This window comes from Cherax quadricarinatus, chromosome 52 (genome assembly GCF_038502225.1).
Source record: "Cherax quadricarinatus isolate ZL_2023a chromosome 52, ASM3850222v1, whole genome shotgun sequence".
NCBI lineage: Eukaryota > Metazoa > Arthropoda > Malacostraca > Decapoda > Parastacidae > Cherax > Cherax quadricarinatus.
The window spans coordinates 30654575-30726663 of NC_091343.1; the positions used below are offsets into that span (position 1 = coordinate 30654575).

At 44.8% G+C, this 72089-nt stretch overlaps 1 protein-coding gene across 1 annotated transcript; it reads right to left on the minus strand.

Moving 5' to 3' along the window:
• Positions 1–543: 543 nt before the first annotated feature.
• On the minus strand, positions 544–36921 carry LOC128696866 (digestive cysteine proteinase 2). Its single transcript, XM_070096222.1, has 5 exons — positions 36788–36921; positions 36684–36723; positions 15818–15892; positions 1516–1668; positions 544–770 (listed from the first exon to the last, which is right to left on the minus strand). The coding sequence occupies exons 3-5, from the start codon at positions 15890–15892 to the stop codon at positions 717–719; spliced, it is 282 nt and encodes a 93-aa protein (XP_069952323.1). The 5' UTR covers positions 36684–36723; positions 36788–36921; the 3' UTR covers positions 544–716.
• Positions 36922–72089: the final 35168 nt, after the last annotated feature.

A 72089-nucleotide genomic window follows, 5' to 3' on the forward strand; every position in this document is an offset into this window, starting at 1 on the left:
TAATATCTAAAGTACTGATAGCAACATTTATATTTAAGTACAATATAAGTACATATAATATGTAATATATTGAAGCTATACACCAAGAGTTGTGTAGGAGCCTCTCTCCTTAATAATTAAGTAACCATTGAAAAATCTCTTAAAAATGTTATAATTTCATGACAGAAGAAAGTAAGCAAGTTAATTTTTCACAGTACATTTTTATTTTGTAACAAGACACGCTGCTGCCATCAGTAAATCTCTTAGATATTTGTCAGTGATACTGTTTGCTGTCATCAGAATAGTGAATAATAAGGACCGTGTGTATACATGCATGTACATAAACAGAAAACTAAGTATGGATTCGAACTGTTGTTTCTGCATGTAGCAGACCCACTGGTGTACTATTCAGCCACGGAGGTTAAGACAGGATAATTTTACGTCCATCACAGCCATTGTTCGAGTGTCTGTCCTTCTATTTACTCAGTGATTGCGTGTAATATTATTTATTTTAGGTTTATCTTAACATAGGTTGTGGTGAGAAAATACAGTTAAAATATATAATATTTCTGTATCTGTTTTATTTCCTCATTTACTGAACATTGTTACTAACAGAACAGCATGGGACTCTAAGCCGCTATGAAAGTACTTGAGTCTGAGAAGGCAGGACATATGATGGAGAGGTTGACTCAGCTGAACTCAGTTCATGGGCCTCAACAGTCATTTGGTTCCTGGAGTTACTTAGTTTTGCCTCTGTAACCGTTCATTATACTTTTCAATTCCTCAGCTGTCTGTTAAACAACAACCATATTAATACAGCAACATAATATATCTCGGATTTATTGCCACATTACCAATATCACAACACTCGCTACAGATTAATAAACATGGTAGCAAAAGCTTTGCAGTAGAGCTAAGGATATTTTTCATTGCAATTCGTAAGTGGAAAAATGCGAGGTTTCCACTTAACTTATACCGTGACTAAAATTATTATTATTGTCTTCGTGAAGAAGTGCTAAACCTGAAAGGCTCATATAACACCTGGGGGCAGGAGGGAAATCAGGTTTCATCCAAGAAAAGATCCTAGGATGAATAATCTTTTCAAACTTCAAGGCGCTTCCCTTCAGGGGATGAAATTTGTAGTAATTATCACATTGCTTCTAAACTGTGCCAAAAGAGAACAATAACAACTTGACTGGTCCGAAACACAAGCACAGATAGTAGACGGATGATAAAGCTTCCACAATTCCTCGAGCTGGATGACCAACACTTGAAGTACAACAACTAACCTCCACCCAATATGAGACTAACTCGTACATTTTTCATTATTTTCTCGTGACAGGGACGAGGTGCTCTTAGCTTCTTTGAAAAACTTTTGCCAGCCAGTTTTCTCAGGGAACTTGGGACTTTTTGTCATGGAATATAATATATATCAGTTACATATATATCAGTAATGTATATATCAGTTTTATATCAGTTATTTTTCACTAGAAACATACTGATGCAAGTGATACCAAGGCTCTGGCATTAACATACCAAGTCACCAAACTTATTCATGTTCAAGTTATAGCTGACTTCACCCTTCTCATACTTCCTGTTGACATCTTCGATATACTGCAAGTTCTCCTCGAAGATTTTCTTGCGGTAGGTCTCCTCTTCTACAGTTTCATACTGCTTGTTGTATTTATCCTGTGGTAACCATTGTATTTTATTATGTGATGTTCTCTGAGACAGACTAGTAAGGTTAGGATAGATTGGCCAAGAAACAAGATAACTGTTTCCTGACGCAGGTCTTAGTCAAATGATGACCCGCTCTTGGAGCTTATGGTCATCTGATCAAGGCCTTCCACTAGCTTATCGGTCCTCCCCTTTAAAAATTAAGGTTGAGACCTGTCATCAATATTGCTAACACCAGCTTCTGTAGACCAGTAAGCCAGGAAAAGGTATCAATTTTATGAACAAAAGCACCAATGAGCGGGTCATCACATGGATAATAGACCTGTAAGCCAGGGACCCCTCAAGGGAGGTTCCTTGATGCTGGTGAGGGTCTCTTGATCTAGGGAATTGGATCTGTGCTCCAGTTCCCTGAATTGAGCCTGAATACCTTCCATCCGCCCATATACGCTATATAATCCTACGGGTTTAGCGCTCACCATGATTATAATTATATAAGTAAGCCAGAGAAAGGCCTAGCTAGCATGGAAAAAAAAGTTACACAGAAAGAAATGTATCAGATAACAGTCCATTATTCTTTTTTTTTTAATTGTATACCCAGGTAGAAACAATGGCCTTGCGTTTTAGACCAAATCTGACAAATGCATTATACGTATTATGAGAAAATCTAACTGGACATTTATCCAGTAGGTTGGTTAGTTTGTTGGGTTTAAAATCAATGTAGCGCATGAAGGTCACTAAGACTGTGTCATATATTCACTACCAGTCAAGAACCTCAAGTAGGATGAAAGTAAACTATCTGTAAACACACAGAGATATATATACCTTCCGGTGTTGACTGAATAAGAGATACGTACACTAAGAGATTCACATCACTCAGAGATACACTCCAACAAGCGTATTAACATTGAGATATATACATCCCTCGGCGTATATACACTGAGGAATACTCTTCAAGGGAATATACAATAAGAGATACACTTCAGTCATTGCATTTTCAAGTGTATATACACACTGCGGTTGACCTTTGTAACTTGTGAGTTCATTACCTTTGTAACATGTTCAGCTATGAAAACTTTGGGGCCCCAGTCCCTGGACCCATTAAGTACCTCTGTGATCTTTTGACTACCGCTCACAGGATGGGTATGGGGTGACTACCACACACAGGATGGGTATGGGGTGACTACCAATCACTGGATGGGTGTGGGGTGACTACCACCCACAGGATGGATATGGGGTGACTACCACCCACAGGATGGACATGGGGTGACTACCACCCACAGGACGGGTGTGGGGTGACTACCACCCACAGGATGGGTATGGGGTGACTACCATCCACAGGATGGGTATGGGGTGACTACCATCCACAGGATGGGTATGGGGTGACTACCGCCCACAGGATGGGTATAGAGTGACTACAACCCAGAGGATGGATATGGGGTGACTACCACTCACAGGATGGATATGGGGTGACTACCACCCACAGGATGGGTATAGAGTTACTACCACTCACAGGATGGGTATGGGGTGACTACCGCCCATAGGATGGGTATGGGGTGACTACCACCCACTGGATGGGTATGGGGTGGCTACCGCCCACAGGATGGGTATGGGGTAAATACTGCCCACAGGATGGGTATGGAGTGACTACCACCAATAGGATAGTTATGGGGTGACTACCACCCACAGGATAGGTATAGGGTTACTACTGCCCACAGGATGGGTATGGGGTGACTACCACCCACAGGATGGGTATGGGGTGACTACCGCCCAAAGGATGGGTATGGGGTGACTACCGCCCACAGGATGAGTATGGGGTGACTACCGTCCACAGGATGGGTATGGAGTGACTACCACCCACAGGATGGGAATGGGGTGACTACCACCCACAGGATGGGTAAGGGGTGATTATAGCCCACAGGATGGGTATGTGGTGACTACCGTCCACAGGATGGGTTTAGGGTGACTAACGCCCACAGGACGGGTATGGGGTAACTACCGCCCACAGGATGGGCATGGGGTGACTACCACTCACAGAATGGGTATGGAGTGACTACCGCCCACAGGATCGGTATGGGGTGACTACCACTCACAGGATGGGTATGGAGTGACTACCGCCCACAGGATGGGTATGGGGTGGCTACCACTCACAGGATGGGTATGGAGTGACTACCGCCCACAGGATGGGTATGGAGAGACTACCACCCACAGGATGGGTATGGGGTGACTACCTCCCACAGGAGGTATGGAGTGACTACCACTCACAGGATGGGTATGGGGTGACTACCACTCACAGGATGGGTATGGGGTGACTACCACCCACAGGATGGGTATGGGGTGACTAATACCCACAGGATGGGTATGGTGTGACTACCACCCACAGGGTGGGTATGGTGTGACTACCACCCAGAGGATGGGTATGGGGTGACTACCACCCACAGGATGGGTATGGGGTGACTACCACCCACAAGATGGGTATGGTTGCCCTACCACCCACAGGATGGGTATGGGGTGACTACCACCCACAGGATGCGTATGGGGTGACTACCACCCACAGAGTGGGTATGGTGTGACTACCACCCACAGGATGGGTATGGGGTGACTACTGCCCACAGGATGGGTATGGTGTGACTACTACCCACAGGATGGGTATGGCGTGACTACCGCCCACAGGATGGGTATGGGGTGACTACCGCCCACAGGATGGGTATGGTGTGACTACCGCCCAAAGGATGGGTATGGGGTGACTACAGCCCACTGGATGGGTATGGGGTGACCACCGCCCACAGGATGGGTATGGGGTGACTACCACCCACAGGATGGGTACGTGGTGACTACCGCCCACAGGATGGGTATGGTGTGACTACCACCCACAGGATGGGTATGGGGTGAGTACCACTCACAGGATGGGTATGGGGTGACTACCATCCACAGGATGGGTATGGGGTGACTACCGCCCACAGGATTGGTATGGTGTGACTACCACTCACAGGATGGGTATGGGGTGACTACCACTCACAGGATGGGTATGGGGTGACTACCATCCACAGGATGGGAATGGGGTGACTACCACCCACAGGATGGGTATGGAGTGACTACCGCCCACAGGATGGGTATGAAGTGACTACCGCCCACAGGATGGGTATGGGGTGACTACCGCCCACATATTGGGTATGGGGTGACCACCGTCCACAGGATGGGTATGGGGTGACTACCACCCACAGAATAGGTATGATGTGACTGCCACCCGCAGGTTGGGTATGGGGTGACTACCACTCACAGGATGGGTAATGGGTGACTACCGCCCACAGGATGGGTATAGGGTGACTACCGTCCACAGGATGGGTTTGGGGTGACTACCGCCCACAGGATGGGCATGGAGAGACTACCACCCACAGGATGGGTATGGGGTGACTACCTCCCACAGGAGGTATGGCGTGACTACCGCTCACAGGATGGGTATGGGGTGACTACCACTCACAGGATGGGTATGGAGTGACTACCGCCCACAGGATCGGTATGGGGTGACTACCACTCACAGGATGGGTATGGAGTGACTACCGCCCACAGGATCGGAATGAGGAGACTACCACTCAAAGGATGGGTATGGATTGACTACCGCCCACAGGATGGGTATGGGGTGACTACCACCCACAGGATGGGTATGGTGTGACTGCCACCCGCAGGTTGGGTATGGGGTGACTACCACTCACAGGATGGGTAATGGGTGACTACCGCCCACAGGATGGACTACCGTATGGGGTGACTACCGCCCACAGGATGGGCATGGAGAGACTACCACCCACAGGATGGGTATGGGGTGACTACCGCCCACAGGATGGGTATGGGGTGACTACCTACCCTCACAGGATGGGTATGGGGGACTATGCTCACAGGATGGGTATGGGGTGACTACCACTCACAGGATGGGTATGGGGTGAGTACCACCCACAGGATGGGTATGGGGTGACTAATACCCCCAGGATGGGTACGGGGTGACTACCATCCACAGGATGGGTAAGGTGTGACTACCACCCAGAGGATGGGTATGGGGTGACTATCACCCACAGGATGGGTATGGGGTGACTACAACTCACAGGATGGGTAAGGGGTGACTACCGCCCACAGGATGTGTATGGGGTGACTACCGTCCACAGGATGGGTTTGGGGTGACTACCGCCCACAGGATGGGTATGGTGTGACTACCGCCCAAAGGAAGGGTATGGGGTGACTACAGCCCACGGGATGGGTATGGGGTGACCACCGCCCACAGGGTGGGTATGGGGTGACTACCACCCACAGGATGGGTATGTGGAGACTACCGCCCACAGGATGGGTATGGTGTGACTACCACCCACAGGATGGGTATGGGGTGACTACCACTCAAAGAATGGGTATTGGGTGACTACCATCCACAGGATGGGCATGGGGTGACTACCACCCACAGGATTGGTATGGGGTGACTACCACTCACAGGATGGGTATGGGGTGACTACCACTCACAGGATGGGTATGGGGTGACTACCACTCACAGGATGGGTATGGAGTGACTACCATCCACAGGATGGGTATGGGGTGACTACCACCCACAGGATGGGTATGGGGTGACTACCGCCCACAGGATGGGTATGGGGTGACTACCACTCAAAGGATGGGTATGGGGTGACTACCACCCACAGGATGGGTATGGGGTGACTACCGCCCACAGGATTGGTATGGGGTGACTACCACTCACAGGATGGGTAATGGGTGACTACCGCCCACAGGATGGGTATAGGGTGACTACCGTCCACAGGATGGGTTTGGGGTGACTACCGCCCACAGGATGGGCATGGAAAGACTACCACCCACAGGATGGGTATGGGGAGACTACCACTCACAGGATGGGTATGGAGTGACTACCGCCCACAGGATCGGTATGGGGAGACTACCACTCACAAGATGGGTATGGATTGACTACCGCCCACAGGATGGGCATGGAGAGACTACCACCCACAGGATGGGTATGGGGTGACTACCTCCCACAGGAGGTATGGAGTGACTACCGCTCACAGGATGGGTATGGGGTGACTACCACTCACAGGATGGGTATGGGGTGACTACCACCCATAGGATGGGTATGGGGTGACTAATACCCACAGGATGGGTATGGGGTGACTACCACCCACAGGAAGGGTATGGTGTGACTACCACCCAGAGGATGGGTATGGGGTGACTACCACCCACAGGATGGGTATGGGGTGACTACAACTCACAGGATGGGTAAGGGGTGACTACAGCCCACAGGATGTGTATGGGGTGACTACCGTCCACAGGATGGGTTTGGGGTGACTACCGCCCACAGGACGGGTATGGGGTGACTACCGCCCACAGGATGGGTATGGGGTGACTACCACTCACAGGATGGGTATGGAGTGACTACCGCCCACAGGATGGGTATGGTGTGACTACCGCCCAAAGGATGGGTATGGGGTGACTACAGCCCACGGGATGGGTATGGGGAGACTACCACCCACAGGATGGGTATGTGGTGACTACCGCCCACAGGATGGGTATGGTGTGACTACCACCCACAGGATGGGTATGGGGTGACTACTACTCACAGGATGGGTATGGGGTGACTACCATCCACAGGATGGGTATGGGGTGACTACCGCCCACAGGATTGGTATGGGGTGACTACCACTCACAGGATGGGTATGGGGTGACTACCACTCACAGGATGGGTATGGGGTGACTACCACTCACAGGATGGGTATGGAGTGACTACCATCCACAGGATGGGTATGGGGTGACTACCACCCACAGGATGGGTATGGGGTGACTACCGCCCACAGGATGGGTATGGGGTGACTACCACTCACAGGATGGGTATGGGGTGACTACCACCCACGGGATGGGACCCACAGGATGGTGACTATGGGGGGGGTGACTACACAGGATGGGTATTGTGACTACCGTCCACAGGATGGGTATGGGGTGACTCACAGGATGGGTAATGGGTGACTACCGCCCACAGGATGGGTGACTATGGGGTGACTACCGCCCACAGGATGGGTTGACTATGGGGTGACTACCGCCCACAGGATGGGTATGGGGTGACTACCACTCACAGGATGGGTATGGGGTGTCCACAGGATGGGTATGGGGTGACTAACACTCAGAGGATGGGTATGGAGTGACTACCATCCACAGGATGGGTATGGGGTGACCACCACCCACAGGATGGGTATGGGGTGACTACCGCCCACAGGATGGGTATGGGGTGACTACCACCCACAGGATGGGTATGGGGTGACTACTACCCACAGGATGGGTATGGGGTGACTACCACCCACAGAGTGGGTATGATGTGACTACCACCCACAGGATGGGTATGGTGTAACTACCACCCACAGGATGGGTATGGGGTGACTACTGCCCACAGAATGGGTATGGTGTGACTACTACCCACAGGATGGGTATGGGGTGACTACCGCCCACAGGATGTGTATGTGGTGACTACTGCCTACAGGATGGGTATCGGGTGACTACCGCCCACCGGATTAGTATGGGGAGACTACCGCTCACAGGATGGGTATCATGTGACTACTACCCACAGGATGGGTATGGGGTGACTACCGCCCACAGGATGGGTATGGGGTGACTACCTCCCAGAGGATGGGTATCATGCGACTACCACTCACATGATGGGTATGGGGTGACTACTTCCCACATGTTGGGTATGGGGTGACTACAACCCACAGGATGGGTATGGGGTGACTACCGCCCACAGGATGTGTATGTGGTGACTACCGCCCACAGGATGGGTATGGTGTGACTACCGCCCACAGGATGGGTATGGGGTGACTACCACCCACAGGATGGGTTTGATGTGACTGCCACCCTCAGGATGGGTATGGGGTGAATACCACCCACAGGATGGGTATGGGGTGAATACCACCCACAGGATGGGTATGGGGTGACTATCGCCCACAGGATGGGTATGGTGTGACTACCGCCCAAAGGATGGGTATGGGGTGACTACAGCCCACAGGATGGGTATGGGATGACCACCGCCCACAGGATGGGTATGGGGTGACTACCACCCACAGGATGGGTATGTGGTGACTACCGCCCACAGGATGGGTATGGTGTGACTACCACCCACAGGATGGGTATGGGGTGACTACTACTCACAGGATGGGTATTGGGTGACTACCATCCATAGGATGGGTATGGGGTGACTACCGCTCACAGGATTGGTATGGGGTGACTACCACTCACAGGATGGGTATGGGTGACTACTGCCCACAGGATGTGTATGGGGTGACTACCACCCACAGGATGGGTATGGGGTGACTATTACCCACAGTTTGGGTATGGGGTGACTACCGTCCACAGGATTTGTATGGGTTGGATATGGGGTGACTACCGCCTATAGGATGGGAATGGGTGACTACCGCCCACAGGATGGGTATGGGTGACTACCGCCCACAAGATGGGAATGGGTGACTACCGCCCACAGGACGGGTATGGGTGACTACCGCCCACAAGATGGGTATGGTGTAATTACCGCCTACAGGATGGGTAAGGGGTGACTACCACTCACAGGATGGGTATGGGGTGACTACCACTCACAGGATGGGTATGGGGTGACTACCACTCACAGGATGGGTATGGGGTGACTTCTGCCCACAGGATGGGTATGGGGTGACTACCGCCCACAGGATGGATATGGGGTGACTACCGCCCACAGGATGGGTATGGGTGACTACCGCCCACAGGATGGGTATGGGTGACTACCACCCACAGGATGGGTATTGGGTGACTACCGCCCACAGGATGGGTATGGGGTGACTACCGCCCACAGGATGGGTATGGGTGACTACCACCCACAGGATGGGTATAGGTGACTACCACCCACAGGATGGGTATGGGTGACTACCATCCACAGGATGGGTATGGGTGACTACCGCCCACAGGATGGGTATGGAGTGACTACCACCCACAGGATGGGTATGGGTAACTACCACCCACAGGATGGGTATGGGTGACTACCGCCCACAGGATGGGTATGGGGTGACTACCGCCCACAGGATGGGTATGGGTAACTACCACCCACAGGATGGGTATGGGTGACTACTGCCCACAGGATGGGCATGGGTAACTACCGCCCACAGGATAGGTATGGGGTGACTACCACCCACAGGATGGGTATGGGGTGACTACCCCCCACAGGATGGGTATGGGTGACTACCGCCCACAGGATGGGTATGGGGTGACTACCACCCACAGGATGGGTATGGGTGACTACCGCCCACAGGATGGGTATGGGTGACTACCGCCCACAGGATGGGTATGGGGTGACTACCGCCCACAGGATGGGTATGGGTGACTACCACCCACAGGATGGGTATGGGTGACTACCACCCACAGGATGGGTATGGGTGACTACCGCCCACAGGATGGGTATGGGGTGACTACCACCCACAGGATGGGTATGGGTGACTACCACCCACAGGATGGGTATGGGTGACTACCACCCACAGGATGGGTATGGGTGACTACCACCCACAGGATGGGTATGGGTTACTACCGCCTACAGGATGGGTATGGGTGACTACAGCCCACAGGATGGGTATGGGTGACTACCGCCTACAGGATGGGTATGGGTGACTACAGCCCACAGGATAGGTATGGGTAACTACCGCCCACAGGATGGGTATAGGTGACTACCACTCACAGGATGGGTATGGGTGACTACCACCCACAGGATGGGTATGGGGTGACTACCACCCACAGGAAGGGTATGGGTGACTACCACTCACAGGATGGGTATGGGTGACTACCACCCACAGGATTGGTATGGGGTGACTACCACCCACAGGATGAGTATGGGTGACTACCGCCCACAGGATGGGTATGGGTGACTACCACCCACAGGATGGGTATGGGTGACTACCACCCACAGGATGGGTATGGGTGACTACCACCCACAGGATGGGTATGGGTGACTACCACTCACAGGATGGGTATGGGTGACTACCACCCACAGGATGAGTATGGGTGACTACCACAAACAGGATGGGTATGGGTGACTACCACCCACAGGATGGGTATGGGTGACTACCACTCACAGGATGGGTATGGGTGACTACCACCCACAGGATGAGTGTGGGTGACTACCACCCACAGGATGGGTATGGGTGACTACCACCCACAGGATGGGTATGGGTGACTACCACCCACAGGATGGGTATGGGTGACTACCACCCACAGGATGGGTATGGGGTGGATAATAAACATATTAAACTAATGAATTATTTTAGACAAATGATTAATAAATTATAATTTAGTTATAACTCTATATTGTTTGTGAGTCTTATTTAAGGAGAATATATTAAATATTAAATTTTAAATATTAGAGAATTATTTAAGAATTCCTCAAAATATATTCATAAATTAATTTGCAATATAAAAACAATAAAATATTTATTAATGAAGAATTATTTAAGACATAAAGAACAATTATTAAAGATTTATAACAATTATTTTAGAAGTATTTATGAATCATTTTAGAATTTACTGTGAATGATTCAAGAATTATTTAAGAATTGCTTATGAATCATATAAAAATAATTTAAGAATGTTATAAAAATAATTTAAGAATGGTATAAAAATAATTTAAGAATGGTATAAAAATAATTTAAGAATGGTATAAAAATAATTTAAGAATGGTATAAAATAATTTAAGAATGGTATAAAAATAATTTAAGAATGGTATAAAAATAATTTAAGAATGGTATAAAAATAATTTAAGAATGGTATAAAAATAATTTAAGAATGGTATAAAAATAATTTAAGAATGGTATAAAAATAATTTAAGAATGGTATAAAAATAATTTAAGAATGGTATAAAAATAATTTAAGAATGGTATAAAAATAATTTAAGAATGGTATAAAATAATTTAAGAATGGTATAAAAATAATTTAAGAATGGTATAAAAATAATTTAAGAATGGTATAAAAATAATTTAAGAATGGTATAAAAATAATTTAAGAATGGTATAAAAATAATTTAAGAATGGTATAAAATAATTTAAGAATGGTATAAAAATAATTTAAGAATGGTATAAAAATAATTTAAGAATGGTATAAAAATAATTTAAGAATGGTATAAAAATAATTTAAGAATGGTATAAAATAATTTAAGAATGGTATAAAAATAATTTAAGAAGGTTATAAAATAATTTAAGAATGGTTTAAAAATAATTTAAGAATGGTATAAAAATAATTTAAGAATGGTATAAAAATAATTTAAGAATGGTATAAAAATAATTTAAGAATGGTATAAAATAATTTAAGAATGGAATAAAAATAATTTAAGAATGGTATAAAATAATTTAAGAATGGTATAAAAATAATTTAAGAATGGTATAAAATAATTTAAGAATGGTATAAAAATAATTTAAGAATGGTATAAAATAATTCAAGAATGGTATAAAAATAATTTAAGAATGGTATAAAAATAATTTAAGAATGGTATAAAAATAATTTAAGAATGGTATAAAAATAATTTAAGAATGGTATAAAATAATTTAAGAATGGTATAAAATAATTTAAGAATGGTATAAAATAATTTAAGAATGGTATAAAAATAATTTAAGAATGGTATAAAAATCGTTTTATAACTATTATTAATTAAAAAAAATATTTAAGAATAATTACAAAAAAATAAGAATTATTATGGAACTATTTAAGATTATTAAATAAGTGATTAAGAATTAATTAGACTTAATTACATAAGACTTATGTAAGTGGCGGCCCGGGCCTTTTGTAAGTGGCGGCCCGGGCCTTTTGTAAGTGGCGGCCCGGGCCTTTTGTAAGTGGCGGCCCGGGCCTTTTGTAAGTGGCGGCCCGGGCCTTTTGTAAGTGGCGGCCCGGGCCTTTTGTAAGTGGCGGCCCGGGCCTTTTGTAAGTGGCGGCCCGGGCCTTTTGTAAGTGGCGGCCCGGGCCTTTTGTAAGTGGCGGCCCGGGCCTTTTGTAAGTGGCGGCCCGGGCCTTTTGTAAGTGGCGGCCCGGGCCTTTTGTAAGTGGCGGCCCGGGCCTTTTGTAAGTGGCGGCCCGGGCCTTTTGTAAGTGGCGGCCCGGGCCTTTTGTAAGTGGCGGCCCGGGCCTTTTGTAAGTGGCGGCCCGGGCCTTTTGTAAGTGGCGGCCCGGGCCTTTTGTAAGTGGTGGCCCGGGCCTTTTGTAAGTGGCGGCCCGGGCCTTTTGTAAGTGGTGGCCCGGGCCTTTTGTAAGTGGTGGCCCGGGCCTTTTGTAAGTGGCGGCCCGGGCCTTTTGTAAGTGGCGGCCCGGGCCTTTTGTAAGTGGCGGCCCGGGCCTTTTGTAAGTGGCGGCCCGGGCCTTTTGTAAGTGGTGGCCCGGCCTTTTGTAAGTGGCGGCCCGGGCCTTTTGTAAGTGGCGGTCCGGGCCTTTTGTAAGTGTTGGCCCGGGCCTTTTGTAAGTGGCTGTCCGGGCCTTTTGTAAGTGGCGGCCCGGGCCTTTTGTAAGTGGTGGCCCGGGCCTTTTGTAAGTGGCCTTTTTTGCCGGGCCTTTTGTAAGTGGCGGCCCGGGCCTTTTGTAAGTGGTGGCTTGGGCCTTTTGTAAGTGGCGGCCCTGGCCTTTTGTAAGTGGCGGCCCGGGCCTTTTGTAAGTGGCGGCCCGGGCCTTTTGTAAGTGGTGGCCCTGGCCTTTTGTAAGTGGTGGCCCGGGCCTTTTGTAAGTGGCGGCCCGGGCCTTTTGTAAGTGGTGGCCCGGGCCTTTTGTAAGTGGTGGCTCGGGCCTTTTGTAAGTGGTGGCTCGGGCCTTTTGTAAGTGGTGGCCCGGGCCTTTTGTAAGTGGTGGCCCGGGCCTTTTGTAAGTGGCGGCCCGGGCCTTTTGTAAGTGGCGGCCGGGGCCTTTTGTAAGTGGTGGCCCGGGCCTTTTGTAAGTGGTGGCCCAGGCCTTTTGTAAGTGGCGGCCCGGGCCTTTTGTAAGTGGTTGCCCGGGCCTTTTGTAAGTGGCGGCCCGGGCCTTTTGTAAGTGGCGGCCCGGGCCGTTTGTGAGGGGTGGCCCGGGCCTTTTGTAAGTGGCGTCCCGGGCCTTTTGTAAGTGGCGGCCCGGGCCTTTTGTAAGTGGCGGCCCGGGCCTTTTGTAAGTGGTGGCCCGGGCCTTTTGTAAGTGGTGGCCCGGGCCTTTTGTAAGTGGCGGCCCGGGCCTTTTGTAAGTGGTGGCCCGGGCCTTTTGTAAGTGGCGGCCCGGGCCTTTTGTAAGTGGCGGCCCGGGCCTTTTGTAAGTGGCGGCCCGGGCCTTTTGTAAGTGGCGGCCCGGGCCTTTTGTAAGTGGCGGCCCGGGCCTTTTGTAAGTGGCGGCCCGGGCCTTTTGTAAGTGGCGGCCCGGGCCTTTTGTAAGTGGCGGCCCGGGCCTTTTGTAAGTAGTGGCCCGGGCCTTTTGTAAGTGGTGGCCCGGGCGTTTTGTAAGTGGCGGCCCGGGCCCGGGCCTTTTGTAAGTGGCTTTTGTAAGTGGGCCCGGGCCTTTTGTAAGTGGCGGCCCTGGCCTTTTGTAAGTGGCGGCCCGGGCCTTTTGTAAGTAGTGGCCCGGGCCTTTTGTAAGTGGCATTTGTAAGTGGCGGCCCGGGCCTTTTGTAAGTGGTGGCCCGGGCCTTTTGTAAGTGGCGGCCCGGGCCTTTTGTAAGTGGTGGCCCGGGCCTTTTGTAAGTGGCGGCCCGGGCCTTTTGTAAGTGGTGGCCCGGGCCTTTTGTAAGTGGCGGCCCGGGCCTTTTGTAAGTGGCCTTTTGTAAGTGGTGGCCCGGGCCTTTTGTAAGTGGTGGCCCGGGCCTTTTGTAAGTGGCGGCCCGGGCCTTTTGTAAGTGGCGGCCCGGGCCTTTTGTAAGTGGCGGCCCGGGCCTTTTGTAAGTGGCGGCCCGGTCCTTTTGTAAGTGGCGGCCCTGGCTTTTTGTAAGTGGCGGCCCGGGCCTTTTGTAAGTATTGGCTCGGGCCTTTTGTAAGTGGAGGCCCTGGCCTTTTGTAAGTGGCGGCCCGGGCCTTTTGTAAGTAGTGGCCCGGGCCTTTTGTAAGTGGTGGCCCGGGCGTTTTGTAAGTGGTGGCCAAGGCCTTTTGTAAGTGGTGGCCCGGGCCTTTTGTAAGTGGCGGCCCGGGCCTTTTGTAAGTGGCTGACCGGGCCTTTTGTAAGTGGCGGCCCGGGCCTTTTGTAAGTGGTGGCCCGGGCCTTTTGTAAGTGGCGGCCCGGGCCTTTTGTAAGTGGTGGCCCGGGCCTTTTGTAAGTGGTGGCCCGGGCCTTTTGTAAGTGGTGGCCCGGGCCTTTTGTAAGTGGTGGCCCGGGCCTTTTGTAAGTGGTGGCCCGGGCCTTTTGTAAGTGGTGGCCCGGGCCTTTTGTAAGTGGTGGCCCGGGCCTTTTGTAAGTGGCGGCCCGGGCCTTTTGTAAGTGGTGGCCCGGGCCTTTTGTAAGTGGCGGCCCGGGCCTTTTGTAAGTGGCGGCCCGGGCCTTTTGTAAGTGGCGGCCCGGGCCTTTTGTAAGTGGTGGCCCGGGCCTTTTGTAAGTGGTGGCCCGGGCCTTTTGTAAGTGGCGGCCCGGGCCTTTTGTAAGTATTGGCTCGGGCCTTTTGTAAGTGGTGGCCCTGGCCTTTTGTAAGTGGTGGCCCGGGCCTTTTGTAAGTGGTGGCCCGGGCCTTTTGTAAGTGGCGGCCCGGGCCTTTTGTAAGTGGCGGCCCGGGCCTTTTGTAAGTGGCGGCCCGGGCCTTTTGTAAGTGGCGGCCCGGGCCTTTTGTAAGTGGTGGCCCGGGCCTTTTGTAAGTGGTGGCCCGGGCCTTTTGTAAGTGGTGGCCCGGGCCTTTTGTAAGTGGTGGCCCGGGCCTTTTGTAAGTGGTGGCCCGGGCCTTTTGTAAGTGGTGGCCCGGGCCTTTTGTAAGTGGTGGCCCAGGGCCCGGGCCTTTTGTAAGTGGTGGCCCGGGCCGGGCTCAGGCGCTACCCTGCCGTAGAAGGGCTGGGCATGGTGTCGATCAGACTTATGTAGGTTCCAAGCATGAGTCTAGTGTTAAAATGGAGATGATATTATTATTATTATTATTATTATTATTTTGTTAATTATTATCACCATCAACATCATGAGGAAGCACTATATCCGTAGGGAACGTTATAATTACCTTGAATTCCTGCCAGGACATCCCAGCAAAGACGAGCCCCAGCGAACACAATAACAACAATATTGCTACCTTCATCTGGAAGAAAAATATGAATTAACATGACTAATGGTAAATTCGCTATACCACTCAGATGATTATTTAATGCATATTTACATATAGTTACACAAAATTTTGGTTATTGAAAAGCAAGAAGAAAGGTGAAAGTGAACTGATGCAACCCCTGAATGGGTTGCAATGTATATTATGTATATATATTATACGTATATTACCTTTTCATATAATTTTATATTGCTTATATTTGCGATAATAGCTAAATCGTGAATATATTGCTTTATATTATTATTTGACTTAGTTATGTTGTTAGGTAGGATGTACCATATTATGTGTTCAGTTCAAGTCTTGATTGTCTAACTACTGTAATTATCGCTTGTGGCTCGTTACTCTGCCAGCTTCTGTTGCTACGCAGCAACCGTCCACGGAACTATCACGTGATCGAGGAGGGGTGTCCACACCTCGCCTGAAGTCTGGTCTAGACTCTCTTGGTGGTTGGACGTATTCCTGACAAGTGCCTAAATCTCCCATATTGGCTCTTGTTGGAAGATCGTCTCTGTCTCATTATTATTCTTGTTAGTTCTGGAGACTCTGTTCACAGAACTTTGGATAGACTTAGTGATTTTCGACGTTGTACTGAGGTTGTGTGTCGCTTAGACACTCTGAGTAACTCAGGTCCTGAGCTGTAGCTTCTGACCTAATTTGTACTGGTATCTGTGTATTATCAGAGTCGGGTGATTTTCTTATGCTGAACTTAGATTCAGTAGTATGGGATGGTATGATGGTCCCTACTTAGAGTCGTTATATTATCTCCTTGTTCCTGATTCTGTGTCGCAGTTGCTTGTTATATTGCTATTGGGCTTAGCATTCTTTTTATTGTTCAAGCAGACTGTTCTGATTGCCAGTTGGTCAAGAAGTTAGTTTATTTGTGGACTTTGTCAGTCACTTGTTTAAGTCTAGTCAGAGTCGTGAGACATTGCAAACTACTTGGAGCACTTACACACTTACACATAATTATTTGTAATATCTTATTAAATGTTAATGTACCAGACGGTACTTAAGAATTATAAATGTAATATGTGCTTTCAGCACAATAATATTGTACACGAGAGAAGTGATTAATATTATTTTGATTACTGTGATTAATTTAATTTAATTTAATTTGATATACGCCTAGACAACTTAATAAATTGATTAAATTTTAATTTCTCTAGTTAGTAGCCTACCAGTTGTAATCCTGAAGCACTAATAATTCATACTGAATTCTAATGGATAATTGGACACGGATACTGACTAATTGTTACGAAAACCCAGTAACAGGCTGGATGCTAGAAGGGCAGTCCTTTCTAGTATTCACTGGAGATCTCTAAGCTTTTAGAATCGCATTTTTTGTAACATGAACATAGACAAGAGTAAGGTGGTGAGGGTATCAAATGATTTAGGTAAAGAAAAACTGGATATCACATTGGAGTGAGAGAGTATGGAAGAATTGAATGTTTTCGGATATTTGGGAGTTGATATGTCAGCAGATGGGTTTATGAAGGATGAGGTTAACCATAGAACTGATGAAGGAAAAAAGGTGAGTGGTGCTTTGAGGTATCTGTGGAGACAAAAAACGTTATCCACGGAGGCAAAGAAGGGAATGTACGAGAATATAATAGTGGTACCAACACCCTTGTATGGGTGTGAAGCATCAGCTGTAAATGATGCAGCGAGGAGGCGGCTGCAGGTACTGGAGATGTTCTGTCTAAGAGCAATGTGTCGTGTAAATATTATGCAGAGAATTCGTTGTGTAGAAATTAAGTAGTGTGGAGTTATTAAAAGTATTAGTCAGAGGACTGAAGAAGGGTTCTTGAGGTAGTTTGGTCATTTAGAGAGGATGTAATAAAGTATAACGACTTGGAGAGCGTATAAATCTGTAGGGGGACGAAGGCGGGGTAGGGTTCGTCCTCGAAAATGTTGGAGGGAGGGGGTAAAGGAGGTGTTGAGGGCGAGGGGCTTGGACTTCCAGCAAGCATGCGTGTGTTAGATAGGAGTGAACAGAGACGAATGGTTTTTGGGACCTGACGAGCTGTTGTAGTGTGAAGGGATTCAGGGATAACGGTTAGCCGGATTTGAGTCCTGGAAGCAGGAATTACAATGCCTGCACTTTAAAGGAGGGGTTTGGGATATTGGTTCTTTAGAGTAACATCCGAACTGTCTTATCTGAGCGTCTCTTCAAAGACAGTGATTATATACGAATAATTGTGAAAGTGTTGAACGATGATTGGAGTTTTTTTCCCTTCTTTTTGGTCACTCTGTCTCGGTCTAAACTGTTTAGGTTATAACCTGGGATCCATATTTCGTTGTCAGAGTGGGCCTTTATGTGGGTCTCTGTGAAAGCTGCAAGCATTGCATTTGACTCTGTGAGCAGTCCACTGATGAAAGGCATTTTGTTGATGGTTGCTGGCTTTAGATCCTGTATATTTGCAAAGATAAATGTCGTCGTACTGATGGTACGTGGGGGGTATCTTCGTTTGCTGGCACTAATATCTATTGTTTTGGAGGGGGGCCACTGATTGTGCCTGCGCTTCAGAAGTGATTTGAGTTGGTGTAAGATTTCTCTCATTTCTTTCCAGCTTTTTTTTTCCTTCCTGGCACTAAAATATCTGTCTCTGGAGTGGTTGTGGCTATCCTGGTTTGTTTTCCATAGTCTGAGTGATCTGCATCTTCCTGCCCCCTTGAGGTGGTGTGCCTGACAATATATGTTGTAGCATTCTTTCCTGGACTGAAGAGTGGCATTTCAGGGTGAAAAAATTACACGAAGGAGAGTACCCAAGGCATAGAATTTGCCTAGATTTCATTTCTGTTTGCCATGGTTTTTCGTGGCTACATTCCCTACTGGTACATTTCTTTTATGACTGCCCAATATCTATAGCACCAGTACTAACAATGGTGCCTCCACCAGTGTTTGCTGGTAGTGTATCTACACTATTTCTCGAGCATCATCCCCTTGTTTGCCATCTCCAGTGGTATTGTTATTTTGTAACTTGGTGTTCTGCATATCTTTGTTTATACCTGTTTCCTCAGCACCAGGACCCCTGTCCCCCTCCGGCGCACTGGTTTTCATTTCTTTATTCTTACAGTTAATGTACTCTAAGACAGCGCCAGCACCAGGGATGACAACAACATCTGGTCCACATTTTGTATTTTCCCGACTGATATACAGCTCAGATGAAAATTCATACATATGTGAGCTATTAAATCTCTGCAACAAATTCATAAATATTGGAGTTAAAAGACTGAAAATACACTTGATCTCATCTTCACTAATAATGATGACTTGGTATGAAATAATAGACGTAGAGTTATGTATGCGCCGGGCTTCTGTCCAGCATAAGATCAGCAGTGACGGTGCCTTCACCAAATTGAACTTCAATAACAAAAGCATACAGTGGGACCAGTTTTTTCATGTCCTAAATGAAACAAGCTGGGAAGATATCCTAAATAATACAGATCCGATTTTTAGCCTAGAATTAATTCTATGACACTTGAGGTATGCTGAAGTGCCACAGAAGATGTAAACTAGAAAGAGACGCTCCTTATACAGGGGAAGGCAAAGCATCACAGAGCTGCTAAAAGGGGTCAGTACATCTGAAATACAAAAGATGGCATTTGTTAGAGAAATAGCAAATATCAAAAATACGCTTAAGGAATCACACACGAAACATGAAACATAGGGAGAACTTAAAGTTATAGATGAAAAAAAAAAAAAAAAAAAAAAACTTTTTCCTTGTGCCAAATCTAGGGCAAAAACCACATCCAGTATGGGACCCCTGCTTAAAAGAGATGGGACTTCCACATAGGTAGCAAAGAAATGAGTGAGATACTGAAGTCCCAATATGACTCAGTGTTTAGTGAGCTGTTAATCAGGGTAAGGATCGACAATCTAAATAAATTTTTATAACTGTTACTCAAAATCTGGTTAAATAAAAATTTTCTGATATTATTCTAACACAACAAGATTTCGAAAAATTAATAAATGACATGCCCATGCATTCTGGCCCAGGCCAGACTTGTTGAACTCGGTTTTCATCAAAAGCTGCAAGAAACCCCTTTCACGTGCTTTATGGAGAGGGAGAATGGATACAGGGGTTATCCCACAGTCACTAAAAGCAACAGACAGCTCCACTTCACAAAGGTAGCAGTAACGCAGTTGTAAAGAATTGCAGACTGATAGCACTAATCTCCCACAAAAATATTTGAAGGGGTTCTAAGAAGCAAGATCGCCACCCACTTAGATACTCATCAGTTGCACAACCCAGGGCAGCATGGGTTTACAGCAGGTCGCTCCTGCCTAACCCAACTACTGCACCATTGTCACATGGTTTTGGATGTTCTCGAAGAAAAACAAAATGCCGATGTAGTATACACTGACACTGCGAGTCTTCAACAATTGTGGTCATGGTGTATCAGTAGGTTTATTGTTTCTTTTTTATTAGAATAATAATAATGGTGTAATAGTACACAAACTGCGTGATTGTGGAAAATTACATTTATCTGGACATAACATAAGGTACATACCAGTAAATGGTAACAAAGATAATTATTATTTATCAAAGTTACATAGACAAGTAGGAATTTGGGACACCTACGTCGCAAAAAATGTCTCCCTTCGATACCTACCACTGTCATAACCACAAGTTGCTCTGGACCCATTAATTACAAATAAAATATGTATCACAAGGAATGCTGGTAAATATATAAATTTGTGGACTGTATATTAAAAATAATAAATGATTATATATATACAATTTACATAACAGAAGGAGAATATATCTTAATGTCACTCACCAATTTGACTGGAGATTAAGGTGTATCATACTCAGAAAACCTCACTGTCTATACATGACAATAACACTGGCCAGAGTTAAACATAAACAGACTTATCTGAGGTTCCTGGAGCTGTCTTGTCCAGTCGCCTGATATCTCAAGTTATGCAGGAATGTATATCGGCTCCTATTTGAGAGGTGTCAGCCCAATTTTAACCTCTAGAGCACGAAAATTCTTCCCATTATTCACTAACGTTTGTGTTGACCAGTTCAAACATGTCAAGTGTCTTCTGCGCAGGCGCAGAATTTCCAATTTTTTATAACATAAATTTTATTAAATACAGTATGGCCATCTATTTACATATAACTACTATATTTCTGGAAAATATATACAGTATTTTCCACAGTGATATAGAAATAACAGGAAAAATGGGTAGATGCATCTATAACTTCCTGACAAATAGAACACAAAGAGTGAGTGTATACATAGTAGAATCAGAGGTGTAAAGCTCAGTTCCACAACGTATAGTACTCGATTTCATCCTGTTTTTCATCCTCATATCTGACACAGACAGATGTAAGCCACAGCACCGTGTTCTCCTTTGTGGTTGACACCTGAATGTGCATAACAGTGTCATCTATGATAATAACATCTTTATTCACTACAAGTACATGTACATGGTATACAGGCCTAGCTGACGTCAACGATGTACTATTATATAGAAAGCCCCTTGTTATGCAGAGCATTTCAGGCAAATTAGGTCCTCGTCCCAGGATGCGACCCACACAATTCGACTAATACCCAGGTACCCATTGATGGGTGAACATAGACAACCGGTGTAAAAAAACATGCCCAATGTTTTTACCCGCACTGGGAATCGAACGCAGACCCTCGCCGTGTGAAGCGAGGGCTTTAGCGATCGAGCCACGGGGCACCGTAGACACCGTAGACACTGCAACTCTCCAAGTAGACATCAACCAAATCTTTAAATGAGCAAATTTCAATTACTCCGCTATGGAAAACTTGAGGAAATTAAAACTGTATCAGAGAACAAAACAAATTCCAACCACACAATAGAGCAAAAAACTAATGTGAAGGACCTGGGAGTGATAATGTCAGAGAATCTCACTTTCAAATATCACAACACTGTATATACCACATCTCCTAGGCAAATTATAGGAAGGATAATGAGAACCTTCAAAATTAGAGATGTAAAGCCAATGATGATTCTCTTAAGAACATAAGAACATAAGAACGAAGGAACACTGCAGAAGGCCTACTGGCCCATGTGAGGCAGGTCCAAGTCTCCTACCGGCTTAAGCCAATGCACCCAACCTAGTCAGGTCAGGTCACGATGGAAATATAAACACAAATGCAGTATAATGTGATCCTTTATTGACAACGTTTCACCCACACAGTGGGCTTTTTCAAGTCACACACGGATCTACCTGGGGTTGGAAGGTACGGGAGTATTTATAGTTCAGAATGTTGAGGTCAGGTGGAGAATGCTGCTTCTGATGATCTACCGGGTGGGGTTATAGAGTCTTGGGTAGCTAGGCGGGGATATTGGACAAGTTGTGAGTAGACCTTCTGCAGTGTTCTATGTTCTTATGTGGGATAGCGATGAAGAAGTTTCTTGGCGAGTGGTTCAGCTATGTTATAGAAGCCATTGTTCTGGTTGAAATTGTTGGTTATAGAGATAAACGATGATTCCAGGATTCTTCTGTATTGAGTGTTGTCTTCTGTGGCTATAAGTCTTGAGTTTCTGTAGTTAATTAAATGGTTGTGTGAATTGCGATGTTGTACACAGGCATTCCTTGTATCGTCAGTCCTGCTTGTATATTGGTGTTCTGAAATACGTGTTTGGAGGTCTCTTGATGTTTCGCCCACATATAATTTGTTGCAGTCATTACAAGGGATTATGTATACCCCTCCATCCTCTGCAGGGGTATACATAATCCCTTGTAATGACTGCAACAAATTATATGTGGGCGAAACATCAAGAGACCTCCAAACACGTATTTCAGAACACCAATATGCAAGCAGGACTGACGATACAAGGAATGCCTGTGTACAACATCGCAATTCACACAACCATTTAATTAACTACAGAAACTCAAGACTTATAGCCACAGAAGACAACACTCAATACAGAAGAATCCTGGAATCATCGTTTATCTCTATAACCAACAATTTCAACCAGAACAATGGCTTCTATAACATAGCTGAACCACTCGCCAAGAAACTTCTTCATCGCTATCCCACATAAGAACATAGAACACTGCAGAAGGTCTACTCACAACTTGTCCAATATCCCCGCCTAGCTACCCAAGACTCTATAACCCCACCCGGTAGATCATCAGAAGCAGCATTCTCCACCTGACCTCAACATTCTGAACTATAAATACTCCCGTACCTTCCAACCCCAGGTAGATCCGTGTGTGACTTGAAAAAGCCCACTGTGTGGGTGAAACGTTGTCAATAAAGGATCACATTATACTGCATTTGTGTTTATATTTCCATTGTGTCGGTATTTTATACCATTTATTTCCAGGTCAGGTCACATTGACTTAAAGGAGGAACACGGCAACCGACCTGGTAGCACAAGCTATCAGGTCCAACTCACACCCACCCACATCCACTCATGTATTTATCCAACCTATTTTTAAAGCTACACAACGTTCTGGCCTCTATAACTGTACTCGGGAGTTTGTTCCACTCATCCACAACTCTATTACCAAACCAGTACTTTCCTATATCCTTCCTGAATCTGAATTTTTCCAACTTAAAACCATTGCTGCGAGTCCTATCTAGGCTAGATATTTTCAGCATTCTATTTACATCCCCTTTATTTATTCCTGTCTTCCATTTATACACCTCAATCATATCCCCCCTAATTCTACGTCTTTCTAGAGAGTGCAGATTCAGGGCCCTTAATCTATCCTCATAGGGAAGGTTTCTGATACATGGGATCAACTTTGTCATCCTCCTTTGTACATTTTCCAGAGAATTTATATCCATTCTGTAATACGGTGACCAAAACTGTGCAGCATAATCTAAATGAGGCCTAACCAATGATGTATAGAGTTGAAGAACAACCTGAGGACTCCTATTATTTATGCTTCTTGATATGAAGCCAAGGATTCTATTAGCTTTATTGCGAACACTTATGCACTGTTGTCTTGGTTTCAGATTACTGCTAACCAGAACTCCTAAATCTTTTTCGCAATCCGTAATATTAAGATCTACATTATTTAGTTTATATGTGGCATGGTTATTGTCCTGTCCAACATTTAGAACTTTGCATTTGTCTATATTAAACTGCATCTGCCACTTCTCCGACCACTGCATCAGTCTATTCAAATCTTCCTGGAGTGCTCGAATGTCCTCGTCAGAATGAATTCGACGGCCTATTTTGGTGTCATCGGCAAACTTGCCGATGTCGCTCTTTATGCCCTCATCTATGTCGTTTATGTAGATTGTGAACAGCAGGGGGCCCAACACCGACCCCTGTGGAACACCGCTCGTGACGCTTCCCCACTCTGATTTCTCCCCATTTATGCAAACTCTCTGCTGCCTATTTGTCAACCATGCCTCTATCCAGGAAAAAATTTCTCCTCCTATTCCATGTGCTTTAATTTTCCTCAATAGTCTCTGATCTGGGACCCTGTCAAAAGCCTTACTGAAGTCCATATACACAATATCATATTCATTACCATGATCTACCTCCTCAAATACCTTAGTGAAAAAAGTTAATAAATTCGTAAGGCAGGAACGCCCCTTTGTAAAACCATGCTGAGATTCGTTGATTAATTTATGCTTTTCAAGGTGGCTACGAACTGCCTCGGCAATTATTGATTCCATAAATTTTCCCACTATGGAGGTTAGGCTTATTGGTCTATAGTTCGAAGCTAAGGACCTGTCACCTGTTTTGAAAATAGGTATCACATTTGCCATTTTCCACTTATCTGGCACCATGCCAGTTTGTAGTGATATGTTGAAAAGATTAGCCAAAGGTGTGCTAAGCTCCTCTTTACATTCCTTTAGAACCCTTGCATACAGTTCATCAGGGCCTGGGGATTTGTTAGGTTTTAATTTATCTATTTGCCTAAGGACCATGTCACTTGTGACTCTAATCGTGCACAGTTTATTATCGTCCTGTTCTACATAATTTATCATTACTGGAATATCGCTGGTATCCTCCTGTGTAAAAACTGAGAGGAAGTATGTGTTAAAAATTCTACACATTTCCTTATCACTGTCAGTGAGCTGACCCGAGAAACTTTTGAGTGGGCCTATCTTGTCCCTGATCTTACTTCTGTATACCTGAAAGAATCCTTTTGGGTTAGTCTTCGATTCTCTTGCAACTTTAACCTCATAATCTCTTTTTGTTTTTCTAATTCCCTTTTTTATTTCTCTCTTTAACTGAATATATCGATTTCTTAATTGCCCCTCTCCTCTTTTGATTTGCCTATATATGCCTCTCTTTTGACCAATCAGATATTTTAATCTATTGTTCATCCATTTAGGATCATTTTTGTTTGATCTGATTTCCCTATTTGGAACATAATTTGACTGAGCAGCTAGAACTATGCCCTGGAAAGCATCATATCGGCAACCATCACCACCTACCTGACCCTTAGTCAGGTCATTCCAGTTCAGCCCACCTAAGTAATTTTTCAGTCCTATGAAATCAGCCAAGCGAAAGTCAGGGACGGAGACTTGATTGCCATTATTAGGGGAATTCCATGATATATTAAAACTGAGTGATTTGTGATCACTTTCCCCAAGCTCATCATTAACCTCAAGATTATTAATTAGTGTTTCCCTACTGGCAAGAACCAAGTCAAGGAGGTTATTTCCCCTAGTTGGCTCTGTCACAAACTGTTTTAAAAAACAATCCTGGATCGTATCAAGAAAGTCACTTGACTCTAAATTTCCTGTCAAATTGCTCCAGTCAATCTGTCTATAGTTGAAATCTCCCATTAGCACAACATTTTCGTATGTAGATGCCTTACGAATTTCGTCCCATAGAAGTTTACTGCACTCCCTATCAAGATTTGGGGCCCTGTAAATCACACCCAAAATTAGTTTTTCTCGGCCCTCGAGAAGCTGTAACCAAACAGATTCAGTGGCTGACGCTTCTAATTTAATATCTTGTCTAACACAACAATTTAAATTGTCTCTGACATACATCGCTACTCCACCACCTTTCCTGTTGACCCTGTCAGTGTGGAATAATTTATAGCCTTGTATGTGACATTCAGAGGGCATCTCTCTATCTTTCAGATTGAGCCAGGTCTCTGTTATAGCAATAATATCCGTTTCCTGCACTTGCAATTAATCTTAGCTCATCTATCTTATTTCTTACACTCCTGCTATTAGTATAGTAAACCTTAAGGGAGTTAGTCCCTTGCTGCCCTCTGCTGTCCCCCTTTGTTTGCTGACCTGATCTAGTGTCTTTATTTATAACTTCCTGCTGAATGCCTTTTATACATTTACTGTTTCCAACCCTAGTGTTGCAACCTGCTTGTTTCCCACACACACCCATACCTCTATCTTCCATCATCGCTTGTTCTTTCTAGGCTGGAATATTGTTGTACACTAAGAGCCCCTTTCATGCCAGGCAAAATTGCAGACCTGGAGAATATGCAGAGAAATTTCAGGGCACGTATAAGTATGATAAAGCACCTGGAAATAGTTGAAGTCTCCTGTACACTGAGGTCAGTGGTCAGTACGCTGAGGAGAGTCCGCGAGTGGCCATTCCGTTCTAAGCTCTCTGGATGATTAGTGTTGAGGGTTATAGAGCACCATGGTTTGCTCCTGTGGTGTTTTGGAATCTCAGGTTAAAGTGTTGAAGAGGAAAATAGGAGGCTGTAAATTCGCCTAGATGGACTTGGGAGTCAGTGTGAGATGAGTGAAGTCGGTGAACAACAGATATTAGATCCAGCAAATAAAACCCCCTAAATTCGATCAATATACCAACATTTGTCTTCACAAACATATAGGGTCTAAAGCCGTCAACAAACAACAAAATTCCCTAAATCAAGAAACTGCTCATGGAGTTAAATGCAATATTTGCAGCCTTCACAGAGACCCACATAAAAAATAATTTTGACAACGAAATATGGATCCCAGGTTATAACCTATTCCGATGCGACAGACTAAACAGTCAACAAGGGGGAGTTGCCTTGTACGTCACAGAGTCTCTCATTTGCTCAGAACTATTAAACATCTCAAATGAGGTAATTGGAATTTGGGCAATAAAGATTAAAAACCAACGCCTTGTCATTGTGGTTGTATACAAACCTCCGGATGCAACTTCCCAGGAATTCCAGGAACAGCTTTTGAAAATTGACCACTGTTTGGAAAATCTCCCAACTCCTGCCCCCATACATCTTGCTGTTGGGGGATTTCCAGTTGAGACATCTAAAATGGAGGAGTGTAGCAAATAATATTTTAGCAGAGATCACCTCAGAAGGCAGCTCAGATGAAAATTCACACACAAACTAGGTATTTAATCTCTACCCCAAATTCACCTTAAACCAGCAAATATTAGAGCCTACAAAACTAGAAGAGATGCAGGACTTCATCTTCACTAACAACGACCATTTGATACATAATATAATCGTATCAAAGACAATGCACTCAGATCACAACATAATAGAGGTACAGACAGGGCCGGATTAAGAAGTCTCTGGGCCTAGGCTATTCAGATTGGCGGGGCCCCTTTGAGTTACAGGTAAGCGAAGCGACCCCTTCCAGCTTGGGGGTGGGGTGGAGGGTGGTCGGTGTGAGCCTGTTTAAGGTCTAATTAAATACATTCTGGCTATTTAGATTAAATTTAATATGGAAAGTACATCAAGACAACCAAAACCATTTACCAACAGCCATTATAACTATCTTGTTAAATCATGCATTTTAAAGAGAATAAACTCAAGACAGCATAGTATTACTAGATTAGGCTATTAAAGTAGTGACATCATGTACCTATTATATTCAGCATAACCACTACAGCACTATTATTCCCTTTATAAATCACTGACCATTATTGTTATCATTGCATCATGCATAAGACTATCAGATCATATAAACTCAAGAAAGTAAAGAATTGTTTATATTCACAGGCACTTCTTAAATAAACTTTTTTCTGGATTTCATATTGGCAAAATCATCAATTATATTCTGAAAATCAATATTTCTTGTTAGTTCAGACTCAATGGTCAACAAGGCTAGGTTACACAATTTGTCTTGACTCATTGTTGAACGGAGCTGGTTTTTCACTCTTTTCAAAACAGAAAATGAATGTTCTCCTTCACAGTTAGTAGCTGGAAGTGTTAGGTAAAGGCGATACACTATGTCAACATTAGGGAAGGTTTCTGAGATACCTGCATTTCTTAAATGTTTCAAAGCAGCTGAGGGCGCACATTTTTCAGGTGGAGCTTTAGTCTGATTCATATACCCAGAAAAATGAACTATTTCTTCAAAAAATGTGTCCTGAACATCTGCTGAAAGGTGTTGTTGGAACTTTAATGCAGCTTCTCTCAATTCTGCATCTGGCATAGTAGTAATTTTGAACAGAAATCCAAACTTGTCATTGAGATTCTAGTAGATTTCTTTTCTTTTCACCAATTCTGTAATCAGTGAATCCAGAATGACGAAGTATGTAGCTGTCTTACATTTCTGCCTTGGTAGCAACACAATTTCATTGTCTGGCTCTTCAAAATTGCGTTTCCTCTTCCTTGACCGCTGATGATCAGCCCGGTAACTGTAGTCTTTCACCAGCAGTTTAGCTTTCTCTTCAAACATTTCAAAAGCTTCATCATTGCGAAGTGAGCTTACAAATTCCACTAAGCCTGCATAGAGGTTAGCACAAGTAGCCATTTCAATTTCAATTTTCTGAGGTGTCTTGTTCGTGGCATTTAACCGTTCCAGTATACAGTCCCAAAGCACACAGAGTAAGGCCAATTCAAAATCTTCCAATTTTGATGCTAAGCTGGCTGCTTCGCTTCTTGTAGTTGCTGTCTGGTCTTCATCCTCTGCTATTTGGATCAAAGCAGAACGTATTTCAGCAAAGCTGTCTTTCAAAGCATGTGTTGCATCATGCTGTGCTGACCACCTTGTTGTTGATAATGATTTGATGACATCTCCATGAATGGTTGACTTGAGTATACTCCACAGATGCGTTGAAGCAGAAAAAAAATTAAAGAGTGCTTGTAAAAGTCCAAAAAATGAAACTGCAACGACACAACACTCCGCAGCACATGACCCAACAAGATTAAGAGAATGTGCTGAGCAAGGCACATATTCAGCAAGTGGGTTGATTTGCTTGATACGGGCTTGCAATCCATTATATTTACCCGACATGTTACTTGCATTGTCGTAGCTCTGGCCACGGCAATCCATAATAGAGAGATCATGTTCAAGCAGAGTATCCTGGAGTTTACCTGGAGTTTACCTGGAGAGAGTTCCGGGGGTCAACGCCCCCGCGGCCCGGTCTGTGACCAGGCCTCCTGGTGGATCAGAGCCTGATCAACCAGGCTGTTGCTGCTGGCTGCACGCAAACCAACGTACGAGCCACAGCCCGGCTGATCAGGAACTGACTTTAGGTGCTTGTCCAGTGCCAGCTTGAAGACTGCCAGGGGTCTGTTGGTAATCCCCCTTATGTGTGCTGGGAGGCAGTTGAACAGTCTCGGGCCCCTGACACTTATTGTATGGTCTCTTAACGTGCTAGTGACACCCCTGCTTTTCATTGGGGGGATGGTGCATCGTCTGCCAAGTCTTTTGCTTTCGTAGTGAGTGATTTTCGTGTGCAAGTTCGGTACTAGTCCCTCTAGGATTTTCCAGGTGTATATAATCATGTATCTCTCCCTCCTGCGTTCCAGGGAATACAGGTTTAGGAACCTCAAGCGCTCCCAATAATTGAGGTGTTTTATCTCCGTTATGCGCGCCGTGAAAGTTCTCTGTACATTTTCTAGGTCGGCAATTTCACCTGCCATGAAAGGTGCTGTTAGTGTGCAGCAATATTCCAGCCTAGATAGAACAAGTGACCTGAAGAGTGTCATCATGGGCTTGGCCTCCCTAGTTTTGAAGGTTCTCATTATCCATCCTGTCATTTTTCTAGCAGATGCGATTGATACAATGTTATGATCCTTGAAGGTGAGATCCTCCGACATGATCACTCCCAGGTCTTTGACGTTGGTGTTTCGCTCTATTTTGTGGCCAGAATTTGTTTTGTACTCTGATGAAGATTTAATTTCCTCATGTTTACCATATCTGAGTAATTGAAATTTCTCATCGTTGAACTTCATATTGTTTTCTGCAGCCCACTGAAAGATTTGGTTGATGTCCGCCTGGAGCTTTGCAGTGTCTGCAATGGAAGACACTGTCATGCAGATTCGGGTGTCATCTGCAAAGGAAGACACGGTGCTGTGGCTGACATCCTTGTCTATGTCGGATATGAGGATGAGGAACAAGATGGGAGCGAGTACTGTGCCTTGTGGAACAGAGCTTTTCACCGTAGCTGCCTCGGACTTTACTCTGTTGACGACTACTCTCTGTGTTCTGTTAGTGAGGAAATTATAGATCCATCGACCGACTTTTCCTGTTATTCCTTTAGCACGCATTTTGTGCGCTATTACGCCATGGTCACACTTGTCGAAGGCTTTTGCAAAGTCTGTATATATTACATCTGCATTCTTTTTGTCTTCTAGTGCATTTAGGACCTTGTCGTAGTGATCCAATAGTTGAGACAGACAGGAGCGACCTGTTCTAAACCCATGTTGCCCTGGGTTGTGTAACTGATGGGTTTCTAGATGGGTGGTGATCTTGCTTCTTAGAACCCTTTCAAAGATTTTTATGATATGGGATGTTAGTGCTATTGGTCTGTAGTTCTTTGCTGTTGCTTTACTGCCCCCTTTGTGGAGTGGGGCTATGTCTGTTGTTTTTAGTAACTGTGGGACGACCCCCGTGTCCATGCTCCCTCTCCATAGGATGGAAAAGGCTCGTGATAGGGGCTTCTTGCAGTTCTTGATGAACACAGAGTTCCATGAGTCTGGCCCTGGGGCAGAGTGCATGGGCATGTCATTTATCGCCTGTTCGAAGTCATTTGGCGTCAGGATAACATCGGATAGGCTTGTGTTAATCAACTTTTGTGGCTCTCTTATAAAAAATTCATTTTGATCTTCGACTCTCAGTCTGGTTAGCGGCTTGCTAAAAACTGAGTCATATTGGGACTTGAGTAGCTCACTCATTTCCTTGCTGTCATCTGTGTAGGACCCATCTTGTTTAAGTAGGGGCCCAATACTGGACGTTGTTCTCGATTTTGATTTGGCATAGGAGAAGAAATACTTTGGGTTTCTTTCGATTTCATTTATGGCTTTTAGTTCTTCCCGCGATTCCTGACTCCTAAAGGATTCTTTTAGCTTAAGTTCGATGCTTGCTATTTCTCTGACCAGTGTCTCCCTACGCATTTCAGATATATTGACCTCTTTTAGCCGCTCTGTTATTCTTTTCCGTCGCCTGTAAAGGGAGCGCCTGTCTCTTTCTATTTTACATCTACTCCTCCTTTTTCTTAGAGGAATAAGCCTTGTGCATACATCGAGTGCCACCGAGTTAATCTGTTCTAGGCATAAGTTGGGGTCTGTGTTGCTTAGTATATCTTCCCAGCTTATATCGGTTAGGACTTGGTTTACTTGGTCCCACTTTATGTTTTTGTTATTGAAGTTGAATTTGGTGAATGTTCCCTCGTGACTAATCTCATTATGTCGGTCTGGGGCTCCGCGCATACATGACTGAACCTCAATTATGTTGTGATCTGAGTATATTGTTTTTGATATGGTGACATTTCTTATCAGATCATCATTGTTAGTGAAGATGAGGTCTAGTGTATTCTCCAGTCTAGTAGGCTCTATTATTTGCTGGTTTAAATTGAATTTTGTGCAGAGATTTAAAAGCTCGCGTGAGTGTGAGTTTTCATCAGAGCTGCCTCCTGGTGTTATTACTGCAACAATATTATTTGCTATATTCCTCCATTTTAGGTGCCTTAAGTTGAAATCCCCCAGGAGCAAGATATTGGGTGCAGGAGCTGGAAGATTTTCCAGACAGTGGTCAATTTTTAACAGCTGTTCCTGGAATTGCTGGGATGTTGCATCCGGAGGCTTGTAGACTACCACAATGACTAGGTTTTGGTTCTCGACCTTTACTGCTAAAACTTCAACTACATCATTTGAGGCATTTAGCAGTTCTGTGCAAACAAGTGACTCTGCAATGTACAGGCCAAATCCCCCCTTTTGCCTGTTCACTCTCACATCTGTATAGGTTGTAACCTGGGATCCATATTTCGTTGTCCAAGTGATCCTTTATGTGGGTCTCAGTGAAAGCCGCGAACATTGCCTTTGCCTCTGCAAGCAGTCCACGGATGAAAGGTATTTTGTTGTTTGTTGCTGGCTTTAGACCCTGTATATTTGCCAAGAAGAATGTTATCGGACTGGTGGTATTGTTGGTACTGGGGGGGGATTTTTTTTCCGGCATTAGTATCTGTACCTGTTGGTTTGGAGTGGAGGCCATCGACTGTGGTTCCACTCCAGGAATGACTGGATTTGGTGTACGATTTCTGCCATTTCCTGCCAGTTTTTTTCCTTCCTGGCACTAAAAAAACCTCTCCCTCTTGAGTGGCTGTGGCTACTACAGCCATTCATCATTGTTTCTCCATCATGGCCTGAAAGAGGAATGAATTTTATAAAGCGCTCTACAGGCTTACCACTTGAGTCGACAAAGCGAACAATGAATGTCAATTGATCTGTATGTGAAATATCTGGTGTTGAATCTACACTTATTGCAAAGTATTTTTCAGTTTTCACAGCTGCTATGATGTTATTGAGGACCTTCTTAGTCATCAGTTCAATAAATTCATTGCGTATAGTAGATGACATGTAAGATACAGTGCCTCTTCCTGCATTCCCAAGGCGTGACACATGATTTGCTAAGAATGGATCGAATTGTGCTAACAGTTCTATGATCCCTAGGAAATTCCCATTGTTTTCCGAACCAAAAACCTCATTTTCTCCACGGAAAGCAAGTCCTCTTAGAGCTAAGAATTTTACAACAGCAACAACTCTTTCTAGAACTTTTCTCCAATAAGTGCGCTCTTTTCCAGTTTGATTTTCCAAATGAGAAACCAATAAGCCTTTTTTCTGTGCACGAAATACACTAGCTAAAATGCAGCTCCTGTGAGTGGAGCTGTTTTCATGTTCCTCGAAACGCTTGGAATTTTTCCAGTCATTGAACCCCTGTGTGAAGGTATCTTCTTTGGTAGAAAATAGCTTGCATGCTGAACAGTACACTTTTCCTGAGCTTTCAGAGTATACCATCCATGATCTTTTCACATTTTCTGGATTTGCAAGCTTCCTATACAACATAGATGACTTTAAACAACGACGACTTCCATCATCATAAATCCTTGCTATTTCCTAAAGTCAATGTTCAGAGTTTGACTGAAGTTTTCTGCAATGAAAGCATTACGTAGAGAATCTGGGATTACATTTGGCCATGAGGCAGGATCTTTTAAGACAAATCCTGTGGATGAAATGTCCGTTGAGACATTGAGAGGAGACACAAAAGAAGTAGATGCTGGCTGAGAAATAATGGAAGAGGGCTTCCTGTGTGATCTGACGTATCTGCAGATTCAACTGTACTGGTAGCATCAGAAACTGTTTTCGTGAGCATGTCTGTGATCTTTCTGCAGCTTCCTACATCTTTCTTTTTCTGTTCTTCTTCTTGAATTTTCTTCTTTCTTTTCTGTGACCCACTCGCATAAGAACGTCCAACATCACGTTCACGAGATGCCATAATGAGGATGTATCATTGTCTGTAATCATGCAAATACAAATTTTTCATTATCAATTATTATTAATTTTTTAATTATTATTAATTTTTTTTTCTGTCAATTGGGGGGATATGGCCCTTGTAGCCCCCTTTCCTCTGGTTGTGCATCTAAACGTTACCAGAAAGGAGTCATATACAGAACTTTTACCATAGATTAGGTTAGTGATTTGGGCTACGAATATTTTACTAATTCATCCTCCTTGACCTCCAATTTACTTAAACAGAAATCATACTGAGTCCAAGAACAATGCACAATGGTATTTATATTACCATTTTCATAACTAAACTAATCATTATGTTTTGCATGATATATGGCCTACCACCATAGATAAGGACATGAGAATTAAAGAATGCAGGGACAATTTTCAGTTTCACCCAACCAACGATTTTCTGATGTGGCTTATGTGTTTCTGGGGAAATGTGTAGTAAATTAATTGATGTTCTACATCACTTCTGTCGCAACTTGAAAACTAAGCATTTGCGACGGAAGTGATGTAGAACATCAATCAATTGAGATCTGTTATTGAAATGATAAAGACTTAAAGACAGGACAAAGTGCTTTTAAAACCTACAAACGGAAGTCAGTTTGCGTTTTTAGGTTTTTCTTTACAGTATTTTTACCAAAAATGCGTCTTTACTGGTCCATGCGTCTTTACTGGTCCATGCGTCTTTACTGGTCCATGCGTCTTTAAGTAACCCTATAATCAGGTACCTCCCTTAACATTTAGAGGCGAAAACAAACATTTATCCATACACATCAATGTCTATCAACAACACTTCAGTTAATTTGTCACAGTACAAGTCTAGATAACGTGTAATTACTACAGAAAATTGGAGAGGAATCTCCCATACTCAGCCATTAGCGGGAAAACACAGCTGTTCTGATGTAAACAAAGGCGTGTTGAGTGTTGCCATCTATGGTTAGGTTTATTTATTTTTATTTTATTTTATTTCATTATTTATTTTTGTTTTGATTAATTTTTAAAAATCAATTTTACTCTCCAAACACTTGAACTTTTTAGGTAGGGACCCCTTTGCACTTGCACCATGTGTGCAGTCTTGGATGAGCCCCTGAACCCCTTGGACCGCGGGGCCCCCAAATGCGCAGGGCCCGAGGCAAATGCCTAGTTTGCCTATGCGGTAATCCAGCCCTGGGTACAGACATGTATGCACAGGGCTCCGGACCAGCAAAATGTGAGCAGTCATGAAGGTCTCTTCACAAAATTCAACTTCAGTAAAAAAAAATACAATGGGAACAAGTCAACCATGTCCAAAATGAAACAAGCTGGGAAGATATCCTAAACAACATAAATCCAAACCTTTGCTTAGAAAAAATAAACTCTGTGGTTCTTGAAATCTGCTCAAGGCACATTCCAAAAAGAATGAGAAGATGGAAACTAGAAAATGAGAGATGCTTCCTATACAGACGAAGGTGAAGAATCAAAGAGCTGCTGAGAGGGGCCAATATATATGAAATACAAATGCAGGCACTGGTCAATGAAATAGCCAATATTGAACTTAAGCTGAAGAAATCTTACAGGGGACAAGAATTGCAGGAAGAACTAAAAGCCATAAAGAAAATTGAAAAAAAAAAAAAATTTCTTCTCTTATGCCAAATCTAGGGGAAAAACAACATCCAGTATTTGGCCCCTGCTTAGGCGAAATGAGACATACACAGATGAAAGCCAAAAAAAAAAAATAAGTGAGATACTGAAGGCTCAGTATGATTCAGTTGTCAGCGAGCCGCTACCCAGACTAAGGGTCGACAATACAAATGAATTCTTTGTCAATGAAACCCAAAATTTGGTTATCTCAAAAATCTCTGATATTATTCTAACACCAAGAGAATTTGAAAAGTCAATAAATGACATGCCCATGCACTCTGCCCCAGGCCCAGACTCATGGAACTCAATGTTCATCATGAATTGCAAGAAGCCCCTGTCACGTGCCTTCAGCATTCAATGGAGAGGGAGCATGGACACAGGGGTCATCCCACACTCATTAAAAACAACAGACATAGCCCAATTCTACAAAGATGGCAGTATAACAATTGCAAAGAACTACAGACCGATATGACTAACATCCTATACCGTAAAATCTTCGAAACAGTTCTAAGAAGCAATATCGCCAGCCTCCTAGATACACATCAGTTACACGGCTCAGGTCAGCATGGGTTTAGAAAAGGTCTCTCCTGCCTGTCCCAGCTACTGGACCACTATGACAAGGTCCTGGATGCTGAAGAAGTTAAACAAAATGCAAATGTAGTATACAAAGGCTTTGCAAACGCCTTTGACAAGTGTAACCAAAGTGTAATAATACATGAATTGGGTGATAAAGGAATAACAGGAAAAGTTGGCAGATGGATCTATAACTTCCTGACAAATGGAACACAAAGAGTAACAGTAAACAGAGTAAAGTCTGAGACAGCTACAGTGAAAAGCTCTGATCCACAAGGCACAGTACCCCGGGTCAGGTTCGAGTCCTTCTGTGGACGTAGAGGGGCCACCGCCTTCGAGGTATCTAGTTCCCCTAACAGTTTCTTCACCCCTCTACTTGATTGTGTTCAGTATGTCCAGCACTTGCTGGTGCACCCTATCACCTCGGTTTGCTGGGAGCCTCTCTGACTCCACTGTGAATGCCTCCCGGAATCTTGAGCTGATCTCCTCGCATACTTCCTGGTGTGTGTGTTTACACTCACCGAGTTGTGGTTGTAGGGGTCGAGTCACAGTTCTTGGTTCCGCCTCTTCACTGCTCCATGAGCAGTCACTCTTCCTGCTCCATGAGCTTTATCCTACCTCTTGTGTTTGTGTGTGTACTCACCTAGTTGTGGTTACAGGGGTCGAGTCATAGCTCCTGGCCCCGTGTGTGTGTATGTGTGTGTGTGTGTGTGTGTGTGTGTGTGTGTGTGTGTGTGTGTGTGTGTGTGTGTGTGTGTGTGTGTGTGTGTGTGTGTGTGTGTGTGTGTGTGTGTGTGTGTGTGTGTGTGTGTGTGTGTGTGTGTGTGTGTGTGTGTGTGTGTGCGTGAAGGAGAGGATGGGGCTGAATGAAGCAACATACCAGTGATACTGTTGGTGATACTGTTTTCGAATGTATATGTTTAATAGAATAATAACTACACCTCTGACTGTTGCTGCTGCTTGTGGTGCTCCTGTGGTGATGCTACTGCTGCTGGCACTGCTGCTGTGGTGATGCTACTGCTGCTGGCACTGTTGCTGTGGTGTAGCTACTGCTGCTGGCACTGCTGCTGTGGTGTAGCTACTGCTGCTACTACTGCTGCTGCTGCTACTACTGCTGCTGCTGCTACTACCGCTGCTGCTGCTACTACTGCTGCTGCCTACACCGACCTCAAAGAGTACTTACCGTCAACACAGCTGCTGCAACTCACGCCACGTATCACAGCTCAGATAATACTCTTGCCACCACATTGAATATTGCCACAATATCAAATATTTTGTATTTCGAAGTTTTAGTTAAATATTGCTACTGTAAATGTTATTTTTATTATTAAATATGTTAAATATGTTAAAGAAAAAAAAGCTAAGAGAAATATTGTTAGTCAGCTGAGAGTAAATATAAATATTTATTGTTTTACTTTATTGATAGAAACAACAATAATATTAGAGGAAAAGTTGAAGAAAATTGGAGATGATGATGAAGAAAATTAGTTGTACAAGAATTATAGTATGTACATGACAAAAGCCTCTTGTATAATAATAAAATTAACTTAAAATTAACTAATAATAATAATAATAATAATAATAATAATAATAATAATAATAATAATAATAATAATAAAATACATAGTTTATTTGGACATGATACATAGTTGTACAAGGAATTATAGTAGTTGGGTGTACATGACAAAAGCCTCTTGTATGCAGAGCATTATGTGCAGGCTTAAAATTAACTTAAAATTAACTAAGCAATGTACCTCTGTAAGTGTGCTCAAATTACAAATAAATAAATAAATAAATAAATAAATAAATGATAGATTCAGTGGTAAAAATTACCGTAAACAATTTACAATATGAAGTACAATTGAGTATTTGAAACAATGAAATTTGAACATTTCGATTTTGAAGCATTATAGTTGTGAATTTGTGGCATTACAATGTATAACAAACAAGATGATTAATTTACTGTATGTTGTCTTGAAGTTTAAAACTTTAAGTAATTGGGAGACTTATTGGTAAAGTTAAATATTGAGAGTTGATTATTTAGTCCTGGGTGAGTAAGTGGTTTTTTAGAAGAGTCTTAAATTGATTTTCAGACCTGGTTGTTTTAGTATTTTCTGGTAATGAATTCCAAATTTTGGGGCCCTTTATGTGCATAGAGTTTTTACACAGTGTGATATAGACACGTGGTACATTAAAAAGAGATCTGTGTCTTGTGTTATGGTCGTGTGTCCTGTTAAGGTTGGTGAGAAGTTTGAGTGGAGGGTTTATGTTTGTGTGTATTGTTCTATGTATGAAACAGACACATGAATAAGTGTGGATGTTCTTTATGGTGAGCAAATTTAGACTTTTGAATACTGGTGGAGTATGCTGTCGCAGCCTTTTGCTGGGTTATTAGTGGCCTTAGGTGATTTAATGTTGTTGATCCCCATGAACAAATTCCATATGTAAGATAAGGGTAGATGAGTGAGTGATACAGTGCAAGGAGAGCTGATTGTGGAACATAGTACCATATCTTTGATAGTATGCCTACTGTCTTAGAGATTTTCTTGGAAATTTGTTGTATATGTGTCTGGAATTAGATGCGACTGTGTTTAGTGTTATGTTAAGTGGAACATTTGCAGCTCTGGTTCCAAACTGAATGAAATAGGTTTTATCAGTATTTAGGGTAAGTTTATTAGTCATCATCCAGGGAGATATTTTCTGCAATTCAGCATTGGCAGTGTTGGCGAGTATGACTGTTTGGTTGTGAGAAGACGTATGTTGTGTCATCTGCAAATAATGTGGGTTTGAGTAGCTGTGATGCATTTGGTACGTCATTAATGTAGAAGAGAAAGAGGAGTGGTCCAAGGACGCTTCCCTGTGGGACTCCTACTGTGATTGGTTGTGTGGAAGAGTTTGCACTATTTGCGTACATGTATTGGCTTCTGTTACTAAGGTATGACTTTAGGTAGTTGAGGAAGTGGCCTCTTGTACCATAGTGTGTTAATTTAGTGTGCAGTAGTTCATGGTCGACTGTATCAAAAGCTTTACGTAAGTCAATGAAAATTCCCAGTGAGACTTCTTTCTTCTCGAGAGCGTCATATATTAGTTCCAGCATATGTATAATAACATCATTTGTGCATTTGTAACAGCCTGGTTGATCAGATCCTGGTACACAATGAGGCCTGGTCTCAGACCGAGCCGCGGTGGCGTTGACCCCCGAAACCTTCTCCAGGTAAACTCCAGGTAATGGTCAGTCACATAGATCACATTTCCTGCCCATTATGAAGTTAGAACCGAACAACAACAAAACCTCTTAACCAAGTTTGCATAATTTTAGGCATTGAGATGCTGCCATGAAATTTATTTGTTTTATTAACACAACGTCCGTCTCCCACCAAGGCAGGGTGGCCCGAAAAAGAAAAACTTTCATCATCATTCACTCCGTCACTGTCTTGCCAGAAGTGCACTTACACTACAGTTATAAAACTGCAACATTAACACCCCTCCTTCAGAGTGCAGGCACTGTACTTCCCATCTCCAGGACTCAAGTCCGGCCTGCCGGTTTCCCTGAATCCCTTCATAAATGTTTCCGTGTTACACTCCAACAGCACGTCAAGTCCTTAAAACCATTTGTCTCCATTCTCCTTGCTTATTAGATATTTGCATTAACAAGTAGATGTACACGTGTACGTATTACAGTAGACACTGAATATATTTCCTCTTTAAATGGCTAGACCAAGAAAAGGCTGTGAATCTTGATAGTCGAGCACAAGAAGAAGATATAAAAGAAGAAGAAGAATTCATTGTTGTAACCCTGAAGGAATAATAACGGAATATTATGCAAGATAAATAAAGAAAAAAAGTGTGGTTTCAAGTCCTCGAATCAAGAGCTTCTCACCAGTATCAAGGCACCTGCTTCTCACCAGTATCAAGGCACCTGTGCAAGTGTTTGCTCACTTTCTTGAAGCTCCAGCAACCTTGAACATTGTACTCACCAAATAAGTAAGAAAGTTTCTGAGTGATTATACTTACACTGGTTCCCACAACCAGTCCACCGAAGTTACTCATTATGAATCACCAGCAGTAAGACTTGCCCATAAGTCTCACCCTGATTAGGATCCACCTACGACAGTCAGTTAACTCGCAGGTACCTACTTACTTCTAGGTGAACTGAAAGTAGATCTGTCCAGACATCTCAATCTGCCCAAGAAAGGAGATCTGCCTATACATCTCATTCTGCCCAAGATGTTACCCACACTAGTTTACCTGGTTACTGTTAGGTGAAATATAACGACAGGGATAAAGAGAGTTATACATGTTGCCTTCCGTAGAAAGCAAGACACTGGACCTCTCTTGACGAGTATGACTGATTAGATACAGTGAAGTACAAAGGAATACAGTAGTTAAAGTGCAACATGCCAAAGCCCCTTGTATGCAGAGCATTATGGACAGGCTTAAAATTAACTTAAGATTAACTAAGCAATGAGAGATTCAGTGGTAAAAACATTATTGTAAACAGATAACAATTTAGCACAAATGAGTATTACAAAGACAGGTCATATGGTCATTTACTGTGTTGCTGATCATTCAATAGAATGGAGTATTCTGTTAGGTAATGTAATTAAAAAATAAAGTTTGATTGGGTCACAGGTTAGACATTCATGAGATACAATAATGAGAAACATTTATGAGATACAATTTATGAGATACAATTATTCAATATTTATTTAGTTGTGGGTGAGTAAGTGATTTTTGAGAAGAGACTTGAATTTATAAACAGACAGTGTTTCTTTTATATTCACAGGTAATGAATTCCAGATTTTAGGACCTTTTATGTGCATTGAGTTTTTGCATAGCGTGAGATGGACACGAGGAACATCAAAGAGTGATCTGTGTCTTGTGTTATGGTCATGTGTTCTGTTGAGGTTGGCAAGGAGATGTTTGAGGGGAGGGTTTATGTCAGAGTTAAGTGTTCTATGAATGTAGTAGGTGCAGTAATAAGTATGGATGTTTTGTATTGTGAGTAGGTTTAGAGTTTTGAATATTGGTGGAGTGTGCTGTCTGTAGTGGGAATTTGTTATCATTCTGACTGCAGCCTTTTGTTGGGTAATTAATGGTCTGAGATGGTTTATTGTTGTTGAGCCCCATGCACAAATTCCATAGGTGAGATAGGGGTAAATAAGTGAGTGATATAGGGCCAGGAGGGCTGACTGTGGAACATAGTACCGTATCTTCGATAGTATGCCTACGGTCTTGGAATTTTTTTTTGGAAATTTGTTGCATATGTGTTTGAAATTTGAGTCTATTATCAAGGTGGATTACTAAGAATTTTCCCTCTATGAGCTTTGTGATAGGTGATCCGTTTATCATTATGTTAAGAGACACATCTGTAGCTCTGTTACCAAACTGAATAAAGCAGGTTTTGTCAATGTTTAGAGTAAGTTTGTTAGTCCTCATCCAGGTAGATATTTTCTGTAATTCGGTGTTTACAGTATTGGCTAGCATGACTGGGCTCGGGTGAGAGAAGACGTATGTAGTGTCATCTGCAAATAGTGTGGGTTTGAGTAGTTGCGATGCATTTGGTAGGTCATTTATGTATATGAGAAAGAGAAGAGGGCCTAGGACACTTCCCTGTGGGACACCAACTGTAATTGGCTGAGCTGAAGAGTTTGCCCTGTTTGTGTACACATATTGGCTTCTGTTGCTGAGGTAAGACTTGAGGTAGTTGAGGGAGTGCCCTCTTATACCATAGTGTGACAATTTTATATGGAGCAAGTCATGGTCAACTGTATCAAAAGCTTTACGTAAGTCAATGAAGATCCCCAGTGGGACTTCTTTTTTCTCTATTGCAGTGTATATGTGTTCTAGCATGTGTATGAAAGCATCATTAGTGTTTTTATTAGGCCTGAACCCAAACTGACAGGGGTTGAGTATGTTGTGGGAGATGAGGTAGGAATAGATTCGCTTATGAATTAATTTTTCGAAGATTTTAGAGAGAGGGTGTAAGTTGGATATTGGCCTATAGTTATTCAAGTCTGTTTGGTCTCCTCCTTTATGGATCGGGGTGACCCTTGCTATTTTGAGAACTGTAGGGAAGGTAGAGGATTCTATGGATTTGTTAAAGAGTGTTGCAATGATTGGTGATAGTACTTGTGACGCTTTTTTGTATATAAAGGGTGGTAAGATATTTAAATCTCCTGCCTTGTTTTTTAGTGTGTTGATAATAAGGGAGACTTCAGTTGGGTTAGTCGGAGCTAGGAACAGTGTGTTCGGGTAGTTGCCAGTGAGGTAGTCATTGGGTGGGGTATCAGAGCTTGGGATTTTATTGGCAAGGTTTTTTCCTATAGTGGAGAAGAAATTATTGAGTCTGTTTGCTGTTTCAGTTGGTGGGAGTTGGGGTTCATCTGGTTTTTTGCTAATTCAATTTCGCTATTTCGTGATATCTTTTTTGTTCCTAGAATTTCTGATAGGGTTTTCCAGGTCTTTTTTATATCACCTCGTAAGTTGGATAATCTGTTCTCATAATACAGTTTTTTAGCCCTTCTTATTAGGCTGGTTAGGATTGACGAGTAACGTTTTGTTTGGTCTCTGGTTATGTGGCCCATTCTGTACTGTTTTTCGTATAGGTGTTTTGTATTTATGGATTTGAGAATGCTGGGTGTTAGCCAGACTGTTCAGTCTCTTAGCTGTCATGTGTTTAGTTTTTGGGGCAGTGCTTGTTATAGAGGTATTGGGACTTTTTTAGAAAATTATTAATACATTCGTCAATATCTGTATAGATTTCTAGCTCAGTGTGCCAGTCAATGTTTGTCACTGCTGTTGTGAAGTTATTAATGGCTGCCTCATTGTGAAGTCTGAAAGTGACTTTAGTAATGTCTTGGGGTAATTTGCCAAGATTTGTGATGAGGAAGGTAGGGTAGTGATCTGTGGTATTATCTGTGATTATGCCTGATTTTAAAGGGGATATGGTGTTGGTCCAGATGTGATTAGATTTTTTATTTTGACAAATTACATGCTTGTACAAAGGAATATAATAGTTTGATGTACATGGCAAAAAGCCCCTCTGTATGCTGAGCATGGTTGCTAGACGCATTCTTGTAGTATTGGCAGGAAGTCTCTGAGAAATGTTGCAGCATGATTACTGAAGCAGTCAGGTCATTCTCCTGCCTCTCTTTAGAAATAAAACGTTGCCTTAATATCTTTTTGGAGGTAGCTCATGTATTTTTTTGTATCACTCTGTACATAAATTTTTGTATCACTCTGTACATAAATTTTTGTATCACTCTGTACATAAATTTAAAAAGACAGTTTGGACACCAATGCTGATCAACGATACAATGTAGTCAAATAACGAAGGTTTATGTAAGGAAAATTCTCAGCCGCTGGATGTATAACTTACGTAGTTTGGAGATGATTTGTTGTATATACTCATTATTACAGTTTTATTACCAGGTACAACAGATGGCAGCAGCAGCAGCAGGAACAACAGCAACAACGGCAGCAATAACAGCAACAAAACAACAGCAGCAGCAACAAAACAACAGCAACAACAACAGCAGCACCAACAACAACAACGTCAACAGCAACGACAAGAACAAGAGCAACATGTGGCAACAACAGCTGCAGTAGTTCCCAGGACCCAGGACTCCGCTTGTAAAATGATTCACCATCAACACTTAAAACACCATCGTCACTCCATCTACCACCTCACATACTTTCTTATTAATAGTACCAAGAATACTACTACTACTACTACTACTATTATTAATAATAATAATAATAATAATAATAATAATAATAATAATAATAATATCTTCATTTACTACCAGTACATGTACAAGGTATACAGACCATAGCTGACATCAATGATATATTACTATATAGGTAAGAAGAGACTTTCTCCATTCATTTCACAGAAACCAATTTGATTAATAAAATTAGTATACACAAAATTTGTGCTTACACAGCCCATGAAACCTCTCATCTGTTTTATACAATGCATCTGCTATTGAAGACGAATGCCGTTAACAATTGCTATATTTTGATCAGACGAAATCTTTAAACCCGTAAAGGAAAAGCCAAATTTGACCCAAAGTTGGTATTCAGCCACATCAGCAGCAACGATCAGGTAATCGGGCTGAGGATGAAAGGAAAGGAGCTCACAGAGAGCGACCAAGAAATACGTGAGGAGCTCAGTTCATGAATCAAGAAAGAATTCACACTGAAGACAGAGAGGCTTCCAGCAAACCATGGTGGTAGGGTGCATCAGCAAGTGCTGGACACACTGCTCACAACCGAGGAGGAGGTGAAGAAATTGCTAGGTGAACTAGATACCTCGAAGGAGGTGGGCCCTGATAACATATCTTCTTGGGTCTTGAGGGAGGAACACATTCACTGTGTGTACCAATAACAACAATCTTCAAAAAAATCTATCTAAACAAGGTATGGAAGACAGTGAAGTTAGTCCCGATTTTTCAGAAAGGAGAGTGAGAGGCTTCATTAAGCTACAGACCAGTGACGCTCACATGTATAGTATTTAAAGTTATGGAGAAGATTGTCAAGGGAAGAGTGGTGGAGCACCTTGAAAAGAATGGCATCATACATTAAAACTAATCCAGGACATCAAACTAATGTACAGGTGAAAACCAGACAGATTAAGTGTCCTTGTATTCATTATGATAAAGGTGTGGGCAACAGCAGTCGGGCGATAAACTGTCATGTATGTGAAGAATGGGTGCACATGACGTTCAAGGATAAAACTTGTGACGATGTGTACAGTGGACTAGTAGCTAGGAATGCCAATCCTAACTTTGTAATGCATACATTACAGACATAGTTAAGGTCGCATTGTGAGATCACAGAAACAATACATTTACCTCAAATAACACCAGAGAAATGTTTAAACTGTACTAAGATATAAACGAAGCATGGTTTGTACAAACGAGCGTTTCTGCCTTACGAATTTACTAACTTTTCTCACTAAGGTATTTGAGGAGGTACATCATGGGAAAGAAGTTCCGCATCGGAGATTATTGAGGAAAGTTGAGGCACACGGAATAGGAGCGGAATTTTTTTCCTTGTTAGAGGCGTGGTTGACAGATAGGCAACAGAGAATTTGAATAAACGGGGAGAAATCTGAGTGGGGATGCGTCACAAGCAGTTTTCCACAGGAGACAGTTTGTTGTTCACAATTTATTTAGACCAGAGAATAAACAGCGACATAAGCAAGTGTGTGGACGACACCAAAATAGGCCGTGGAATTAATTCTGACAAGGACACTAGAGCGCTGCAGGAAGTTCTGAATTAATAATAATAATAATAATAATAATAATAATAATAATAATAATAATAATAATAATAATAATAATAATAAAAATATCTTTATTTCTACAAGCACTTGCACAAGGTATACAGGCCTAGCTGACATCAATGACATACTACTGTATAGAAAGCCACTTGTTATGCAGAGCATATCGGGCAAATTAGGTTAATTTTGTATTGGGATGTGACCCACACCAGTTCACTAACACCCAGGTACCCATTTTATACTGATGGGTGAACATAGACAACCTGTGTAAGGAAACATGCCCAATTCCAGAAATAATAAATTATGTAAAACAGGACGATAATAAACTTTGCACGATTTGTGTAACAAGTGACATGGTCCTCAGACAAACAGAGAAATTAAAACCTAACAAATCCCCAGGTCCTGATGAACTGTTTGCAAGGGTTTTAAAGGAATGTAAAGGGGAACTTAGTATACCTTTGGCTACTCTTTTCAATATATCACTACAAACTGGCATAGTGTCAGACAAGTGGGAAATGGCAAATGTTATACCTATTTACAAGGCAGGTGACAGGTCCTTAGCTTCGAACTATAGACCAATAAGCCTTACCTCTATAGTGGGAAAATTTATGGAATCAATAATTGCAGAAGCAATTCGTAGCCATCTTGATAGGCATAAACTGATTAATGAATCTCAGCACAGTTTTACAAATGGGCGTTCTGTTTTATGAATTTACTAACTTTCTTCACTAAGGTGTTTGAGGAGGTAGGTCGTGGTATTGAATATGATATTGTGAATATGGACTTCAGTAAGGCTTTCGTTAGAGTTCCACATCAGAGGCTGTTGAGAAAACTTAAGGCACACGAAATGGGAGGAGATATTTTTTCCTGGGCAGAAGCATGGCTGACAAATAGGCAGAAGAGAGTTTTTGCATAAATGGGGAGAAATCAGAATGGGGACACGTCATAAGCGGTGTTCCACAGGGGTCAGTGTTGGGCCCCTTGTTGTTCACAATGTACATAAACGACATAGATGAGGGAATAAATAGCGACATAAGCAAATTTGCTGATGACACCAAAATAGACCGTCCAATCCATTCGAATGAGGACACTAGAGCACTCCAGGATGATTTGAATAGACTGGTGCAATGGTCGGAGAAGTGGCAGAAGCAGTTTAATATAGACAAATGCAAAGTTCTAAATGTTGGACAGGAAAATAACCATGCCACATATAAACTAAATAATGTAGATATTAATACTACTGATTGCGAAAAAGAATTTAGGAGTTCTGGTTAGCAGTAATCTAAAACCAAGACAACAGTGCATGTTAGGTAAGCCACATATGCAACAGTTAGGTATCTTTATTTCGAAACGTTTCGCCTACACAGTAGGCTTCTTCAGTCGAGTACAGAAAAGTTGATAGAAGAGACGTGAAGACGATGTAATCAATCCATCACCCTTGAAGTTTTGAGGTGGTCAGTCCCTTAGTCTGGAGAAGGGTATCAGGTGGTCAGTCCCTTAGTCTGGAGAAGGGTATCAGGTGGTCAGTCCCTTAGTCTGGAGAAGGGTATCAGGTGGTCAGTCCCTCAGGCTGGAGAAGGTCAGTCCCTCAGGCTGGAGAAGGTCAGTCCCTTAGTCTGGAGAAGGTCAGTCCCTCAGGCTGGAGAAGGTCAGTCCCTTAGTCTGGAGAAGGTCAGTCCCTCAGGCTGGAGAAGGTCAGTCCCTTAGTCTGGAGAAGGTCAGTCCCTTAGTCTGGAGAAGGTCAGTCCCTCAGGCTGGAGAAGGTCACTCCCTCAGGCTGGAGAAGGTCAGTCCCTCAGGCTGGAGAAGGTCAGTCCCTCAGGCTGGAGAAGGTCAGTCCCTCAGGCTGGAGAAGGTCAGTCCCTCAGGCTGGAGAAGGTCAGTCCCTCAGGCTGGAGAAGGTCAGTCCCTCAGGCTGGAGAAGGTCAGTCCCTCAGGCTGGAGAAGGTCAGTCCCTCAGGCTGGAGAAGGTCAGTCCCTTAGTCTGGAGAAGGTCAGTCCCTCAGGCTGGAGAAGGTCAGTCCCTTAGTCTGGAGAAGGTCAGTCCCTCAGGCTGGAGAAGGTCAGTCCCTTAGTCTGGAGAAGGTCAGTCCCTTAGTCTGGAGAAGGTCAGTCCCTCAGGCTGGAGAAGGTCACTCCCTCAGGCTGGAGAAGGTCAGTCCCTCAGGCTGGAGAAGGTCAGTCCCTCAGGCTGGAGAAGGTCAGTCCCTCAGGCTGGAGAAGGTCAGTCCCTCAGGCTGGAGAAGGTCAGTCCCTCAGGCTGGAGAAGGTCAGTCCCTCAGGCTGGAGAAGGTCAGTCCCTCAGGCTGGAGAAGGTCAGTCCCTCAGGCTGGAGAAGGTCAGTCCCTCAGGCTGGAGAAGGTCAGTCCCTCAGGCTGGAGAAGGTCAGTCCCTCAGGCTGGAGAAGGTCAGTCCCTCAGGCTGGAGAAGGTCAGTCCCTCAGGCTGGAGAAGGTCAGTCCCTCAGGCTGGAGAAGGTCAGTCCCTTAGTCTGGAGAAGGTCAGTCCCTCAGGCTGGAGAAGGTCAGTCTCTTAGTCTGGAGAAGGTCAGTCCCTCAGGCTGGAGAAGGTCAGTCCCTCAGGCTGGAGAAGGTCAGTCCCTCAGGCTGGAGAAGGTCAGTCCCTTAGTCTGGAGAAGGTCAGTCCCTTAGTCTGGAGAAGGTCAGTCCCTCAGGCTGGAGAAGGTCAGTCCCTTAGTCTGGAGAAGGTCAGTCCCTCAGTCTGCAGAAGGTCAGTCCCTGAGTCTGGAGAAGGTCAGTCCCTCAGGCTGGAGAAGGTCAGTCCCTTAGTCTGGAGAAGGTCAGTCCCTCAGGCTGGAGAAGGTCAGTCCCTCAGGCTGGAGAAGGTCAGTCCCTCAGGCTGGAGAAGGTCAGTCCCTTAGTCTGGAGAAGGTCAGTCCCTCAGGCTGGAGAAGGTCAGTCCCTTAGTCTGGAGAAGGTCAGTCCCTCAGGCTGGAGAAGGTCAGTCCCTTAGTCTGGAGAAGGTCAGTCCCTCAGGCTGGAGAAGGTCAGTCCCTTAGTCTGGAGAAGGTCAGTCCCTTAGTCTGGAGAAGGTCAGTCCCTCAGGCTGGAGAAGGTCAGTCCCTCAGGCTGGAGAAGGTCAGTCCCTTAGTCTGGAGAAGGTCAGTCCCTCAGGCTGGAGAAGGTCAGTCCCTTAGTCTGGAGAAGGTCAGTCCCTTAGTCTGGAGAAGGTCAGTCCCTCAGGCTGGAGAAGGTCAGTCCCTCAGGCTGGAGAAGGTCAGTCCCTCAGGCTGGAGAAGGTCAGTCCCTCAGGCTGGAGAAGGTCAGTCCCTCAGGCTGGAGAAGGTCAGTCCCTCAGGCTGGAGAAGGTCAGTCCCTCAGGCTGGAGAAGGTCAGTCCCTCAGGCTGGAGAAGGTCAGTCCCTCAGGCTGGAGAAGGTCAGTCCCTCAGGCTGGAGAAGGTCAGTCCCTCAGGCTGGAGAAGGTCAGTCCCTCAGGCTGGAGAAGGTCAGTCCCTCAGGCTGGACAAGGTCAGTCCCTCAGGCTGGAGAAGGTCAGTCCCTCAGGCTGGAGAAGGTCAGTCCCTCAGGCTGGAGAAGGTCAGTCCCTCAGGCTGGAGAAGGTCAGTCCCTCAGGCTGGAGAAGGTCAGTCCCTTAGTCTGGAGAAGGTCAGTCCCTCAGTCTGGAGAAGGTCAGTCCCTCAGGCTGGAGAAGGTCAGTCCCTTAGTCTGGAGAAGGTCAGTCCCTCAGTCTGGAGAAGGTCAGTCCCTCAGGCTGGAGAAGGTCAGTCCCTCAGGCTGGAGAAGGTCAGTCCCTCAGGCTGGAGAAGGTCAGTCCCTCAAGCTGGAGAAGGTCAGTCCCTCAGGCTGGAGAAGGTCAGTCCCTCAGGCTGGAGAAGGTCAGTCCCTCAGGCTGGAGAAGGTCAGTCCCTCAGGCTGGAGAAGGTCAGTCCCTCAGGCTGGAGAAGGTCAGTCCCTCAGGCTGGAGAAGGTCAGTCCCTCAGGCTGGAGAAGGTCAGTCCCTCAGGCTGGAGAAGGTCAGTCCCTCAGGCTGGAGAAGGTCAGTCCCTCAGGCTGGAGAAGGTCAGTCCCTCAGGCTGGAGAAGGTCAGTCCCTCAGGCTGGAGAAGGTCAGTCCCTCAGGCTGGAGAAGGTCAGTCCCTCAGGCTGGAGAAGGTCAGTCCCTCAGGCTGGAGAAGGTCAGTCCCTCAGGCTGGAGAAGGTCAGTCCCTCAGGCTGGAGAAGGTCAGTCCCTCAGGCTGGAGAAGGTCAGTCCCTCAGGCTGGAGAAGGTCAGTCCCTCAGGCTGGAGAAGGTCAGTCCCTCAGGCTGGAGAAGGTCAGTCCCTCAGGCTGGAGAAGGTCAGTCCCTCAGGCTGGAGAAGGTCAGTCCCTCAGGCTGGAGAAGGTCAGTCCCTCAGGCTGGAGAAGGTCAGTCCCTCAGGCTGGAGAAGGTCAGTCCCTCAGGCTGGAGAAGGTCAGTCCCTCAGGCTGGAGAAGGTCAGTCCCTCAGGCTGGAGAAGGTCAGTCCCTCAGGCTGGAGAAGGTCAGTCCCTCAGGCTGGAGAAGGTCAGTCCCTCAGGCTGGAGAAGGTCAGTCCCTCAGGCTGGAGAAGGGTATCGTTCCATAGTCATCAAATAGAGGAAAATTTCTTGAGATGGTTGAATTAATGGCTAAGTTTGATCCTGTGATAAAAGAGCACCTAATTAATGGCTAAGTTTGATCCTGTGATAAAAGAGCACCTAATTAATGGCTAAGTTTGATCCTGTGATAAAAGAGCACCTAATTAATGGCTAAGTTTGATCCTGTGATAAAAGAGCACCTAATTAATGGCTAAGTTTGATCCTGTGATAAAAGAGCACCTAATTAATGGCTAAGTTTGATCCTGTGATAAAAGAGCACCTAATTAATGGCTAAGTTTGATCCTGTGATAAAAGAGCACCTAATTAATGGCTAAGTTTGATCCTGTGATAAAAGAGCACCTAATTAATGGCTAAGTTTGATCCTGTGATAAAAGAGCACCTAATTAATGGCTAAGTTTGATCCTGTGATAAAAGAGCACCTAATTAATGGCTAAGTTTGATCCTGTGATAAAAGAGCACCTAATTAATGGCTAAGTTTGATCCTGTGATAAAAGAGCACCTAATTAATGGCTAAGTTTGATCCTGTGATAAAAGAGCACCTAATTAATGGCTAAGTTTGATCCTGTGATAAAAGAGCACCTAATTAATGGCTAAGTTTGATCCTGTGATAAAAGAGCACCTAATTAATGGCTAAGTTTGATCCTGTGATAAAAGAGCACCTAATTAATGGCTAAGTTTGATCCTGTGATAAAAGAGCACCTAATTAATGGCTAAGTTTGATCCTGTGATAAAAGAGCACCTAATTAATGGCTAAGTTTGATCCTGTGATAAAAGAGCACCTAATTAATGGCTAAGTTTGATCCTGTGATAAAAGAGCACCTAATTAATGGCTAAGTTTGATCCTGTGATAAAAGAGCACCTAATTAATGGCTAAGTTTGATCCTGTGATAAAAGAGCACCTAATTAATGGCTAAGTTTGATCCTGTGATAAAAGAGCACCTAATTAATGGCTAAGTTTGATCCTGTGATAAAAGAGCACCTAATTAATGGCTAAGTTTGATCCTGTGATAAAAGAGCACCTAATTAATGGCTAAGTTTGATCCTGTGATAAAAGAGCACCTAATTAATGGCTAAGTTTGATCCTGTGATAAAAGAGCACCTAATTAATGGCTAAGTTTGATCCTGTGATAAAAGAGCACCTAATTAATGGCTAAGTTTGATCCTGTGATAAAAGAGCACCTAATTAATGGCTAAGTTTGATCCTGTGATAAAAGAGCACCTAATTAATGGCTAAGTTTGATCCTGTGATAAAAGAGCACCTAATTAATGGCTAAGTTTGATCCTGTGATAAAAGAGCACCTAATTAATGGCTAAGTTTGATCCTGTGATAAAAGAGCACCTAATTAATGGCTAAGTTTGATCCTGTGATAAAAGAGCACCTAATTAATGGCTAAGTTTGATCCTGTGATAAAAGAGCACCTAATTAATGGCTAAGTTTGATCCTGTGATAAAAGAGCACCTAATTAATGGCTAAGTTTGATCCTGTGATAAAAGAGCACCTAATTAATGGCTAAGTTTGATCCTGTGATAAAAGAGCACCTAATTAATGGCTAAGTTTGATCCTGTGATAAAAGAGCACCTAATTAATGGCTAAGTTTGATCCTGTGATAAAAGAGCACCTAATTAATGGCTAAGTTTGATCCTGTGATAAAAGAGCACCTAATGAGACCGAAGTGCAGCTCAAGTGGACACAGGTCATCAGTTTCGTATCTCTCACCATCAACTCAAAATGAGTTTTTAAGTGTTCTGGCAAATCGAGTCAAAGAGAAACTTGTTACTGATATCAAGAGAGCTGTATACTACAGTGTTATGTTTGACAGTACACCAGATGTGTCACACACTGACCAAATGTCAGAAGTTATCAGGTACGTGCAAATGGAGGATGGAAGAGTTCAAGTGAAGAAAGTTTTTTTGCTTTTTTTCCCTGGAAGGGCAAAAAAGCTGCTGATATCAGTTCTGATATCCTGAAAAAGCTGGAAAGTGATGGACTGGACTTCATGCTGTGCCGTGCTCAGGGATATGGCAATGTTGCCACCATGGCTGGGGCCCATGGAGTAAGTAAGTTTATTCAGGTATACACAAATACAGTTACATAGAATTATCATACATAGCAGCACATGTGTAGAGAACGTAGGATAACCCAAAAAAGTCGGACAGAGTGACTTATTTCCATTGGGGGAAGTGAACAAGCCATTCTTAAAGAAAAGAACAAGAAGGCAATTTTCAGTGGTTCTGTGGACCATTCATTGAACTTGTGTGGTCAACATTCTTTTGCCGAGAATTCATCATGTGTAAAAATTTTTGTCAGTGTTGAGTCAGCGTTTACATTCTTTGCCTCCTCCACCCATCGATTGGATGTAGTAATGGACCATACTGTAGTCTCTTTGAAAAGATTATCAACAACAAGATGGAGTTCTCATTACAATGCAGTGAAACCAGTAGCGGAGTCGTTCGAGAAATTTGTGGCAGTGACTGAAGCTCTTTGCGATCCACGGGAAAATTTGGATACAAGAGGAGCAGCACAAGGTCTTCTCCCTTCTGTGTGATTTCACATTTGTGTGTTATCTGTATATGTGGTGTGACATACTTCGGGAGGTTCAGCTAGTACAGCAGTACTTGGAGACTAAGGATTTAACTCTTGACAAAGTGAAGCTAGAGGCACTGCGATTATTTTTGAATGAAGGGCGAGATCGCATAGTGGAAAATTCAATACAACAGGCACTTTTGAAATGTGAGAAGTATGGATTTCCAACAGAGAGAAGAATCAGGTTAAAGAAAAGGATGGCAGGGGAGCAGGCAAGAGATTCCGGACTCACTCTACAGGAAGAAAACAAGATGGCGATGTTGGAGTACATTGATCGTTTTCATAATGAACTCGAGATACGATGAAAAGCATTAAAGAATGTGGCAGCCATGTTTCAGGTCATCCAAACAAAGAATCTTGTCCAAGTGTGTGTGTGTGTGTGTGTGTGTGTGTGTGTGTGTGTGTGTGTGTGTGTGTGTGTGTGTGTGTGTGTGTGTGTGTGTGTGTGTGTGTGTGTGTGTGTGTGTGTGTGTGTTTATGTGTGTGTGTGTGTGTATGAATTTGTATATGTGTGTGTGTGTGTGTGACTCAACAATCAATATTTGCACCAATAACTCACTACAGTTGTGACCGGGTGTGGAAGTGTGAATTGCTCATTACACTATAATTTGTTCATGATTGTAGCCATGTATAAACGTAAGTAACCATTCTTACAGGATTCATTACCTTTGTAACTTGTGAGTTCATTACCTTGTACCTAGTTCAGCCATCACAACTTTGGGAGCCCAGTCCCTGGACCCATTACGTACCTCTGTAATCTGTAAATACCTTTGTAACTTGTCATGATTGTGACTAGACCTACCTGGAGTTCATTACCTTTGTAAATTGTGAGTTCATTACCTTTGTAAATTGTGAATTCATTACCTCTGTAACTTGCTCAGCTATCAAACTTTGGAGTCCAGTCCCTGGACCAATTATGTACCTCTGTAATCTTTTGACTACCGCCCACAGGGTGGGTATGGAGTGCATAATAAACATATTAAACTTAAACTAGCTACTGAAGAAGAATTGGAGGTGATGCTTCAAGACTCACAGTCTTCTATAATGAAATATGCAAGAATGAGCTCATGCATGAAATACCAAGACTAAGGCAGCACCTGCAAGCTGCTGATGTTGAACTTGAAAAGTTAAGCACTGGACTTCAGTGGATGTACTAACATTCATAGTTGAATGGGATTTCATTGAATATCTTCCAACTCTTGACACTCTGCCTGAGGTTGTTCCTTACTTTGTGTGTTTCTGTGACTTCTTGTGAAGTTGAAGCTGATTAAAAACTATTTACGGTCCACTATGAGTAGATCCAGAATCTCTGACATAGCAATGTTATCCATAGAAAATGGGTCAGTTGACAGCATTGATTTTGATGAAGTGATAGATGATTTTGATGAAGTGATAGATGATTTTGATGAAGTGATAGATGATTTTGATGAAGTGATAGATGATTTTGCAGGATTGAAGGCAAGGAAATGTAAGATCTGATCACTGAGATGTTACCTGCACTCAAGGTCAAATAGGAACTAGTGTTTCTCTGATATTGCAACTTTTTTCTTTATTTTTCAAGCTTTTCTTTTGGCATTGTTGAAGATGAATAAATGTAGAATCTGTTGTCTGTACTCAAAGTGGTATTTGAGTTTATGTTTCCTTAATATTACTACGATTATTTATTTTATCATTAATAAAGTTGAGAAGTATTCTCCTGTTTAGTGTATGACACTTAAACGTTTTCATTGCTAAACAGTAGTTCCTGGTCATGCAGTAGTGACGTAACTGGTCATGCAGTAGTGACGTAACTGGTCATGCAGTAGTGACGTAACTGGTCATGCAGTAGTGACGTAACTGGTCATGCAGTAGTGACGTAACTGGTCATGCAGTAGTGACGTAACTGGTCATGCAGTAGTGACGTAACTGGTCATGCAGTAGTGACGTAACTGGTCATGCAGTAGTGACGTAACTGGTCATGCAGTAGTGACGTAACTGGTCATGCAGTAGTGACGTAACTGGTCATGCAGTAGTGACGTAACTGGTCATGCAGTAGTGACGTAACTGGTCATGCAGTAGTGACGTAACTGGTCATGCAGTAGTAACGTAACTGGAGTTTACTCCACCCTCCCCCCCGCCCCTGGATTTCATGGGGGTGACACCAAAGATGCCGCCCCGGGTGACACCAACCCTAGCGACGTCTCTGGTGCTGTGTTGTAGAGGCGGCCACGCTTGATGTAGTTATTATGTGCTCTGTGTTGTAGAGACGGTCAGGCTTGTGTTAGTTATGTGTGCTGTGTTTTAGAGGCAACCAGGCTTGTGGAAGTTGTGTTTGCTGTGTTGTAGAGGCGGCCACGCTTGAGGTAGTTATTATGTGCTCTGTGTTGTAGAGACGGTCAGGCTTGTGTTAGTTATGTGTGCTGTGTTTTAGAGGCAACCAGGCTTGTGGAAGTTGTGTTTGCTGTGTTGTAGAGGCGGCCACGCTTGAGGTAGTTATTATGTGCTCTGTGTTGTAGAGACGGTCAGGCTTGTGTTTGTTATGATTGCCGTGTTGAAGAGGCGGCCAGGCTTATGGTAAATATGAGTGCTGTGTTGTAGAGGCGACAGGCTTTTGCTAGTTGTGTGTGCTATGTTGTAGAGGCGGCCAGGCTTTTGGTAGTTGTCTGTGCTGTGTTGTAGAGGCGGCCAGGCTTATGGTAATTGTGTTTGCTGTGTTGTAGAGGCGACCAGGCTTTTGCTAGTTGTGTGTGCTATGTTGTAGAGGCGGCCAGGCTTGTGGTAGTTATGTGTAGAGCGTTGTAGAGGGGGCAAGGCTTGTGGTAGGTATGTGTGCTGTGTTGTAGAGGCTGCCAGGCTTGGGGTAGTTGAGTGTGCTGTGTTCTAGAGGCGGCAATTCTTGTGGAAGTTGTACTTGCTCTGTTGCTTTGGCGGCCAAGCTTGTGGAAGTTAGTGTGGTGTGTTATAGAGGCGGTCAGGCTCGTAGTAGTTACATGTGCTGTGTTACAGAGGCGGCCAGGCTTGTGGTAATTGTGTGTGCTGTGTTACAGAGGCAGTAAGGCTTGTGGTAGTTATGTGTGCTGCGTTAAAGAGGCGGCCAGGCTTGTGGTAATTATGTGTGCTGTGTTGTATAGGCGGCCAGGCTTGTGGAAGTTATGTTTGCTGTGAAGAAGAGGCATCCAGGCTTGTGGTAGATGTGTGTTCAGTGTTATAGAGTCCGCCAGAACTGTTGATGGTATGTGTGCTGTGTTGTATAGGTGGCCAGGCTTATGGTAGTTATGTGTACTGCGTTGTAGAGGCGGCCAGGCTTGTATTAGTTGTGAGTGCTATGTTGTAGACGAGGCAGGCTTGTGGTATTTGTATGTGCTGTGTTGTAGAGACGACCAGGCTTTTCGTAGTTGTGTGCTGTGTTGTAAAATCAGCCAGGTTTGTGGAAGATGTGCGTGCTATGTTGCAGAGGCGGGCCAGGCTTGTGGTAGTTACGTGTGCTGTGTTGTATAGGCTACCAGGCTTGTCGTAGTTATGTGTGCTGTGTAGAAGAGGCGGCCAAGCTTTTGGTAGTTATGTGCTGTGTTGTAGAGGCGGCTAGGCTCGTGGTAGTTATGAGTTCCGTGTTAAGAGACAGACAGGTTTGCTACAGTTATGAATACTATGCTGTAGAGGCGGCCAAGTTTGTGGTAGTTATGTGTGCTGTGTTTTAGAGGCGGCCAACTTGTGGTAGTTATGTGTGCTGTGTTGTAGAGGCGGCCAGGCTTGTGCTAGTTATGAGTGCTATGTTGTAGAGGCGCCCTGGCTTGTGGTAGTTGTGTGCGCTGTGTTGTAGAGGCGCCTAGGCTTGTGGTAGTTGTGTGTGCAGAGTTGTAGAGGCGGCCACGCTTGAGGTAGTTATTATGTGCTCTGTGTTGTAGAGACGGTCAGGCTTGTGTTTGTTATGAGTGCCATGTTGAAGAGGCGGCCAGGCTTATGGTAATTGTGTGTGCTGTGTTGTAGATGCGACAAGGCTTTTGTTAGTTGTATGTGCTATGCTGTAGAGGCGGCCAGGCTTGTGGCAGTTATGTGTTGTATTGTAGAGGCCTCCAGGCTTGTGGTAGTTATTATATGCGTTATGTTGTAGAGGCGGCCAGGCTTGTGGTAGTTATGTGAGGTATTGTAGAGGCGGGCAGGCTTGTGATAGTTTTGAGTGCCGTGTTGTAGAGGCGGCCAGGATTGTGGAAGTTATGTGTGCTGTGTTGTAGAGGCAGCCAGGATTGTGGCAGTTATATGTGCCGTGTTATAGAGCCATCCAGGCTTGTAGTTATGTGTGCTGTGTTACAAAGGCGGCAAGGCATGTGGTAGTTATGTGTGCTGTGTTGTAGAGGCGGCGAGGCTTATGATAGTTATGTCTGCAGTGTTGTAGAGGCTGCCAGACTTGGGGTAGTTGAGTTTGCTGTGTTTTAGAGGCGGCAATTCTTGTGGAAGTTGTACTTGCTCTGTTGCTTTGGCGACCAAGCTTGTGGAAGTTATGTGTGGTGTGTTATAGAGTCGGCCAGGCTCGTAGTAGTTACATGTGCTGTGTTGCAGAGGCGGCCAGGCTTGTGGTAATTGTGTGTGCTGTGTTGTAGAGGCTGTCAGTCTTGTGGTAGTTGTGTGTGCTGTGTTGTACAGTCGGCCAGGATTTGGAAGCTATGTGTGATATGTTGTAGAGGCTGCCAGGCTTGAGGTAATTATGTGTACTGTGAACATCAAAATGGTATACAATACCGACATGTTGGTAGGTAAGACACATAGGCATCAGTTAGGCAACTTTATTCCGAAACGTTTCGCCTACACAGTAGGCTTCTTCAGTCGAATACAGAAAGTAGGCAGGAACAGTAGAGATGTGAAGACGATGTAATCAGTCCATCACCCTTGAAGTCGTAGAATTTGAGGTTGTCAGTCCCTCAGCCTGGAGAAGTTCAGTTCCCTCCAGGCTGAGAGACTGACAACCTCAAATTCTACGACTTTAAGGGTGATGGACTGATTACATCGTCTTCACATCTCTACTGTTCCTGCCTACTTTCTGTAGTTGTGCGTGCTGTATTGTAGAGGCGTTCAGGCTTGTGGTAGTTTTGAGCTAAGTTGCAAAGGCGACCAGGCCTGTGGTAGATGTGTGTGCTACGTGGTAGAGACGACCAGGCTTGTTGTAGTTGTGTATGCTGTGTTGTAAAGGCGGTAAGGATTGTGGAAGTTGTGAGTACTGTGTTGTAGAAGCTGCCAGGCTTGTAGAAGTAAGGTGTGCTGTGCTGTAGAGGCGGCCAGCCTTGTGGTAGTTATGTGTGCTGTGATGTTGAGGCGGCTAGGCATGTGGTACTTGTGAGTGCTATGTTGTAGATGTGGCCACGCTTGTTGTAGTCATATGTGCTGTGTTGTAGAGGCGGCCAGGCTTGTGGTAGATGTGTGTGCTATGTTGAAGAGGGGGCCAGGCTTGTAGTTATGTGTGCTGTGTTGTAAAGGTGGTCAGGCATGTAGTAGTTATGCGCTGCGTTGTAGAGGCGGCCAGGCTTGTGGTAGTTGTGTGTGCTGTTTTGTAGAGGCCGCCAGGCCTGTGGTAATTGTGTTTTCTGTGTTGTAGAGGCGGGCAGGCTTGTGGTAGTTGTGTGTGCTGTGTTGTAGAGGCGGCAATGCTTGTGTAGTTGTGCGTGCTGTGTTCTAGAGTCTGCCTGGCTTGCAGTAGTTATGTGTGCTGTGCTGTGCTGTAGAGGATGCGAGGCTTTTGGTAGTTATGTGTGCTGTGTTGTAGAGACGGCCAGGCTTGTATTATTTATATGTGCTGTGTTGTGGAGGCGGCCGGGCTTGTATTATTTATATGTGCTGTGCTGTAGAGGCGGCCAGGCTTGTGGTAGTTACGTGTGCTGTGTTGTAGAGGCGGGCAAGCTTGTGGCAGTTATGTGCTATGCTGTAGAGACGGTCAAGCTTGTGGTAGTAATGTGTGCTGTGTTATACAGGCGGCCAGGCTTGTGGTAGTGATGTGTGCTGTGTTGTAGAGGCATCCAGGCTTGTGGTAGTTATGAGTGCTATGTTGTAGAGGCGACCAGGATTGTGGTAGATGTGTGCTGTGTTGTAGAAGAGACCAGGATTATGGTAGTTATGAGTGATATGTTGTAGAGGCGGCCAGGATTGTGGTACTTATGTGTGCTGTGTTGTAGAGGCGGCCAGGCTTGTGGTAGTTATGAGTGCTGTGTTGTAGAGGCGGCCAGGCTTGTGGTAGTTATGAGTGCTATGTTGTAGAGGCGACCAGGATTGTGGTAGATGTGTGCTGTGTTGTAGAAGAGACCAGGATTATGGTAGTTATGAGTGATATGTTGTAGAGGCGGCAAGGATTGTGGTACTTATGTGTGCTATGTTGTAGAGGCGCCTAGGCTTGCGGTAGTTATGTTTGCTGTGTTGTAGAGGCGGCCAGGCTTGTGGTAGTTATGAGTGCTGTGTTGTAGAGGCGACCAGGCTTGTGGTAGTTATGTGCTGTATTATAAAGGCTGCCAGAACTGAGGAAGGTATGTGTGCTGTGTTGTAGAGGCGGTTAGGTTTGTGGTAGTTACGTGTGCTGCGTTGAAGAGGAGGCCAGGCTTGTGGCTGTTATGTGTGCTGTGTTGTCGAGGCGGCCAATTTTGTGGTAATGTGTGCTGTGTTATAGAGCAGGCCAGGCTTGTGGCAGTTATGTGTTCTGGGTTGTAGAGGAGGCCAGGCTTGTGGCAATTATGTTTGCTGTGTTGTAAAGGCGGCATGACGATTGGCAATTATGTGTGCTCTGTTGTAGTTATGATTATCGTAGTTATGAGTGATATGTTATAGAGGTGGCCAGGCTTGTTGTACTTATGTGTACTATGTTTGTAGAGGCGGCCAGGCTTGTGATAGTTGTGTGTGCTGTGTTGTAGAGGCGGCGAGGCTTGTGGTAGTTGTGTGTGCTGTGTTCTAGAGGCGGAAAGGCTAGTGGTAGTTGCGTGCGCTGTGTTGAAGAGGCTTCCAGGCTTGTGGAAGTTGTGAGCTGAGTTGCAAAGGCGGCCAGGCTTGTGGTAGATGTGTATGCTATGTTTTAGATGCGGCCAGGATTGTGTTAGTTTTGTGAGCTGTGATGTAGAGGCGCCCAGGCTTATGGTAGAAGTGTGTGTTCTATGTTGTTTAGGAGGCCAGGCTCGTTGTAGTTGTGTATGATGTGTTGTAGAGGCGTCCAGGATTGTGGAAGTTGTTGTAGAGGAGGCCAGGCTTGTGGTAGTAAGGTGTGTTGATCTGTATAGGCTGCCAGCCTTGTGGTAGTTATGTGTGCTGTGATGTTGAGGCGGCTAGGCTTGTGATACTTGTGAGTGCTATGTTGTAGAGTAGGCAACGCTTGTGGTAGTTATGTGTGTTATGTTTTAGAGGCTGTCAGGCTTGTTGTAGTTATGTGTGCTGTGTTGTAGAGGCGGCCATGCATTTAGTAGGTATGTGCTGTGTTGTAGAGGCGACTAGGCTTGTGGTAGTAATGTGTCCTGCGTTACAGAGGCGGCCAGGCTTGTGGTAATTGTGTGTGCTGTGTTGTATAGGCGGCCAGGCTTGTGGAAGTTGTGTTTGCTGTGAAGTAGAGACATCCAGGCTTGTGGTAGTTGTGTGCTCTGTGTTATACAGTCCGCCAGGACTGTTGATGATATGTGTGCTGTGTTGTATAGGTGGCCAAACAAACAAACCATACCACGGGCGGGGATAGAACCCGCGATCAGAGAGCCTCTAAACTCCAGACAGTCGCGTTAGCCACTGGACCACCAGCCACAATAAAATTTGTCCAACTAGGTATATTTCTACACCATACGAAGGTTAGCACAGGCACCACTGTGACCACAAATGCAAGTTTTTACAGACGAATCTCCAGCTAGCGTGGCCGTGACGAACTCTAGCTCAAGTCCCCTCAATGCCGTCAACATGACACACGAAATCGTAATGCCTATGCTAACCTTCCTATGGTGTATAAATATACCTAGTTGGACGAATCTTATTGTGGCTAGCTGGTCCAGTGGCTAACGCGACGGTCTGGAGTTTTGAGACTCTCTGACCGCGGGTTCAGATCCCGCCCGTGGTATGGTTTGTGGTAGTTACGTGTGCTGTGCTGTATAGGCTTCCAGGCTTGTCGTAGTTATGTGTGCTGTGTAGAAGAGGCGGCCAAGCTTTTGGTAGTTATGTGCTGTGTTGTTGAGGCGGCTAGGCTTGTGGTAGTCATGATTTCCGTGTTTAGAGGCAGACAGGCTTGGTACAGTTATGTGTGCTATGCTGTAGAGGCGGCCAAGTTTGTGGTAGTTATGTGTGCTGTGTTGTAGAGGCGCCCTGGCTTGTGGTAGCTATGAGTGCTATGTTGTAGAGGCGGCCAGGCTTGTGGTAGATGTGTGCTATGTAGTAGAAGAGGCCAGGATTATGGTAGTTATGAGTGATATGTTGTAGAGGCGGCCAGGCTTGTGGTAGTTGTGTGTGCTGCGTTGTACAGGTGCCTAATCTTGTTTTAGTTGTGTGTGCTGTGTTCAAGAGGCAACCAGGCTTGTGTTAGTTATGTGTGCAGAGTTGTAGAGGCAGCCAGGCTTGTGGTAGTTGTGTGTGTTGTGTTGTAGAGGCGGCCAGGCCTGTGGTAGGGTTGTGTGCTGTGTTGTAGAGGCAGTCACGCTTGTGCAGTTGTGTGTGCTGTGTTGTAGAGGCGGCCAGTCTTGCAGTATTTATATGTGCGGTTTTGTAGAGGCGGCCAGGCTTGTGGTAGTTGTGTGTTGGGTTTTGCAGAGACGGTCAGGCTTGTGGTAGTTATGTGTGCTGTGTTGTAGAGGCGACCAGGTTGGTGTTAGTTGTGAGTGGTGTGTTGTAGAGGCGGCCAGGCTTGTGTTAATTGCGTACGCTGTGTTATAGAGGCCGCCAGGGTTGTGGTAGTTGTGTGGTGTGATGTAGAGGCGGCCAGGCTTGTGGTAGTTGTGTGTGCTGTGTTGTGTTGGCGGCCAGGCTTGTGGAAGTTATGTGCGCTGTGTTGTAGAGGCATCCAGGCTTGTGGTAGTTGAGTGTGCTGTGTTATACAGTCCCACAGGATTCTGTGTTGTAGAGGAGGAGAGGTTTGTATTAGTTGTGTGTGCTGTGTTGTAGACGCGGCATGCTTGTGGTATTTGTGTGTGTTTTGTTGTAGAGGCTGCCAGGCTTGTCGTAGTTGTGCGCTGTGTTGTCGTAGTTATATGTGCTGTGTTGTCGTAGTTATGTGTGCTGTGCTGTAGAGGCGGCAAGGCTTGCGGCAATTATATGTGCTATTTTGTAGAGACGGCCAAGTTTGATGTAGTTATGTGTGCTTTGTTATAGAGGCGGCCAGGGTTGTGGTAATGTGTACTGTGCTGTAGAGGTGGCCAGGCTTGTGGTAGTTATAAGTGCTATGATGTAGAGGCGGCCAGGCTTATGGTAGATGTGTGTGTTGTGTTGTAAAAGAGGCAAGGATTATCGTAGTTATGAGTGATATGTTATAGAGCCGGCCAGGCTTGTGACAGTTATGTGTGATGTGTTCTAGAGACGTCAAGGCTTTTGGTAGTTATGTGTGCTGTAATGTAGGGGCTGCCAGGCTTGTGGTAGTTATGAGTGCTATGTTAAGAGACGGCCTCGCTTGTGGTAGTTACGTGTGCTGTGTTGCAAAGGCGGCTAGGCTTGTTGTAGTTATGAGTGCTATGTTGAAGAGGCGGCAAGGCTTGTGGTATGTGTGGGAAAAGTTCAATAGATAGGAGTAGCGATATAGTAACAATAGTTTCATTGCCGGCTGCTTGTTAAGGTAGGGTAAGTCAAGCTCCAGCTATTCCCGCCTTTTTTCCCCCCCACCCCGAAAGTGATAGTTTGCTTGTCAGCTGCTTGTTAAGGTAGGGTCAGTCTAGCTCCCACTATCCCTTCCCCTCCTTCTTCCACCCCCCCTCCCCGAAAGGTGACGTGTGGGGCTCCGGTCCAAACAGTAATCACTAGACTCACAGCTCCCAGCACTACTGTAAGTACATGCCTGCCTTGTATTCTAGTGGATTTATTGGTTGAAAGCTTCACTTTTGACCAATAATAAACTTAGTCCTTTCAGTCTTGCTCTAAGTTGACTGTTGTAATAATCACCACATCTTTTAGGTATTGTACTTATCATGGAGAGTGATTTCTTAAGCAGTGAGTAACCTGTCTATCTTTCCAGCTTGGATGGCAGAGAGGGTCACCTGCCAACCAACGAGTAGAATTGAAGGAGACGGACTAACGTTCTGAGATGTCCCGAATTTTGATCCATTTACCTGTTTGTGTATGCAAGTAGCAGGATATAACCCCCTCATCATTGCAGTGGAGAAAACCTGCTTTCCTGTCATCTGGAAGGATTATTGAAAGCTAGAAAATCTGTGAAGAATGAGCCAGTGAGTTGTCAACACCTGCGACCCGCCCCATCATCAGCAACAGCTACGATTTCAACAACACTCAGTGTCACCAACACCAGACACCCAAGTTTTATATTAGCGTTGAATTCAGTTATCATTTATATTTTTCATTTTTCATTTTCTTTAATGTAAGATTAATACTTCATATTTAAGTGTTTTATATTTTATATTTTCTAAATAATAAAGTGTTTATGTTTGTCAGTTTTTATTCTTTTTCTATACATTAATTTTCCTGAGGAGGAGCCAGCCTTGGTAATACTGTCTGAAGTTGTTACAGGGCTGAGTAAGTCTTCACATGGTAGTTATGAGTTTTATGTTGCATAGTTGGTCAAGCTTGTGGTAGGTATGAGTGCTTTGTTGAAGATGCGGCCACGGTTGTGGTAGTTATGAGTGCCGTGTTGTAGAGGCGGCCAGGCTTGTGGCAGTTCTGAGTGCCGTGTTGTAGAGGCGGCCAGGATTGAGGAAGATATGTGTGCTGTGTTGTAGAGTCGGCCTGGCTTGTGGTAGCTGTGTGTGTTGTGTTGTAGATGCATGCAGACTTGTGGTGGTTGTGTGTGCTGTGTTGTAGATGCCCCCAGGCTTGTGGTAGTTTTGTGTGCTGTGTTGTAGAGTCGGCCAGGATTGTGGTGGTTGTGTGTGATGTACTGTAGTGGCGGCTAGGCTTGTTGTAGTTGTGTATGCTGTGTTCTGGAGGCGGACAGGCTTGTGGTAGTTGTGCGTGCTGTGTTGTAGAGGCGGCCATTCTTGTGGTAGTTGTGCATGCTGTGTTGTAGATGAGGCCAGGCTTGTAGTAGTTGCGTATGATGTTTTGTAGATGCACCCAGGCTTTTGTTAGTTATGTGTGCTATTATGTAGAGGGGGCCAGAACTGTGGTAGTTATGTGCTGTGGTGTAGAGGCGGTCAGGCTTGTTGTAGTTATGTGTGCTGTGTTGTAGAGGCAGCCAGGCTTGTGATAGTTATGTGTGCTGTGTTGTAAAGGCGGCCCGGATTGTGGTGGTTGTGTGTGCTGCATTGTAGTGGCGGCAAGGCTTGTAGTTGTGTATGCTGTGTTGTAGAGGACCCCAGGCTTGTGGTAGTTGTGTGTACTGTGTTGAAGAGGCGGCCATGCTTGTGGAATTGTGTGTGCTGTGTTGTAGACGCTGCGAGGCTCGTGGTAGTTACTTGTGCTGTGTTGTATAGGCGGATAGGATTGTGGCAGGTTTGCATGCTGTGTCGTAGAGGCGGCCAGGCTTGTGGTAGTTGTGTGTTCTATGTTGTAGAGGCGGCGACACTTTTTGTAGTTATGTGTGCTGTGTTGTAGAGGCGGCCTTTCTTGTGGTAGTTGTGAGTGCTGTTTTGTAGAGGCGGCTAGGCTTGTTGTAGTTGTGTATGCTGTGTTTTAGATACGGCTAGGCTTGTGGTAGTTATTTTGCTGTGTTGTAGAGGCTGTCAGGCTTCTGGTAGTCATGTGCGCTATGTTGTAGAGTGGGCCAGACTTGTGGTAGTTGTGTGCTGTGTTGTAGAGGCGGGGAGACTTGCGGTAGTTGTGTTGTGTGTTGTAGAGGCGGTCAGGCTTGTGGTAGCTGTGTTGTAGAGGCGTTCAGGCTTGTAGTATTTGTGTGCTGTGTTGTAGAGGCGGTCAGGCTTGTAGTATCTGTGTGCTGTGTTGTAGAGGCGTTCAGGCTTGTAGTATCTGTGTGCTGTGTTGTAGAGGCGTTCAGGCTTGTAGTATCTGTGTGCTGTGTTGTAAAGGCGTTCAGGCTTGTAGTATCTGTGTGCTGTGTTGTAGAGGCGTTCAGGCTTGTAGAATCTGTGTGCTGTGTTGTAGAGGCGGTCAGGCTTGTCGAAGCTGTGTGCTGTGTTGTAGAGCCGGTCAGGCTTGTCGAAGCTGTGTGCTGTGTTGTAGAGCCGGTCAGGCTTGTCGAAGCTGTGTGCTGTGTTGTAGAGCCGGTCAGCCTGGTGGTCGGCTCGACCAGCAACTTAAATACTTTTGGTTTCTATTTAGATTAAAATACTCTGCTGTCCTGTAAGAAAAAAATATTAATAATAAGATAAGATATGATTTCGTTGGATTTTTAAACCCGGAGGGTTAGCCACTCAGTGCGTCATCGAGGACTGTCTGTCTTATTTCCATTGTTGTCGTCAATCTTGTCTCCCAGGATGCGACCCACACCAGTCGACTCACACCCAGGATGCCACCCACACCAGTCCACTAACACCCTGGATGCCACACACACCAGTCCACTAACACCCAGGATGCCACACACACCAGTCCACTAACACCCAGGATGCCACCCACACCAGTCCACTAACACCCAGGATGCCACCCACACCAGTCCACTAACACCCAGGATGCCACCCACACCAGTCCACTAACACCCAGGATGCCACCCACACCAGTCCACTAACACCCAGGATGCCACCCACACCAGTCCACTAACACCCAGGATGCGACCCACACCAGTCGACTCACACCCAGGCACCTTCTTGCTGCTAGGTGAACAGGTCAACAGGTGTAAGGAAACACGTCAAAATGTTTCTACCCCGCCTGGAATCGAACCCGGGCCCTCCGTGTGTGAAGCGATAGTTTGGTTTAAATGAAATGACAAATTGGCACCCTCTTTATGAAACATTAACTCTAAAATAATTCCTTATATAATGCACCAGTGTTCAGGGTTTGAAGTCGATCACATGCGACATTCAGTAGTTATTCCGTGGGAGACAATTTACTTCATAATATTGACAAACTTACACAAGTTAGAAGTGAAGTTTGAGGCCGACCAGAGGCGGTATTCTCCATTAATCTGATTTAAATAATATATTTTTTATTAATTTCAATAAAATTTCAAAATTTCACTTCAGACTAAAGTTAGGACGCTATTATCCGTTATTAGTATTATGTAAACATTGGACGTGTTTCCTTACTACTGCTTGACACCATGCATGATGGGGATTACCAATAGACCCTTGGCTGTCTTCAAGACCCCTGGCTGTCTTCAAGACCACTGGCTGTCTTCAAGACCCCTGGCTGTCTTCAAGACCACTGGCTGTCTTCAAGACCCCTGGCTGTCTTCAAGACCCCTGGCTGTCTTCAAGACCACTGGCTGTCTTCAAGACCCCTGGCTGTCTTCAAGACCCCTGGCTGTCTTCAAGACCCCTGGCTGTCTTCAATACCTCTGGCTGTCTTCAAGACCTCTGGCTGTCTTCAAGACCTCTGGCTGTCTTCAAGATCCCTGACTGTCTTCAAGACCCCTGGCTGTCTTCAATACCTCTGGCTGTCTTCAAGACCTCTGGCTGTCTTCAAGACTCCTGGCTGTCTTCAACACCTCTGGCTGTCTTCAAGACCTCTGGTTGTCTTCAAGACCCTAGGCTGTCTTCAAGACCCCTGGCTGTCTTCAAGACCTCTGGCTGTCTTCAAGACCCCTGGCTGTCTTCAAGACCTCTGGCTGTCTTCAAGACCCCTGGCTGTCTTCAAGACCTCTGGCTGTCTTCAAGACCCCTGGCTGTCTTCAAGACCTCTGGGTGTCTTCAAGACCTCTGGCTGTCTTCAAGACCTCTGGCTGTCTTCAAGACCCCTGGCTGTCTTAAAGACCCCTGGCTGTCTTCAAGACCCCTGGCTGTCTTCAAGACCTCTGGCTGTTTTCAAGACCCTGGCTGGCTTCAAGACCTCTGGCTGTCTTCAAAATCCCTGGCTGTCTTTAAGACTTCCGGCTGTCTTCAGGGCGATGGACAAACATTTAAAGTCATTACCTAATAGGCCGGGATATGGATCGTAAATTTGTTTACATGCGGCTAACAGTAACAGCCTGGCTGATCAGGCCCTGATCCACCTCGAGGCCTGGTTACAGACCGGACCGCAAGTGCGTTTACCCCTAAAGCACTTACTGTGTCTCTCATTGCGCTAGTGGCGCTAGTGGCGCCCCTGTTTTTCACTGGGTAGATACTGTATCCCCTGCCGAGTCTCTTGCTTTGCTAGAGAGTGATTTTCGTGTGTATATTTGGTACTAATCCCTCTAGGATTTTCAAAGTGTGTATAACCATGTATGTCTCTCGTCTGCGTTCCAGGAAATACACATCAAGGAACTTCAAGCGTTCCCAGCAATTTCGGTGTCAGTAATTTCACCTGCCTTGAAAGGTGCTGTTAGTGTGTAGCAATATTCCAGCCTAGATAGAACAAGTGACCTGAAAGGTGTCATCAAGGGCTTTGCATCCCTAGATTTGAAGGTTCTCATTATCCATTCCGTCATTTTTTTTGTCAGCTGCGATTGGTACAATGTTATGGTCCTTCAAATTAACATTATCACTCCAAGGTTCTTTTTATTAGTTTCTCACTCTATTGTGTGGTTGTATGTGTGGTTTGTTCCATTTCGGAAAAATTTAAATTTATGTTCATTGAACTTCATATTGTTTTCTGCAGCCTATTTAAAGATTTGGTTGATGTCCGCCTGGAGTTTAGCAGTGTCTTCGATGGAGGACACTGTCATGCAAATTCAGATGTCATTTGCATTTAAGGTAGGATGCTGAGGCTTACATCCCAGTCTATGTCAGCTATGAGGATGAGGAACATGATGTGGTGGAGTACTGTGCCTTGTGGAACAGAGCTTTTCACCGTAGCCACCTCAGACTTTACTCTGTTTACTATTACTCTTTGTGTTCTAATTGGTAGGAAATTATAGATCCATCTACCAGTTTTTCCTATAATTACTTTATCACGCATTTTATGCGCTATTACAACGTGGTCGCACTTGTGGAGGATTTCGAGAAGCCTTTGTGGACTACATCTGCGTTTTGTTTATCTTCTACAGCGTCTAGGACCTTGTCATAGTGGTCCAGTAGTTGGGACAGGCAGCAGCGACCTGCCCTGAAGGCTTACTCAGCCCTGTAACAACTTCAGACAGTATTACCAAGGCTGGCTCCTCCTCAGGAAAATTAATGAATAGAAAAAGAACAAAAACTGACAAACATAAACACTTTATTATTTAAAAAATATAAAATATAAAACACTTAAATATGAAATATTGATCGTACCTTAAAGAAAATGAAAAATGAAAAATATAAATGATATATGAATTCAACGCTAATGTATATATATATATATATATATATATATATATATATATATATATATATATATATATATATATATATATATATATATATATATATAACTTGGGTGTCTGGTGTTGGTGACAGTGCGTGTTGTTGAAATCGTAGCCGTTGCCGATGATGGGGGGTCGCAGGTGTTGGTGACAACCCACCGGCTCATTCTTCACAGATTTTATAGCCGTCAATAATCCGTCCAGATGACAGGAAAGCAGGTTTTTTCCCACTGCAATGATGAGGGGTTATATCCTGCTACTTGCATACACAAACAGGTAAGTGGATCAGAAATTAGGACGTCTCAGAACGTTAGTCCGTCTCCTTCAATTCTTCTCGTTGATTGGCAGGTGACCCTCTCTGTCATTTCAAGCTGTAAAGAGAGACAGATTACCCACTGCTTAAGAAATCACTCTCCATGATAAGTACAATACCTAAAAGATGTGGTGATTATTAAAACATTTAACCAAGTTAATTATTGGTCAAAAGTGAAGCTTTAAACCAATAAGTCCACTAAAATATGATCAGGCATGTACTTACAGTAGTGTTGGGAGCTGTGAGTCGAGTGATTTACTGTTTGACCGGAGCCCCACAAGTCACGTTTGGGGGGGGGGGAGAGGGAGGGGAAGGGATAGCGGGAGCTGGACTTACCCTACCTTAACAAGCAGCCGGCAATGAAACTATTGTTACTATATACTCCCTCGCTACTCCTATCTATTGAACTTTTCCCTCACACCTGGGTTGTGTAACTGATGGGTATGTACATGAATGGCGATCTTAGAACTCTTTCAACGATTTTTATGATATGGGATTTTAGCGTTATCGGTCTGTAGGACTTAACTATTGCTTTACTGCCACCTTCGTGGAGTGCGGCTATGTCTGTTGTTTGTAGAGAATGAGATGACCTCTGTGTCTGTACGACTTGTCTGTAGTCACAGGCGTCTGTGGTCACTTCTCCAGCGAATATCGCAGTAAAGTCTGTGTAAGTTGTAACACGTACTTTTAAATATAAAGGTTATTGTTATTATTATTATTATTATTATTATTATTATTATTATTATTATTATTATTATTATTATTATTATTATTATTATTATTATAAGCCAGTCAGAAGAAGTATTGCTCAGTGACTGATAATAGACGAATATCATTATTTACAAAAAAATAAGAGAGTGTGAGTCATGGCAGTGAGTATTATCATGAACTGTGTTCAGGCAGCCACACCAGTTGTGTGTTCAGGCAGCCACACCAGTTGTGTGTTCAGGCAGCCACACCAGTTGTGTGTTAAGGCAGCCACACCAGTTGTGTGTTCAGGCAGCCACACCAGTTGTGTGTTCAGGCAGCCACACCAGTTGTGTGTTCAGGCAGCCACACCAGTTGTGTATTCAGGCAGCCACACCAGTCATGTGTTCAGGCAGCCACACCAGTTGTGTATTCAGGCAGCCACACCAGTTGTGTGTTCAGGCAGCCACACCAGTCATGTGTTCAGGCAGCCACACCAGTCATGTGTTCAGGCAGCCACACCAGTTGTGTATTCAGGCAGCCACACCAGTTGTGTGTTCAGGCAGCCACACCAGTCATGTATTCAGGCAGCTACAACAGTCATGTATTCAGGCAGCCACACCAGTCATGTGTTAAGGCAGCCACACAAGTCATGTGTTCAGGCAGCCACACCAGTAATGTGTTCAGGCAGCCACACCAGTTGTGTGTTCAGGCAGCCACACCAGTCATGTGTTCAGGCAGCCACACCAGTCATGTGTTCAGGCAGCCACACCAGTCATGTGTTCAGGCAGCCACACCAGTTGTGTGTTCAGGTAGCCACACCAGTTGTGTGTTCAGGCAGCCGCACCAGTTGTGTGTTCAGGCAGCCGCACCAGTTGTGTATTCAGGCAGCTACATCAGTTGTGTGTTCAGGCAACCACACCAGTTGTGTGTTCAGGCAGCCACACCAGTTGTGTGTTCAGGCAGCCACACCAGTTGTGTGTTCAGGCAGCCGCACCAGTTGTGTGTTCAGGCAGCCACACCAGTTGTGTGTTCAGGCAGCCACACCAGTTGTGTGTTCAGGCAGCCACACCAGTTGTGTGTTCAGGCAGCCACACCAGTTGTGTGTTCAGGCAGCCACACCAGTTGTGTGTTCAGGCAGCTACATCAGTTGTGTGTTCAGGCAGCTACATCAGTTGTGTGTTCAGGCATCCACACCAGTTGTGTGTTCAGGCAGCCACACCAGTTGTGTGTTCAGGCAGCCACACCAGTTGTGTGTTCAGGCAGCCACACCAGTTGTGTGTTCAGGCAGCTACATCAGTTGTGTGTTCAGGCAGCCACACCAGTTGTGTGTTCAGGCAGCCACACCAGTTGTGTGTTCAGGCAGCTACATCAGTTGTGTGTTCAGGCAGCCACACCAGTTGTGTGTTCAGGCAGCCACACCAGTCATGTGTTCAGGCAGTCACACCAGTTGTGTGTTCAGGCAGCCACACCAGTTGTGTGTTCAGGCAGCCACACCAGTCATGTGTTCAGGCAGCTACATCAGTTGTGTGTTCAGGCAGTCACACCAGTTGTGTGTTCAGGCAGCCACACCAGTTGTGTGTTCAGGCAGCCACACCAGTTGTGTGTTCAGGCAGCCACACCAGTCATGTGTTCAGGCAGTCACACCAGTCATGTGTTCAGGCAGCCACACCAGTCATGTGTTCAGACAGCCACACCAGTCATGTGTTCAGTCAGCCACACCAGTCATGTGTTCAGGCAGTCACACCAGTCATGTGTTCAGGCAGCCACACCAGTTGTGTGTTCAGGCAGCCACACCAGTTGTGTGTTCAGGCAGCCACACCAGTCATGTGTTCAGGCAGCCACACCAGTTGTGTGTTCAGGCAGACACAACAGTTGTGTGTTCAGGCAGCCACACCAGTTGTGTGTTCAGGCAGCCACACCAGTTGTGTGTTCAGGCAGCCACACCAGTCATGTGTTTAGGCAGCCGCACCAGTTGTGTGTTCAGGCAGCCACACCAGTTGTGTGTTCAGACAGCCACACCAGTTGTGTGTTCAGGCAGCCACACCAGTTGTGTGTTCAGGCAGACACACCAGTTGTGTGTTCAGGCAGCCACACCAGTCATGTGTTCAGGCAGCCACACCAGTCATGTGTTCAGGCAGACACACCAGTTGTGTGTTCAGGCAGCTACATCAGTTGTGTGTTCAGGCAGCCACACCAGTTGTGTGTTCAGGCAGTCACACCAGTCATGTGTTCAGTCAGCCACACCAGTCATGTGTTCAGGCAGCCACACCAGTCATGTGTTCAGGCAGCCACACCAGTTGTGTGTTCAGGCAGACACAACAGTTGTGTGTTCAGGCAGCCACACCAGTTGTGTGTTCAGGCAGCCACACCAGTTGTGTGTTCAGGCAGACACACCAGTTGTGTGTTCAGGCAGCCACACCAGTCATGTGTTCAGGCAGCCACACCAGTCATGTGTTCAGGCAGACACACCAGTTGTGTGTTCAGGCAGCTACATTAGTTGTGTGTTCAGGCAGCCACACCAGTCATGTGTTCAGGCAGCCACACCAGTCATGTGTTCAGGCAGTCACACCAGCCATGTGTTCAGGCAGCCACACCAGTCATGTGTTCAGGCAGCCACACCAGTCATGTGTTCAGGCAGCAACACCAGTCGTGTGTTCAGGCAGCCACACCAGTCATGTGTTCAGTCAGCCACACCAGTCATGTGTTCAGGCAGCCACACCAGTCATGTGTTCAGGCAGCCACACCAGTCATGTGTTCAGGCAGCCACACCAGTCATGTGCTCAGGCAACAACACCAGTCATGTGTTCAGGCAGCCACACCAGTCATGTGTTCAGGCAGCCACACCAGTCATGTGTTCAGGCAGCCACACCAGTCATGTGTTCAGGCAGCCACACCAGTCATGTGTTCAGGCAGCCACACCAGTCATGTGTTCAGGCAGTCACACCAGTCATGTGTTCAGGCAGCCACACCAGTCATGTGTTCAGGCAGCCACACCAGTTGTGTGTTCAGGCAGCCACACCAGTTGTGTTTTCAGGCAGCTACATCTGTTGTGTGTTCAGGCAGCCACACCAGTTGTGTGTTCAGGCAGCCACACCAGTCATGTGTTCAGGCAGCTACATAAGTTGTGTGTTCAGGCAGTCACACCAGTTGTGTGTTCAGGCAGCCACACCAGTTGTGTGTTCAGGCAGCCACACCAGTCATGTGTTCAGGCAGCCACACCAGTCATGTGTTCAGGCAGCCACACCAGTCATGTGTTCAGGCAGCCACACCAGTCATGTGTTCAGGCAGCCACACCAGTTGTGTTCAGGCAGCCACACCAGCTGTGTGTTCATGCAGCCACACCAGTCATGTGTTCAGGCAGCCACACCAGTCATGTGTTCAGGCAGCCACACCAGTCATGTGTTCAGGCAGCCACACCAGTCATGTGTT

Excerpts from the sequence above, each read along its gene's own strand:
- LOC128696866 (XM_070096222.1), bottom strand. The coding sequence starts at position 15,892 with ATGAAGGTAGCAATATTGTTGTTATTGTGTTCGCTGGGGCTCGTCTTT. Across the intron at positions 1,669-15,817 it reads TGTCCTGGCAGGAATTCAAG|GATAAATACAACAAGCAGTA; the intron begins GTAATTATAACG and ends TGGTTACCACAG. Across the intron at positions 771-1,515 it reads TGAATAAGTTTGGTGACTTG|ACAGCTGAGGAATTGAAAAG; the intron begins GTATGTTAATGC and ends GTTGTTTAACAG.